Here is a 72,089-nt window from a genome sequence, read left to right on the forward strand (position 1 = left end):
CATATAATAGATGCTTCTCATCATTGCATAGTTCTAACTTCTTTGCTGGTATTATCTTATGCTATTCTTCTATGAAAATTCAATAAGGGAATCCCTTTTATACAATGTTGCAAACAAATTTGGACTCCCTAGCCCCTTACCTTTCTTCTCTCCTTGCATTTGCTCTTTATATCTCCTGGGACTAAAATGAGTTCTTTCCCTCAATTCTTTCCCCCCCCTTCTCCCATGCCTAGAGTGTTTTAGTTTGTGTTCATCTTTATACGTCAAGCCTAAAACAGAATAACAGGATTGGAAGGGGACTCCAATGGACAATGAATCTAAGTCATCTACTTATAATATCTCCTTTGTGATATTTCCAATACTGATCAGCCTTCTCTTGAACACCTCTCAAGATAAGGTAGATCCACTATTTCTGAAGGCAGTTCATTTGACTTTTGGATAGCTTTAATTAAGAGGAAGTTTTCCTTTACCTAAAGCCTAATTCAGTTTCTCTAGAATGTACAACTATTCCTCAAGGGCAGTGAGGTGATATAATGGATAACTGGACCTAGAATCAAGGAGATTCGAGTTCAAATCTGACTTAAGATACTTACTATGTGACCCTGGACAAATCATTTAACCTTTATCTTCTTTAGTTTTCTCAGTTATAAAATGAAGATTATAGTAATGGCATCTATCTCCCAGTGTTGATGCAAAGATAAAATATTTACAAGATGTAAGTTCAGAATCTGGCACATAGTAAGCTCTTAATAAATGTCTGTTTCTTTCCTTTTCTTAATTTTTCTTTCTATGATCAAGTGGAACGAGTTTGATCTCATTCACAGAAAATATCTTAACTTACTTGATGAGAGTTATAAGCTTCTTATTCCCTCCTCCAAATGAACTTCTCCAGGTGAAGCATTCCCCATTCCTTTAATGAATGTTGTGTGATAGTTCTCTCCCCTTGAAATCATGGTCATTTTTTCTCTGGAAACATTTCAGCTTATTGATGATCTTCCTAAAATGTAGCACCCAAAACTGAATATGCCATTCCAGATGTGATGTGCAGGTTGACTATCATTTTTCTAGTCTTGATGCTTTGCTTTTCTTCATGAAATTTTAAGATTGTGTTACCTTTTAAAAGAGTAATAATGATAATATTAACAATAATGATAACTATTATTTATATACCACTTTAAGGTTCATAAATTACTTGACCTATGACATCTCATCTAATTTCATTTTTGGCTGTCATGCATTAATGAATCCTGGAAATTTCAGTCCAGTTGTTTCACCCAATAAATGTTTTATCTGATGTTTGATGAATAAATGTGTAAGTTTGATTCTCTCATACCAAATTTCCATAGTGAACTATGGGATAAATATGCTCTCTCCTTTTCAGAATGGTAGTGGAAAGTGAGGTGCAAAAAACTGCAGCAATAATTTGGTAGTAGACAGACATAGTACCTTGATGATCCTAATGACTTCATAAATACTTGTTGCCTATTCATCAATTGAAGGGATGAAAGAAAGTGAGTAACCAATGACCACATCTGAAAAGTCTGAACAAAATGCTACCACTAACATCTTGCTGATCCCCAAAGAGAGGGATCATTGACCAGTGGCTATACAAATTAGATATATAACCATTCAACAATAGAATTCTTGCTTTTGTAGCAAGTTCTTGCCAAGCATCATATCACTACTAAGAATGAAAACAATAAAGCAGGAATAAAGAGTAGGAAAGCAGCAGATGTAGTCATTGAAAAATGGCCTTTCCCCTAAAATTTCCCAGGGTCTTGGACAGATAGACTGCATTTGATTCCACTGATCTTTTTTTGAGGAGAAGAAAGAGGTTTCTGTGTTCTTTGAAGCTACTTGCACAGGAAGCCAGAGCTTCTGTCAGTCAACAGCACATGCAAAATTTATCAAGTATATTACTTGACATAGAGGTTACTCTGTCATTACTAACTAACTTGGGTCTGCCAGGAATTTTTTTTTCCTCTTTCTGGAAGCATGTGTTGCCAAAGGCAAAGTGTCCATTGATTGATTGCCACAGCTGACCTAAACATTTAAGGATCACTGTGTAATAACCCCTTTATCATATAGAAACCACAAAAAATCCTCAAGTTCAAACAGCAGTAAGGGCCTCACTTAAGCCTAACAAAAGCTAGAAGAGCCAGAGTCTAAGAGAAAACTCTAACTTTCCTTGTCGATCTGTATCTGTACATTCCTTATGTTACATCACAATACTTATTTGAAATCTCTAAGAACTTAAGGAAAGAATTTCACAATGAAGTTTCATCCATAATTTTGATATTTCCATTCCCTTCCTTGTTTCCCCTCCATTTTCATCTCAGTTTAAAACGATGTTATAATCATAATATTCTAAACCATAAAATGAATACACATACAGATTACTGGGAGTGTAAGCCAGACCAAATATACTGCATGAAAGTGGTTCATATCATTTCATTTCCTTTTTTTATTTTGGTAAATGCCAATTTGGAAAAGAAAAGAAAAGAAGGGGGGGGTGAGAGTGAAAAGTCCCTTGCCTTTGAAGCATATGGGAGTCGACAAGATTGACTGTAAAGGTTTCTCAGACTTCATATAGTCTGTCCTGTATTATTCTAATTTCCTTTGTGGACTGAACAGTATGCTGTATTACAAGTCCTTATGAAGGACCAGCATGCTTAAATCAGCAGGCTCTCTGATTTGGGGCTCTTAAGCCTTTGATCTGGCACCCCCTTTTATTTCCAGACACAGAAAAGGGGCTACACCAGTAAATGGGTCCTCAGTTGATTAGGAGGAAAAGGGGTAAGTCTGTTGTTCCAAACTGTCTATTAAATATCTAAGGGCAATTGTGCAGAAATCATTTCTCAGGACTGGGTAGAGTTGGATTGCATTCTGGTGAGAAGAACAATATTATGACCACATATAATTTCAGGTGGTAACTTGGAAACGTGTGTGTTGAGACATATGTTTGGAATGTAGAAATGCAGAGCCAAAGGGGGCCTCCAGAGACTATCATTCATTGAGGTTGCTAGTACTTATGGGAGAAAAGTCATCCTGTTGGAAGTGGGGGAAGGGCTGGCCTGATCCATGGATGGAATTCAATGGTGCAATGAAAAATGTATAAGTGATTTGGAGCCATAACGAGTAGTGCATATACTGGTACTATTACTTATTCCCATGCAAACTTTAAAGCCTTCACCTTTCTAGACTCAGTCTCCTCATCTGTAAACTGAAGGAGTTCATCTTCAAGTCTTTTGATCACCCACACTTTAAATCTTTGAATCTAGTATTTTAATCTATCATGTAGATGTATAACTTATTTCTGAGTGGGAGAAAGGTGTCAGGAAAGTTCCTGTCTTATCTTCCTGACTTTTTGGATGATGCCTAAAATGTCACTATTATAGCTTAAATTTTGAGGCTTTTTTTTTGGCTGACTAATAATCACTAGCATTTATATGGTGTTTTAAGATTAGAAAAGTGCTTCACAAATGTTCTCTCTTTTGATCTTCATAATAATCTTAAGAGATAAGATATCGTTATTATTATTCCCAGATGAGAAAATTGGGGAACAAAGATACTGACTTTCCCAGAGTAAAACAACTATTAAATGTTTAAGATTTGAACTCAGACTTTCTTGATTTTAAGTGCAATGTTCAATCCATTAGACCACCTAGCTGGTTAAATGTATATATATATATCTCTGGGAAAAGTAGTCATTAAGTCATTAGTCATTTAAACCATAGTGTGAATGAATCATGCTATCACTTCTTGAGAGATTTTTTTTAATAGGGTGAAGGGGAAGAGAAAATATCATTGGAAATCTGAGGTGGGAGAGGAAATGGCACACAAACATGACATGGAGGTGTCAAAGACAAACTTTGGCTCCTTCCCAGTTTTTGAGTAGGGTTGGCCTTGGGTGGGAGGTATCCATTAAGGTCTTTTTATAGATATGGTGATGAGATTAAAAATCACTATGCTGTCCAGTATAGGTTTTGATGAGCCAAGGCAAGTGAAAATTATTCTTGGAATAGTATTGCACAGTAAGCAAATTTGAGTCAAATGCTGGGAGATCTAAGTTTTGGATCATGCAAAAGACAAACTAGATCTGTCCAAGTGCAACAAAATTAGATATGACAGAAAGATGTAGACGGATTTCAGAATACGGCTGTTAAATTAATCAATAGATCACTCTACTTGTTCTCCCTCAATTTACCATATACTAAGAGAATATATACATATATATATATATATATATATAAACACATATATTTGTATATATGTATGTATTTACACATATATGGAGTTTAACCAATGACTACCCTTAAAGGAAAACAAATTAAAAATTTATTTTTAAAATTTAATACTCTACTATTCTCACATTGCTGACACCCTTCTGCATGTAGTTACTCTCATATGACCATCAGTGATTATCTGAGGCACTTTCTACTTTTAGGTTACTTTCTTTCTTTGCTAGGTGGCACATTGGCTAGTGAACCAGGACTGCAGTCAGCTAGAATCATCTTTCTGAAGTCATATCTGGCCACAGATACTTATTAGCTATGTCACCTTGTGAAAATCATTAACCTTATTTACTTCAGTTTACTCATCTATAAAATGAGGTAAAATGAGCTGGAGAAGGAAAAGGCAAGCAATTTCAAGATCCTTGCCAAGAAAAAGCCCAAATAGGGCTTTGAAAAATGACTGAACAACAACCACCAAAACTACTACAGTCAAATTTCCTTCATGAAATGAAGCAAGCCAAGAAAATGTCTCCAGTGAAAAACAGTTTCTTTTTTAGCAAAGTTTTACTCCAGTGAATTATCTGATGGAGATGACCTTAGATTCTCGATGGCTATCTCAACAGAGGACAAGCTCTTTAAGGTCCTAAGAAGATGGTAAGAGTTCAAGTTGCACCTGCCAGTGAAATTATCATTTCAGCAACAGTCTAATAGTGGAGTGCCCATCCCCAAAGGATTGACCAGTAGATCACAGAAACTCAGAAAAATTAAGTGAGGGATGAGTTTTGGTCTGCATATCCACCCCAATGAACTCAAGAATTTTTTTCAGTGTTCATTGGATAGAGTGACAAATTTGTAGTTAGAGAGCCTCAGTTCAAATCCTAGCCTTGCCACTCAAATCCTAGCCTTTATGAACTTGGGCAAGGCACTCCCTTCTCTAGTTCTCAGTTTCCTCATCTGTAAAATGAAAGAATGAATTTAGAATTTTAGGAGCTATTCAGATATTTCAAGTAAGGTGATAATAGAATATTTTATATTATAGAATTAACACCTTAGATACAGAATGATTTCACTTAATGATATCCTATTCTCCTACCTAATCATTGTTTAAGGATGCTTAGTAAATTTTTTCTAGAAGATAACTATGTGACATGCAATAAAAATCTTAACTACACTAGACTGGACCGTGGGAAAAGTAACAGATCAATCACAATTTACTCCATTAAAAGCTTTTTAGAAAAGAATGCTAAGGTTTGTGTGCCAAATAATCTTGTTTCTTTGCCAGTTCCTTAGGCAGTCAAATATTTCATCTCTTAAATAATTTATTAATTCAATTATCTAGAAATGGTATTAAGAAGTAGTGCTATAGTTAGCAGTTTCCCACTTACTGCCTACTTACAAGGTTTCCATGGCCGACCCTTCCTAATACTTATTGTCTGTATTATTTATTTCAGTGCTTGGTTATATTATCTTCTGTATGGTTCTCAGTTTTAATATGCATGGTTTGTCTTAGCTATACTATTAGCTCCTTGAAGACCAGGATCAGGAACATGATATTTGCTTTAAATCCCTCCCAGAACCAAGGACAATGTTAGGGACAAAGTAAATACTTGCTGAATCAGATTTAGACCTTTTTCAGACCCAAACCTGTATGAATCCTGTTCTCTGAAGTCTCCTTTTTTTAAATTCAACTATTTCCCTTTATTGGTGACATTTTTAGAGTTCTGTTAAAATATTATTCATATTTAAATCCCTGATTCTTTCCCTAACTCTTGTGGCCTGGGTTCTATGTAAAATTTATGTCTTTATGCAAAAGTTCAATGTCTTGTTGGGAATTTCAATTAATTCCTAATTTCTTATGGTAAACACTTTCATACTTACTATATATTACCTGGTGGCACTAACATCAGCTCTATATAGTTCATTCTATGAATTTCTCTTTTTCTTCTAATATTCATAAGAAATTATCATGTTTCAAATATTCTCCATTCCCTGCCTTCTATTACAGTTTTCTCTTCTCTTTTAATTTCTCTAAACATCCTCTTTGATCATCTCTATGGAAGGAATGAGTTACATTACTCCCTATGCCATTTTGATCAAAGAGAAAAAGATTCTTAAGAGAAGGAGATATTAAAGAAAGAGTCATTTGAGTTTCAGAGTGAGCAGCTGAAAAATGATGCAAGTGTGCCATTTGGATTTTCCAATAAAGATATCTTCTTTCAAATATTTCAAGTATTATATAAATGAAAACTGTTATTAATTTAATTAAATAATTATATCTATATTCTAAAAACTTCCATGGAAGTTTATTCTAAGAGACTTGGACTTACTATATAGATCATAGATTTGGAGCAGAAAGGGAACTCAGAGGTCATCTAGTTCTCAACATTCATTTATTTTATAGAACAGAAAATCAAGATCTTTGAAGGTTAAGTGACTTGCCTTAAGTCATATATATAGCCAGAAAGTCACAGATTTGGGATTCAAATTCAGTTTTTCTGGGCTTCAGAGTCAGATTATTTTTTTTCCCCTGTACCACAATTCCTCTTAAAGATATAAGAAATAATTACTCTGGTTTCCAAAAGTGAAACAAACCACATAAAAATATTACACTTACTGTGGCGCTTCTTTAAATGATATTTTCACCTAACAAAATAAATGTATAATTAAATGAACAAAAATGCCATTTAGGCAGAACTTTTTATTATTATGCATTTTCTAATAAAACAAAATATTTTAAGATGTCCTGTAAAGATATTAAGCTAGACACATCCAAAACTGAAATATTATCTTTTCCCTCAACCAGTTCTTCTTCTTAACTTACATATTATTGTTAAGCATACCACCATTCTTACAGTTGATCAGGCCTATAAACCTATACATTATCCTTGACTCAACTCTCTCACTTTCCATTTTCCATAGTTACCAAGTCATGTTGATTCTGTCTTTTCAAATTTTCTCAGATATCCTCTTCTTTCCTCTGATACCGTCACTAACTCTGCAGAAGTTCCAATCATTCACTCCTAGATTATTGTAATAGCCTCTTATTTAGTCTAATTAGTTTCTTCCTCATCTTTCTCCATGCAGTCCATCTTCAATTCAGCTATCAAATTGATCTGATTAAAGCACAGATCTGAAAACGTTATTTTCTTTACTGCCAAATTACCTCCAGGATCAAATAAGTACATATTCTGCTTTTAAAAGTGCTTCACAACCTGTTGCCTTCATATCCTTGAAATGAATCTTTGTATCTGGGAAAAGGTACAAAATATTTCCTTTTATTCTGGGAAAAAAGAGGTCATCTTTTTTTCATTTCCCTTATACCTAGGGGTATAAGTCAACACACATTCAGGATCTTAAGAAAAGTGAGTGATAGTTAAAAAAAACGTACTACTTCATTTAGATTTATTCTTTTATATAATCATTTTAATTTCCCTATCAGACATCAAAGACGTCAAAATCATTCACTACATACCAGGCTATAGTCCCATTGTCTTGGCTTTTATCTTGCCACTGGACTTTGGAAGACAGATTAAGGTTGACAACTTTGAATGTGTCTCTCTCACTTCAGTTCAATTCATGCACAAGTCAAGACCTCACTCTGTGATGTCATTGTGTTCAAAAAAATGAAGGATGAACATAATATTCCCTTCACTTTTTTATTTTTGTGTATAACTATTTTCCTAGTATTTATATTAATGTAATCTATGCATGAGGCTTTCTTCTTTGTTGGAGACTGATTACTTAATTCTCCATGGCTGTGGGTAGGGTGGAGTTGGTAAAGACTTAGAGAAGAGATTTATTGTCCTTGCATTCTACTCAGATAATGAAGAGTTGAGGCTCGTATGTTTCCTGTTTTTTTTTTGTCTCTCTTTTTATAAGTCTCCACATAGTCTGTGTGAATGTCAAAATGGTCGGATGCTGGGTACAAATGCAGCATCCTTACTAGAATTTTGAAAAGATTACATTTAGGTCTGGTCAGTGCTGATATTCTAGTAAGTATTGGAAGGTATCTACTTTTCATTTGACACCATCAACTTGCTTGAGAAATTTCAAACCCACCTAGATGTTTACAGGTGGAGATAGTCTTATCACTTCAACCAGTAAGTCCAAGTTCTCACATAGACTTTAAAGATATTTTACTCAAATACAACATTACAGTTCAGATTTCATTTTTTACCATTATTTCATGAAGTCCCATGAACTCAAGTGGAATAGACCCATCAGGAATTGATGATGAGCATAGTGTAACTGTTTTCAGGGGTCCCTGCCCATTTCAGTCTTCTGAAGCTGATTAAGATTATAATTTTTGCATGACCAAAGCTGCGTTCTCTTTGCTAGCATATTTTTATAACACTTCTGAGTTCATAAAATATCTTGTATATAGCTATCTCATTTGAGCAGTTAATCAATAAGCATCTATTAAGCAACCTCTTATGGACTAGGCACAGCAATCCATATGGTATTATCATTGGACATTTATAGAGAGGGAAATGGACTTGTTTAATGCCACATAAATGGAAGGTATACCTAGGACTTGAGAGCTTAGTTCCTCTGATTGTGCTACCAGAAAATTATTCTACACTGTCCTGCATAAATGCTATTTGTCCTAGATTATAAATAGCTTCAAGGTTAAAGTCTGCATCTTCTCAATTTATCTACACCATTCTTAGCATAGCTTCCCACACAATTACTTTTGTGAATGGAAGTAAAATAGTGGCCTTTAAAAGTGGAGATGCATTTGCTTGTAATTGCTTCCACTAGATAATAGTTTCCTTAGCTCAGTTACAAGGAGAGTAGGAAAGTAAGGGAATGAGATAGGTTTCTCTGAATGAGAACAAAACAGATGAGACCTGTTCATATTTGCTCAATTCAAAGATCACCCTAACTTATCTGCTATATTGTTTCAGGTTCCTTTTGAAAAAGTTCAGGATCTGGAGTCAGTTTTTAGAAGTCATTAATGAGAGCCTTCTGCCTACAGTGGGCATGTTTCTCTTTCTTAGACATTAATATATTATACATTCTTTCCCTTGCTATCTATAACATTTGAGTTACTCTCTCTCTCTCTCTCTCTCTCTCTCTCTCTCTCTCTCTCTCTCTCTCTGGACACTGGCTTTGGACAAGTGCAATTGTCTGAAATGCTTAAATACCAATATTGTTGAAGAGCTTATTTGAAGAATAGATTTCAGCAGGGGCTGTTCTGATTTTTTTGCCAGAACTCAACCGTTCCATATATTTACTCAGTAGGAAACAGAATTGAGCTGGAAGAAATGGACTTAAACTGCAGTGTGAAAGACTTAAGTTAGACATTGGCATTTCCTGATGGGGTTGCTAAGTAGGGGAAGAAATGACTAAGGTGGGCTGCAGTCTTCACTTTTGAATGGCTTTTTTGAGATAGAGTAGGATTTCTCCTATGAAATGAGTCTAGGACAGGCTTGAATTTGCAAACTGGCCTTTCTCAATTTTGCTTCTGAATCTTCTCATTCCTTAGAGAGGGGCAGACAGGCACTATTCCAACAAATGGGGAGCAAAAGGGTTATCCATGACTGGGGTTAGCTCACTCCCCATGAGAGCTGCAAGTCTTTAAAAACTGCTTTACAATTTCATGTGCAGTGGTAGCAACAGAGTCCAGGAGTGGGAAAGTACAAGGAGAGGGGAGGGGAGGCTGAGTCCGGCATCACATTACAGGGCCAAAGGAATTGTAGAAAGGGAACATTTGGCTCTCATTACAGAACAAAGGGACAGGGTGCTAGAAAACAGAACAAATCTGGGTCAGGGGTACCTGACTCTCCCACAGGTGCTGTAGTCAATTTGCACATCTCCACTCAGGAGGGAGCCTTCCAGAACCATCTCCCCCGAGCAGTGTTGGCCAACAATAACATTTTACCAGGAGCACAGCTTGTCAAAACCAGCATTTTAGCTCAAGTAGTGGCTCGCTGAAAATAATGTTTTCTCAGGGGCAAAACTCAGTGCTATTGAGAAGTTAGAGCTGTTAGCACATGATTTTCACTAAATCTCCTTCAACTATTTCTCCAAATCCTGATAAAATGGTATTTTATATAGTCTCACATAATTAACTTCTTTTTTTCTCTTTGGTTGAGGGAAGAGGTTGTGACTCTTATGATCAAGATTTTATCAACTAGTTGTTATTAAAAATTTCACGTAACCCCAAATTCTGTCTTTAGTTATGACAAAGTTGTATTTTTTTTTTGAGGAGGCAGCTATAGTACCTGTAGGGTAAAGCATATTAACTTGGGGTCACAGTTCCACAGTACATATTCCTACTCTATTATTTTGCTACCTGTATGAAGCTGACAAGTCACTTAACCACTCTCAGTCCAGTTTTATCATTAGATAATGTGATAGTGGATAGGACATGGGGGTCATGGAGATCTGAATTCAAATCTCACTTTGATACTTCAAGCTGGGTGATCTTGAACAAGTGATTTAATCTCTTTTTGCTTTAATTTTCTTATCTGTGTTGGACTCTCCAGTTCTAAATTTATGATCCTTTCCAGTTGAAATCTATGATTTTATGACTAAGTACAATAAAAAATATTACTTTTTTCCTTTTCCTCTTGCCTCCTGCTTGATTAAAAAGAAGTTTTCTTTTGGTAAACCAGATTCCTGAGGAAATATCACAACATAGAAAACATTTTTTGTTTGTTAGCTAACCCCAACCTCTAATAGTGGAAAAAAGAACGATGTGTTTTATTTATTTATTTATCATTTCCAAAAGTGAGAAAAGAAAGAAATTGACTCAGATGCAAGAATGTCCCTGAATCTGTTAACTAACCAACTGAAGCTTGTAACTGAATCTGAATTCATTAACAATGAAAGCCCAGAAAAGCTGGTTTGGAGAGCACGTTTCTTCTGAAAGGATATAAAGAGAACAATGAGAGAGAGAGAGAAGCATGCCTGGGTTATTTGAAGGGGTCCTGCTTTGTGATGATGGTGATGAAAATAGGCTTGGTGACTTTAACAGCCTGGCAGATGGGAGACATGCAGTTTATTAGCAAACCTGGTCCTGCTAAAAAAAATATGGAAAAATCACAATTGATGGAGAGTGTTAATCACAGATTCTGTATATTAGCAAGGTTTCTGTATTGTGTTAACTTTTACTATACCAGGGAGCAAGTATCCTTCTGGAGCATGAGGTCTTGCCTTGCTCCCTTCTCCTTCCTTCTCCCCAACTCTCTTTTGCTTTGGATCACCAGTTAAAGATGTACTTACATTTCTGTGGCCATTCCACCTAGCATCTTTCCTTAAGTAAAGCTGATTTAATGGTCATAGAATACTAGTATTGGATGAAATAGAAAGAAATTAAAATAACAAATTTATATTTACATAGTAATTTATAGTTTCTGAAACATTTGGTTTATATTATCCCACTCTTTTTTACAACAATCCAGTGAAGTAGGTGATGTTATTAATAATACTATTTGTCCTTTTTTATTTTTTAGATTTTTTTTCAAGGCAATGGGGTTAAGTGGCTTGCCCAAGGCCACACAGCTAGGTAATTATTAAGTGTCTGAGGCTGGATTTGAACTCAGGTACTCCTGACTCCAGGGCCGGGTGCTCTATCCACTGCATCACCTAGCTGCCCTTACCCTTTATTTCTTAAAGAAGACAATGCCATCAGGTAGGTGATGCCATGACAAGCACATGAATTGGATTTGAGTGAGGGGGTGCTGGGCTAGGTGACTAGCCTCACTTTGTCCTCCAAAGCCATCTGGGTCCAGTGACCAGATAAGAATCAGGATTCCTAGAGATGGCCCTGGATGTGAGATAGTCAGGGTTAAGTGACTTGCCCAAGAGCACACAGCTGGTAAGTGGCAAGGGTCTGAGGCTGAATTCAAACTCCCTTCCTCCTGACTTCAAGGCCAGTGCTCTATCCCCTGCACTACTTAGCTGCCATAGGTGCTATTATTCATCATTTTAAAGATGAGGAAACAGACTCAAGGAGGTCCTGCAGCTAGGATTTGAAGTAGGATTTGAAACTAAGTCTCTTCTAGCACTCTATCAACTATGCCATAGGGTTTCAGATCAGTTACTGAAATTCCTTCATTTTAGAGATGAATTCTGAGGAGTTGAAGTTAACTTGCTCAAGGTCACCTAGCTGGTCAGTGGCCAAGTAGGAACTAGAACCCAGACATTCTCCCTTCCTTGTTCTGATGGTCACATTTGAGAATTGATAGGGGCAGCTAGGAGACACAGATTTGGGGACTGCTAGGTGGTGCATTGGATAGAGTACCCCCCCCAGAGTCAGGGAGATCTGAGTTCAAATTCAGACTCAGACACTTCATAATTACCTAGCTGTGTGACCTTGGGCAAGTCACTTAACCCCATTGCCTTGCAAAAAAACCCAACAAACAAAAAAAGGAGATTTGGTTCAGATTAAATTGTGTTTTGGAAACATCATTTCCAGCCCACTCTTATAGCAATTCTTTTTTTTCCTCTAGGCATCTCACCCTAAAGTCCCCCTTACACCCTCCCCCTTGACTGAACTTTTATATCCAGCAATTGAAAGCAATGCAATTTCTGCCGCCAGCCTGAGTCTTTGGAGTCCTCACTCTCTCTTTCTAGGGTAGATTTAACAACGTGGGACTGGATGAGATGGGAGACATGCTCTAAGTATTCAAAATGAAAAACACCAGAACACAACCACTCTATTTTTATGAAAGAGGCTGGAAAATGGTTAGCAAAGAAACTGCAGATGTGTTTCACAGACCAGGGGGAAAAAGTTATATTTTGGAAATAGGCTGACAAACAAAATTCATCCCTCAGTTTTGATTAATACATCACTTTTTTGATCTTATAAAATTTTTCTGGTTGTGATTGAATTTTTATTTCAATGGGACAATTCTCTCCCACTCCCCATTCAAGTAGAAATGGTGATGCTTAGTAAAATATTAATTATGGTAACTTAAGAGGGATCTGCTTTATGAAAAGTCAGTCATTTTAGGGAATAATCCTTCTAAACAAAAAAAAACCCTCTGAAGAAAAGGCAAACCAAAAGAAGAATGAATAAAGTATAGATTGTACATCTACTAGATAAGTATCATGTTCTGATCCACATAGTAGAGATGCAAGATATTGAGGCAATTTTAGTTTATAGATCAGAAAAGAGGTTAGGACTACATTAGAAGATTTTGAGAGTCATTAGCATAGAGATGATCACTGAATGAATGGGAGTTAATGAGATTACTAAGGGCAATGGTGTAGATGGAGAAGAGAAGTCCCAGAGAAGAATCCTGGGGGCCACCCACCATTAGCAGATGTGACCAGGACAAAAGTGCAGGGAAAATACTGGGGACAAAGATGAGAGAAGGCATTCAGATAAATAGGAGGAGAACCAGACCAAGATGGAGTAAGGTCACTGAAACTTAGAGAGAAGAGAATGTCAAGGAGAAGAGGGTGACTGGCAGTATTAAAGGTTGCAGAGAGATCAGGAAGGAAGAGAACTGGTTTGGAAAGAGCAGTTTTCAGTTAGCAGCAGGATGATTTAGCTTAGGATTCCCCTAACTTGAGCTCTAGAATTCTTTTTTTTTACTATATCATGCTGCCTCAACTTATGTTATTATTATTATTATTATAATCTAGACTCACGATGTTTTTAATGATAAATCTACTGTTACAGGTAGACAGACATCTGTAATTACTTCACATTATGTGCCTGATTGAGAATATCCCTTGCTCGGGAGAGATGGGAATGGGAGAGTTTCATTTTTCATAGAATCAATTATTTGAAAACAACTCAAAAATAAAATTAAAATCAATCATTATGGAGTATAAAAGAGAGAGAACAGAATTGGAATCTGAGGATTAAGGTTCAAATCCCAATTCTGACCATGACTATGTGAATTTAACCTCCCTGGGTCTCAGTTTCTGCGTCTGTAAAATGAGGAGATTGGACAAATTGCCATTTGAAGTCTCTTTTAAAGCTCTAGATCAAAGATCCAATGAATTAATTGCATGAATTACCAATATAATTCTATCTCCTTTTATTTTGCAGATACAGAGCTCTATGAAATAAAACTCAGTTCTTGCCTGAACATATACATCTTTCTTCATGTTTTGCTTTTTCATTTTTATTTTCCTAGACTATATATTGATGTATTTTTGAAAGAAAGAGATCTAAGGTGGAAAAAAAGTAATTTTAGTGAAAGAGAAAGACAGGATATAGTTTCATTAAATTAATCAAAAACCAAATGCTATTAAGCACCTAGTATATGCCAGTACTATGCAAGGCACTTGGTAGATATAGAAACAAAAATCTTACTGTCAAGAAACATATTTTATTAGAAGAAATTATACAAACACATAAAAATAAATGCTATACAAAATAAAGGTAAAATTTTAGGAAAGGCATTAGCAGCTAGAGAGGTTGAGAAGGTCTCTAAGGCAAAATAACACTCATTTTATATTCTTCATGGCTCAAAGTTCACCAAAGGAAGTAATTTAAGAAGCAAAATGTTCAAATTTTACAGGACAATAGATTGGAGCTGGAGAGTCAACTCTAAAAATGCTAGTTGTATAATGTCTGGCACATCAGTCCTTAATTATTGCTTGCTGAATGATGCTATTTATTAAGGATTCAGAATAAGCTTATTTTTCCAATAAAACTCTCAGATTTAATTAAATACAGTAAGTTATCACAAAGATGAAAAATCCATTTCCTAGTGCAAGTCACCACAAGTTAAACTGTTTTTGAAGAACTAAATGTAATGTTTTCTATTTTAACATTATATTTTGATGTTGATTCTCCTTGCCTTTTTATAAAAAAAAAGGTAGATTGAATGGATTGACCTGGATTCAGGAAGATACGAGTTTATAGCTTGTCTTTGATGTTTTTTTTTTTTTTTATCTATGTGACCATGTTTAAATAAGTTGTTTGAGCCTCAGGTAGCTTTTTAAAACCATAAGTCATAAATGGATTGTGGTCAGAGGAAAGAATTCCCATACAGACAAAACATTGACAAATTATATTTAAATAGTAACTACTATTTTTTCAGTTTCTGCTTATTTTACATTCACCCTCCATACAGTGATCCCATAAGAGTAGAAAAGAATTAACAGCAATGAAAAAGAAAACATTAGTATTTTTGTCCTTTCTTTTATTGTGAATTGTTATTTAAAAAAAAAGCTGGGCTATGATATTTTTGACCCCTGCAAATTTGTATTTTGATATTTCCTTCTTATTAGGTAAGAAATTCTAAAAAGGTAAGTAATTATTGAATGATTGAGGCAGATTTAAATGTTGTCTACAAGATAAACATGTTAAAGCTCTGATAAGGGGAGAACATAAAAAACAAGCAAGAAATCTAACATAGGAATTTCTGCCTCCTAGGGAGTAAAAGGAAGGTCATTGATTTCTGGATTAAGCCTTATACACTCCCAGGAGGCTTTACTTTGTACCCGATCTATAACTATTAGAGTTCTCCTGAAGTCATTTTATGATTCATGTAGTTGGGCTATTTTAAGGCAGCAGTTCCATTTCTAAACTCCATCCCTGCTGACGTCGCTTGCACTGTTCACCTGGCACCATTGGCTGCCCTTCAGCAGATAATTCAAACACCACATAAGCATTTAGAAAAACCCACAGTTAAACTAGGAATAAGAGTCATCAGTGGCATTTGTGGTTGGTGACCTTTTAATTATGTGACATCAAGTTGGGAAAGAGGGAGCCCTCCTTCTGAGAAAATCAGCCTATTTTAAAGACTGCTCCAATTCATGACCCTCCTAGATTGATTTAATAAATCAAGACTCTCTTGCCCTCATTCAGCATTAAAATTATAGGTCAAACTCTTTGCTTTTTAGATACTAACCCATAGGTCTCTTGTTTCCAGTTTCTTCCTAAATGTAGATCCTCTTAATATTAAATTAATGTAAAAGTCAGGCTTGATAACAGGAAATTTTTCAAAATCTAGGGAAACAAGTTTCATTGATAGCAAATCATCATAAGAGCTCCTAGGACAAAGATGCTTTAATTCAGCATTTTACATGGAAATATTACAAATAAACATTGCTAATAAATAATTATAATGTCTGAACATTTTTCATATACACATTAACACAATGCATACCTACATGCGCATATATACATATGTATATATGTGTGTATATATACACACATATACATATATGTTCCTAACCTGCCATCGATTAATACCCAAAGGGTCTGTGGATAGATTTCAATCTGTGAACTTGAATTTGGAAAATTATATATATATATATATATATGAATATGTATCTTTCACTAATCTCTAAAATTAAATTTCATTTTCTTGAATTATTTAAAAATGTCATTCTGAGAAAGGATTGATAAATTTCATCAGTCTTTCAATAAGACTGACAGATTATATATATATATATACATGTTTATTTCTATGTTATATGGTATGTTATTTTATATATATATAAAGCACACAGGGTAATACAGTCACATATGTATTTTCTCTCTATATATGCATAATATACATACAAATATTTATATTTTCCTGGTCTATATATTCTCTTGTCCTACATCACCAGTTGCCAACTGGATATCTTCCTCTGGCTGACCTATTGGCATATTAAATTCAGCATGTCCAAAATCAATTATCTTTTCCTTTAAACAATCTCCTTCCATCATCCTTCTACTCTTCAAAGTTCACAACTTTGGAGTCATCCTTGACCCTTGCCTTCTGACTCTTCCCTTCTATCAATCTAATCAGCTGTGAATTCTACTGAATAAAAGCCATTGTTCCTGCCTCCCTTCTTTTGACTCTTATGTTACTACCCTAGATTAGGCCCTCATCTCCTCTTACTTAGATTATGATTGTAGCCTTGTAATTTGAGGCAGGTAGGTGGCAGGAGACTTCTAAATTCAAATTTGACCTCAGACCTTACTAGCTGTTTGATCTTGGGCAATTCACTTAACCTCTACTTGCTTTAGTTTGCAAAATGGAGATAATGAGAGTTGTTGTGAGGATCAAATGAGATGTTTATAAAATGCAGTGCCTTGCACATAGTAATTGCTAAATAAATGTTTATTCATTTCTGCCTACCTTGTCCTTTTAATTGTTTTCCCTTTCTAAAGTATCTCCCATTCCTTGAACCATCCTCCAAACTGATATTCTTTTTTTAATATTTTATTTATTTGTTTTTCCAACTACATGCAAGGGAAGTTTTTACCAATCATTTTTTGCAAGATTTTGAGTTCTACATTTTCTCCCCTCCCTTTTCTTCCCCCCTCCCTCAGACAGGAAGCAATCTGATATAGGCTCTACATTAAAGCCATGCTAAACACAGATCCATACTGATCATTTTGTGAGTGAAGCATTAGATCCAAATGGAAGAAAGAAAGCATCAGAGAGAGAAAAAAATGGCATAATACATAAGACAACTTTTAAAAACTGAAGCTAAGAAGCTTTGGTCTTCATTTGAACTCCACAGTTTGTTTTCTCTTCTCCTCTCCTCTCCTCTCCTCTCCTCTCCTCTCCTCTCCTCTCCTCTCCTCTCCTCTCCTCTCCTCTCCTCTCCTCTCCTCTCCTCTCCTCTCCTCTCCTCTCCTCTCCTCTCCTCTCCTCTCCTCTCCTCTCCTCTCCTCTCCTCTCCTCTCCTCTCCTCTCTCTCCTCTCCTCTCCTCTCCTCTCCTCTCCTCTCCTCTCCTCTCCTCTCCTCTCCCCTCTCCTCTCCTCCCCCTCCCCTCTCCTCCCCTCTCCTCCCCCTCCCCTCCCCTCCCCTCCCCCTCCCCTCCCCTCCCCTCCCCTCTCCTCTCTCTTCTTTCTTTCTTTTTTTGGTGGTGGGGGGGGTTGAAAGGCAGTGGGGTTAAATGACTTGCCTGAAGCTACACAGCTAGGTAATTATTAAGTGTCTGAGGTAGAATTTGAACTCAGGTCCTCCTGCTTCTATCCACTGCACCACCTAACTACCCTTACACAGTTCCTTTTCAGGATATAGATGATATTTTCTATCACAAGGATTTTAAAATTGTCTTTGATTATTGTACTGCTGAAATGAACAAGTGCATCATGGTTGATCATCACCACATGTTGTTAATGTGCACAATGTTGTTCTGGTTCTGCTCATTTCACTCAGCATCAATTCATGCAAATCTTTCCAGGCTTTTCTGAAATTCCATCCCTCATGATTTCTTATTGAACAATAGTGTTCCATCACATACATGTACCACAATTTGTTCAGCCATTACCCAATTGATGTGTATCCCCTCAATTTCTAATTCTTTGACACTACAAAAAGAACTGCTATGAATATTTTTATACAAAAGGGATTTTACCTTCTTTCATGATCACTTCAGGATACAGATCCAGTAGTGGTATTACTGAATCAAAGGGTATGTACATTTTTTATTGCTCTTTGTGCATAATTCCAAATTGTTCTCCAGAAAGTTGGATCAGTTCACAACTCCACCAACAATGCATTAGTGTCCCAGTTTTCCCACATCCTCTTTAACATTGATCATTCTCTTTTCTAGTCATATTGGCCAGTCTGAGAAGTGTGAGGTGGTACCTCAGAAATGTTTTAATTTGTATTTCTCTAATCAATATTGATTTAGAACAATTTTTCATAAGACTATAGATAGCTGTGATTTCTTCATCTGAGAATTGCCTTTCCATATCCTGTGACCTATTTATCAATTGGGGAATGACTTGCCAAACTGATATTCCTTTTTTTTTTTGCAAGACAATGGGGGTTAAGTGGCTTGCCCAAGGCCACACAGCTAGGTAATTATTATATGTCTGAGGCTGGATTTGAACTCAGGTACTCCTGACTCCAGGGCTGGTGCTCTATCCACTGCGCCACCTAGCCGCCTGATAACTGATATTCTTAAAATACAGGTTTGACCACCTCATTTAATTGTCTCTAAATTCCAGTGACAACCTCTTGCCTGAAGGACAAAATAGAAGAATAGAAGATTTTCCCTTTGGTTTACCTTTCCACACTTTTTGCCCATTTACTCTTCTTCACACACTTTGTTTTAGTGAAATTGACTTCCTTTCTTGGCAAAGATATTAAAAAAAGTTTACATTTCCTTTTCCAGCTCATTTTATAGATAAGGAAAACAAGGTTAAGTGACTTTCCCAGGGTCACACAGCTACTAAGTGTCTGAATTTGAACTCATGAAGATGTCTTCCTGATTCCAAGCCCAGTGTTCTGTCTACTATTATACTAGTTAGCTGCCCTAAGTTGATGTAGCCTTTCTTAATACTCAAAAGAACTAGGAAACTTGGCATAGGAAGATGGTGAACTCTTGCTATCTCTCATCAGCAGTTCATTTATGTGGACATTCAATAATATTAATGATTGATGAAATGATTAGAACAAATATAGGGGTATGCTAATTCTTCTGGGGTCACAGGAGTATTAGGGGAAAGTCTTTTTGTGATCATTTTCTAAGAATTTCATTTCTATGCTGGTACATTAAATAAGACTGTTATGTGAGTTCCATGTATGACACTCTCTCTTTGAATAATAATAATAATAATAATAATAATAATAATAATAATAATATTTTCCTTCAGTTTTGAAATCCACTACATCGGGGAGCTGATACTATGACAAGCACATGAATTGGATTTGAGTGAGGGGTGCTATTGGCTCTTTGTACAGATATATAGCTCTACTATAAAACTAGTTCATTAACAGCAAGCTTTGTTATTTGTGCTTGAGTTCTACATAGAAGGGACAGATATAATTATGGGGCACATTAACATATAGCAGCAATGTGAGGGAGATTCTTTCTTAGGAAATTGCTTAGTCTTTAAGTTTTGTTGATTTTTCTCAAATGTGGCTCAACTCATGCCACCTGCCTCTATATACCCCAGCTAATTAATATTAGAGCCCTGATCTTCTGACTACAAATTAGCATTTTCCCCTTCTATAGCACTGTTACCTACCAACATTAACTGAAGTATCAAAACTTAGGCCATCTCTATGTACTGTTCCTCTAAACTTATGCCAATACCTGAAAAACCACCACTCACTATGCTCTCAAATCCTTTTCCTCTAATTTTCCTGCTTATATCCCCCTCTATTCCCTTCTTACTAATTTAACCTGCAATCTCCGAGAAGCTGTTAATATCCTGGGTTTCACTGTACTCTACTATTATAGGAAAAAATGCTTTTTTTTCATTTAAGCATTTCTATTATAATCCTCAATTTTGTAAACTTTATTACCTAATTAGCTCAATTGTAATTAAAAGCAATTTTAAAAAATTGTGATTAAATTGTAATTGTAATTAAAAGTAATTTTAAAAATTAATTAAAAGTAATTAGTTTAGACACATCTCGCTACTGCTTCTGAATGGCTAAGTTGGAAAGTTGTTTCAAAAAACTGTTTCTTTCCATCTTGAAAAACAACTTAAAATTGGCAATGTCCTCAAGTAAAATTACCATAGACTTGTCTTTTCTAAGGGCTCATGTGCAGCATAAGAAAAGCAAAAGGAGAAAAGAAGCCAGCAAAATAATATCAAGCAGTCAACATCTTAGAAAAAAAGAAATCTATTACATTTATCCTATATAATAGTAACTCAGCTTGTGAGTTGGGAAGTCTTGCCTTTGATACATATTTGCAATAGAACCATGGAGAAATTACTTAACTTCACTGTCAGCAGACAACTATGACCATTAATTCCCAAAGAACTTATGGTTCTGCATCAGTAGGGGGAATTTATATACTAACAGTGATGCAATCAGAGGTGGGGATCAATTTATTCACTGTAAGAGACAGAGAGACAGTGATAGAGAGACAAAGAGAGAATGAGATAGGGGAAGAGATTTATAGTTTTACAATATGAAAGCATTCATTTACTTGATAGAAATTAATTTAGCAGAATTCTAAACTTAAGAAATAGAGTCATAAATTCATGGTTCAGAGCAACTCAATTAATGAGCCATCTCACAAGGGCTCTATGCTATCATATGCCTACCTTGGACTGCTAGGTTCCCTCTTCTATTGACTGTGCTAAACTTCAGAAAATAACTGGCAACAATCATTGAGCTTGATCTCCAGTGCAATGAGCAATGATGTAAGAAAGCCTGGGTACTCAAGGAATTCTTTTGCTAGAGGAACATTTGTGAAGTTCCAGGATTGGCAATTTTTCACTGTTAGGGATTGTTGTGTGTGGGAGTACTGTAAATTTTCATCACCTGGTGTACTCTAGCACCAGAGCATTATTTACTGGTTCATTGTAGAGTGCCATGGGAGTGGGAGTGGACCAGGGACTGAGGAGAATATTTAAGCACTTGTATTTGGTTCAATAAACAGAGTACTTGGAGATCTTAGAGATCTTGATGTTCAGGTGAACTTGTCTCCCTTGTCTCTCTTGTCAACAAACATTGGGTAAAGGTTAAGTCCAGGAAGGGACTCAACATTGTACTATTGAAAAGTTAACTTTTTTCTTTATATATATGATGTTTACAAACTTGCTGCATTAAAGGATGATTCTACCTCCCCCATTTATGAACAAATTCTACTACTTATCCCTATGTAACTTGGAACTATATCTGACTTTTGAGTTTTCTGATGCATTTATCATGCTTGCTATGAATTAGGATTTCCTGTGTCTGTCTTATTCCTTGACTAGACTATCTACTTCAAATGGGCAAGGACAAAGTCTTAGCTAACTTTATATTTTCTAAGCACCTAGTGATGATCTTTGCCCTTTGCTCTTGAAGAAGATTGTGACATCAGGGAGGTGATGCCAAGACAAGAAAGTGTTTTGGATTTGAGGGAGGAGTTATCTGGGTCCAGTGGCCAGATATGAACCAGAACTACTGGAATGGCCCTGAATGGTGGGGCAATAAAGGTTAAGTGACTTGATCAAGGTCACATCTTGGTACTCCTATTTTCTAGCTTCCTAGTTTATAACCATCATCTTGGTTCTGCCCCCAGAAGTGAATAAAATATTCTTAAAGCATTTTTAGATTATAAACCCCAAAGCCTATAAATTGTAATGTAGGTAATAAATAGATAATACCAAGAAGAATCTTCAAAAAGGTGAATATGTAAGGGAAACAAAAAAATGTGACTGTCTCTACACAATCCATAAAAGATGATTATATTCTTGAGTATCAATGCAGTCCTAACCACTGACCAATCTCTGAGTCAGAATCCCATCTTATCTTCTCAGTTTTCAACAAGGGCCATCACCAATTCCACAGGGGTCAGAGACAACTGCTCCCATTAAATAGGACCAATTTTAAATTGTTGTGACTGAGCAAATGTAGCTTTAGATCAAGTTCTTCCATTTATGTTTCAATACCTCTGATTCTTTTAATAACAGAATTATGCAACCTGGCATTAGATGATCTGGGTTCAATTCTAAGATCTTCCATGAGAGCTTAGGCAAATTACTCTGCTTCTATAACCTAAGTTCTCATATCTATGATAATAATAGCTATAATTTAATGCAGCCTAATGCTTATAAAGTACTTTACATACATTATCTCATCTCATAATCAGAACAAACCTGTGAGGGAGGTAATGTTATTATTCTTATTTACAGATGAGAAAATGGATATAGAGAGATTAAGTAACTGTTCTGGGGGAAGAACATTCTAAAAGCCAGAGTTAGGTGAAATAATCTCTCAACAAGAGTTCTTTCCAGGGCACCCCAAAACTCTGTGTTTAGTCTGTGGTTATGTCTAACAGTGCATAATTTTTTTCAGTCTGAATTTGGTATACAGCAATAAAACCATGTCACTCTCTATATGTACCACCATTGTATACTCCTCAAAGAAATTGGATGATGCTAATGGAAATACTTCTAATTGGTTTACAGTCTTGGTGCCTCCCCAAATTTGAATGAGGAGGGGAAAGATCCCAGATCAATCATTGTTTGAAAAAGTTGTTTATGAATAAATTTCTTCTAAATTTATATATGTATATATAACATATGAAAAACCCACTAGAACAAAGACTATGAGGTACTCTGTAATCCTCTGCATGACTGCCTCCTTGGCTTTGAAATTGTTTTATGTGAAATAGTGTGTGTGTGTGTGTGTGTGTGTGTGTGTGTTTCATCTCACCCACCAGATTTCAAGTATTTGAAGGGTCTTCATATAAAAGAGAGAGCTTAGATTCATTCTGATTGACTTCAGAGGAAATAACTAAGGGAAGAGGGTAGCAAATTAAGACTTTGAAGAAATGAAAAATGTTCTAACAATTAGAGCTATCCATAAGTAGAGATGGGGAATGAGTTTCCATTTTACGAGACATTTTCAAGCAAAGACTGAAGGACCATTTGTTGGGATGATATACTAAAGATTTTTTACCTGTATCCAGACACGCTTTAGGTTAGGTGACCTCTAAGGTCCTTTCCAACTCTGAGATGATGAACATCAATATAATTCCCTGAGAGCAGAGGCCATTTCCATTTCTTTAATATTGTCGAATGAAGGGCTAACATTGACAGCTTTGGTTGTTAAACTTGATGTCCTTTTGTGTCCATTACTTCCACTTTTGGGCTACAATGTTGAGTCATGGTTTGGATAGAGGTAGGTGTTATGATTTGGAGAAAGGTAGGTGGTATATTGTAATGAGTTTTGAACTTGGAGTCAGACAGACTCACCTTCCTAATTTTAAATCCTTTCTTGGATAATTTAACTATGTGATGGTGGGCAAGTCACTTAACCCTGTTTGCATCAGTTTCCTTATCAATAAAATGAGCTGGAGAAGGAAATGATAAACCTCTTCCCTAAGAAACCATCAAATGGATCACAAAGAATCTGACTTGCCTGAAACAAATGAACACAACACATCATATACAGAACAAAAATCTCTGCATATAATCTACTCATGTTTACTAAAATAATGGTTCACTTTTTCCCTCTCTGTTATATTTGCATAACTGAATGCAAGTTTACATTTGTAAATCTCTCAAATACAGGCAGCCTTTGATGCTACTTTTCTAACAGGGTTTTTGGATGAAGACAGCCTTATGTGTGGCTTCTGATTCTTCTGTTCTCTTGAAGAGGTTTTAATTGCTAACCCAGGCCCTTCCAAGCTATGCAGTTTAGTCATTCATTCAAATGTTTGCTATTTTCTGAATTTAAAGAAAAATATCCATAAAAACAGAAGCAAAAAGAGGTTATTTTATATGAAACATTTTAAGTGCTGATGTTTTATTTACAGAGACAAAGGTAGATTACTGGATAAAGCACTAGAGTAGGAGTCCTCATACATTTATTATCTATGTGATCGTGGAAAATTAATTTAGTCTGTTTCTATTTTCTTATTGGTAAAATGTGGAAAAAACAACAACAATAGCTGACATTATATGGTGCTTATTATATGTCACTTACTGCGTCCAGTGCTTTCTTTACATTATTATCTCATTTGATCCTCAAAATTGTTCTAGGAAATACGTGCTATGATTTTTCCCCTTTTTAAACGGAGAACACTGAGGCAAATAGAGCTTATGAGTTGCCCAACATCACACAGCTAATAATTATCTAAGGCCAGATTTGTACTCAGGTCTTCCTCACTCCGATCTCATTGCTCTATTCAATGCTCCTCTCATGATAGTACTTGCTACAGGGGGTTATTAAAGGAGTAAATAAGATAGTATATATAAAATATTTTATGAAACAAATCAGGACTAAAATGTCAGACATTATTATTATTATTATTATTATTATTATTATTATTATTATTAAGATTTTAGGGACAGGAAATTTATTTCTTCCATTGTTTACCTAGCAGCTGTTATCATGCCAGATAAATAGTAGGAGCTTAATAAATGATTATTCAATTAATTGCATTGAAAGATAAATATATAATTTTGCTAGTGGAATAATTTGTATATTTTGGGGGTATTAAAAAGTCAAAGAATCATCAAATGTTAGGTGTTGGAACAAATCATTGCTTTCATCTTGCAACTAAAGAAACAGGCTTTACTTCAATTTTGAGAGTGCTTAAGAGTATGTTATGGTGATTATGATAAATGCAGGTTGACTGGAGGACAGGACTCATTTGTTAAAATGGTAGCAAGTAGGGTTTAAGCAGCTGATGGGGCTAGATTGTAGAAGACCTTAAATGCCAAATTAAGACGTTTTAGGCCAAGTGTACTGGGGGGACATTGGATGATTTTCCAGCAAGTGAGTGGACATGATCAAGTCCTATAGAAAAATGCCTGGGGCAGGGCTACAGTGAGAAGAGTCTTAAAAATAGAGAATCCAAGAAACCATTCAGCAATAGGGAAAAAAAAGACATGAACCAGAGAGAGAGAGACAATGTTAAGAATGCAAAGGAAGGGATAGAATTTATTATGATGCTTTGAAGGTTGAATGGACAAAATTTGGCTACTGGTTAGAAATGGGGTACCATGACATTGTTTCTAATATCCAAGGAAGGAGAAGAATGAACTGAACTGGTACTAGGAAAAACAATTTAGCCAAATCTGAGCTGAGTGAGCCATAATTCCACTTTAGGTTGGCAAAGTAATGCAAATAATTTAAAAATGAATAAGCTTCTCCTTTGATGATACAGGGTATCCAAGGAAAATTTCAACTCAAATATTTTATGACTCTTTAACGTGCTGACAAGCTTTTTTGAGAAGAAAAAAAAACAAAATCAAAACAAAAAACCCCCTCAAACTAAGAGACCTCAGAGTCAGAAGAAACTGGGTTCCAGTCAATTCTGACACATATAGGCTACATGACATTAGACCAATCATTTAACTTCTTAGGACTCTCATAAATTCTTACAGACCATTAGTTATGGAGATGGTCATTACATTGGTAGAAAAGTTTCTCATTAAACCAATAAAATGACAGATTCCCTTTTTTTCAAAAGCCAAAATAGATATTTTGAGTTTGAAGTCTGTAACCAGTAAATGTATCTAAATATAAAACTCATTTCATTGTTTACTTGCAAGCAGGGTAGATTGGAAGACAGCCTTCCTGTCTCACCAGTCAAGAAGATTAGGTGAACTAAAGCTAAACCACCACAGCCTGGGGACTTTTGATTATAAACAAAAGCTTGATGCCCCTTCTGTTCTAGGTCAGCATGGTAATTCACACTGATTTTGTGAAGTGAAAATAAATATGGTCCAAATGAATTTCCAAACCAAAGGAAAATTATAGTTCCTGTTCAATGAGGCAGTGTCTATGCACTCATCCTTTTTTATGATGAGAAAACTAGAAACTAAATATTCCTTACATTTATTGAAATAATCAAGATATTGTCACATCAAAACTCATATAGTTCTTAGCAAGTAAATTTGGCCAGAAAAATGAGGATTCCAAAGAACAAGTGACACAAAAGTTATAAAAAGGAAGTGAATAAGAAGAACTGGTCATTGATAAGGAAGAGGAATAAGCAACAAACAAACTACTTTTATAATCACTTGTTATCCTTCATATGTCAATTGAAAGTAAGAAAGATTCCTAGGTTACAAAATAGACTCCACTGTTGCCATGACTTGGAAGTTTGTGAACTAGAATTACATAGTATGGGCAAGTTATGGGCATTTTGAGATATCTTAATGTAGAAAATTCTTGAATAATATTCATGGAATCATGAATTTCAAAGATGGAAAAGGCTTTTAAAGATGAGTTTCTTCATCTTTACATAGGAAGAAACTATGGCTCTGGGGGATGAAGTGGATTTGGGCTAGACTACATATGGACCAGAAGAACCCCAGTCCCCTCTCTCAGTTCTGATTTTTTTTTCTAACAAGTACAAAGTTCTTCTTCATCATCACATATATCTTTTCTTTTGCTTTTTTTTTAAGCTGGGAGGGGAGGAAGGGGGAATGTCAAAGAGGATGGACAGAGTAGAAAACAAAGGAAAATGAGACCTTTAAAGAAATTGTTTATATACCCTAAAGAAATCAGCTCTTATTTCAGTCAAGATCACAGAAGAAAAAGCTTGGAGATGTTTTATATTTTCTTTTCAGAAGTGTAAAAAAATACTTAAAAGTACATATATGGACTGAACGTAGATTTATTGCCAATGACTTTTTGTAAGGCAGGCGGATTGAGGCCGCTAATGTAAGTTTATGAGTACAGCTGGCACATTTAATGGCAGGTTTATAGGCACACCTCAAGGACTGCTCCATGCCTGTGGAAGGTATGGTATCAAACAAACTCTGTTGGACATATGGGCCTATCGATGGGCAAGGCTCTATAAACCAACTCATAACTACTGCAGCTGTGACCATAAACCTTTCTAGAAAACAACCCTCAAAATCAGACTTAGAAATGTTTGCTGTGTTCCAAATAAGGCAGACAGTTCTTTAGCAAAACCTGGGTGAATGGGAGAGTTTGGGTGAATATATCACAGACTTAGGTTACACCAACAAAACCCATTTTTTTGCTCTCCCTCTCTGTATTGTTTTTCAAAAATCTCAATTGAAGTATCAATTGCAATTAATTTCTTCTTTTAAAATGTCTCTTCAGTGACTGTAAGTACTATCATTCCATAGTAGAATAGAGGGTGTTCTTTAAATCAAGTCCCCAGGATGCTGGTACTTACCTGGGATGTTGATAGAGTGTTTCATTACATGGGCATACCTTGTGATATTGTTCTCCTGTTGAACAAGGATCCCTTTCAAATTGGAGACTTTTCACCTGTTGAGAAAAGGATTTTGCCCTTCCTAAGATATTTGGAAATATTTGCTTCAAAAGCATTTTTATTAAAGGGGCCACCAACAACTTTTTAAAGGACATCTTCCAAATAAATAACAGAAATGCACCAAGTGGATTTCTTTCTACTAAGGAAGGTGACTTAGAGTTTAACATATATCTATGAGATTTTTTTCTAATCCTAAAACCTATTTGTAAACTTTATAAATTAAGGAACTGATCCTTAACTCAAAATATCCTGGTTATGCAATTATAATAAGACAAGAGACTAATTTTTTAAAAATGTCTGTCTATTCAATAGTAAAAGTAGATGGACATACAGAATCATATTTTTTTCAATGTGTACATAAACAGCATGTACAGTTCCCTTTTGGATTATAACTTGTGATTTGTGGATATCTTTCTTTTTCTCTGCATAGACTGAAATATTTTCCCTTCTGATTTGGGAATGGCTATTTTGACTGTGGAATTTGACTTGTAATGTACACAATATATATTTTTGCCATTCATAAGCTACGTTGGGAAACTCAACATTCCTTTAACTCTCCCTTTTCTCACCTATCAAATGAGGGAGTTAGACCACTTGATTGCTGCCATCTCTACATAAACATACAAATTTGGGTTGCCTTTCTTATTTAGAAAAAACCTGAAGTAATTATGCAAATATGGTGCCCCATGTATTTGTATTATTCTCCAAAGATCTAGTTGGTTAAAATAAATATATTGTATCATATGAAGCTTCAATGACTTTAGAGTATTTTCCAAAGAAAGATTGAAGTTATATACTAGAATCAGAGACTATATAATAGTCAGGAGAACTTAGATTCTTATTAGCTATGTAGTCATAGGCAAGACATAATCTCTCAATGTTTCTAAACAAATCACTAAAAATCTAGGTTATTGAAGTCCTGTATTGGTGGAGGGAGTTTCTCTACACTGATGAAATTTGAGGTGTAAACTAAAATATTTGGTAAGTTTTCTAATTTTCATCAAGACACTTTTATCATTAAGCAGCTTCCAATCACTAAATAAGATTTTTTTTAAATCATTGCTGTATTCACATCAATGAATCTTGTCCTTGAAGAAGATGAGATATATTTCTTATACTCAACCAATAAGTACATATTAAATGCTTCTTATTGTGTGCCAGTAAATATTCTAGTTTCTTTCCTCTTGGATTATCTCTTGAGATGCATAGCTAGCAAAAGTCCAGAGTTATGCTTTCTGTCATTGTATACTTCTCTTCTACTGATCATGAAGTGTGTGAAGCTACAGCTGCACACTTTTCTAAAGCTTATCTGACCCTTACTTTCTTATACATGAGACTATTCTTTGAATGATTGGGCATGGGTAACAGTAATAACTATTGAATTTTAACTCTTCCCCTCATCCTTTTTCTTTCATACACTTTTGTACATAAGAATTCAACATGATTCAGTTTAATTCAATAATGCTCTGTTTTTTTGTTTGTTTTGGGTTTGTTTTAGGTTTTTTTGCAAGGCAAATAGGGTTAAGTGGCTTGCCCAAGGCCCCACAGCTAGGAAATTATTAAGTGTCTGAGACTGGATTTGAACCCAGGTACTCCTGACTCAAGGGCTGGTGCTTATCCACTGCGCCACCTAGCCGCCACTCAACAATGTTTTAATGAGCAGCTACTATAGTGTATGATACTATAGTTAGGAGATAGTAATTTAAATATATTTTGTAATATGTAAGCTTAGAATCATTAATTTTGATTTTTTCCTACAAAGAATTTCCATGTTCTAATTAGGGAACTTGTGAGACCCTTGAAACATGGAGAAAACCTTCCTTTTCTTTTCTATCATTCTGGATTTGTGATTTTATATATAAGGGGAAATACTGATATGGAAATTTCATCTAGCCTTGGGGATCAGAAATGCATTTGTAAAGTTACGGAGTTTAAAAAAAAAACCTTTCCTGTGAAACTAAGAGATTAAATGCCTTGTCCACATTTTCCTAGAAAGTATGTGTCAAAGGTATCAATACTACAGTCATTCTGATTTCAAGTTCACTACTACATAGCAATACTGTAGCTATTCCTTACAGGTCATGAATTGAAATTGAAAACTTGATTTTTATATGGGATATTGTTTATTATTTAGTTCAACTTGGTCATTGCACAATTGAAGAAACTAAGTCTTGGAGGGACTAAGGAACATATTGTCTAGGGATAAGTCTGGTCCTGAACATAGGCAATGAAGGAAAAGAACAATACAAAGTACCTGCCCTCTAATAAGAGAGCTTGTCTTTTACCATGCTGGACATTCTCATCATAAGTTACTCTTTCCTCAACTAAAGATTTTTGATAACTTCTCATTGTCTGGTGATAACTCTGGGTACCTGAAGGCTATCCTAACAGAGTGGAAGTTTTGGCAGGTTCTAACAAATTAGAAGGGCTTGGAATAGAAGTCAATTGATAGTATGATTGTATCTTATTTGAGAACTAGCCCAACTAAATTCTGTGAAGCTCATTATTAACAATCTGGTAACCAGGCAATGAATTATTTAGCAGAATGTCTGCTAAAGGATGGAGGGATTATTGAGAGGAATGGCTCCCATCCTTGACATCAAGGATCTTAAATCTATTTCAGTATGCATTATACCTTGATCTCGAAAGAAAGGGAAATTTCCAGAAAGGAATAGGGATGGGACCTTTGATTTCATTGGAATAGAGAACTCCTAAGTGGGGATACTCCTTAGACTCAAACAGGGCAACACCTTTATGTAATTTATGATTTTAAAGAGTTGCTTAAAGCACTGTTAGCTAAATGACTTGCCTGGAGTCACATAACTGGCACATATTAGAAGTGTGGCATGACCTTTAGAGAGAATCTGAGAAATAATTTAGTTCAATATTTTGCTGATGAAGAAACAGACTTAGAGGAGTTTCACAAAATATTATTTGAGTCTTCCTGGCTTTGAGGATTCTCTTATCTATGTTTCTCTCTCCTACTCTCTTCTCTGTGTCTCTTTCTCTCTCTCTCCTGCCTCTCCTCTCTTTGTTCCTGTCTCCATTTCTCTGTCTCTCATCTCCAGAAAAGTATCAAAATTAAAGGAGTTAGTTTTTATCTTGGCTCCTGTCATTTTTGGAAAATAGAACGCATAAGCTTTAGGGGACTGGACAATATTTTTGGGGAAGATGAGCTCCGCCAAGGACAACCCCCCCCCAACATAGCTGGGAGATAGCAAGACAACAAAGGAACTGAACACAGAAGGGTTACTCCTATTTTCCATGGAAGCATTCCTATCTTTGTGTGTATGCCTGTGACTCTTAGTGAAGCAGAGTCACTGGGGAGCAGAAAAACAGCAGTAAAACTTTTAGGGTTTTTCAAATGTATAAAATAACAATTCTTTTCTGGGGGGGAACCTGGGCCATAGAACAAGAATACAAAACCAAATATGAAGGAGAAAGCTATTTTCTTCATTCATCACATCTGTTCAGGCACAACTGGACATTCCAAAATCCTCAGTGACTGTTTCTTCATACCAACTTGTCCAGCTGTTCAGACAGAGACAACAGTTTGCCTTCTCACACAGATAGTATCCAGATCATGAAAGGCTGAAACATCTTTATATTTATTGTTAAGATACTAGATAAGTAAAATGTAACCTTTGACCTTTCATTTGCTTCTGAAGCTGTAGCTGAAAAATTCATAAGTTGCTGCAAATTTAATTCAAACATTATATAGATCACAAATCTGCTAGGTCTTGGCAAGATTTCCTACTTCTGACAATGGTTTCCCAAGGCTTTTAGGTATGGTTGTTCTCTATCATTTATACATAGATAACTAAGAGGAATGCACAGGAATACTCACAGCTCTTACGAGGAAAAATAGTGCTAAGAGAAATTGAGTCTGTGAGATTTCCTACATATTTTACTGTAGTATTCAGACCAAGATCTAGTCATCACATTTACATTATAGTTTTGAGATTAAAACAAACAAAGCTCATAATTTGACTATTTTTAAGAACTTTTTAAATGCTATCCTAATGTAAATTTTCCATTGCCATAAATACTCCATTGGGCACAATTTTAAAGTTCTGAATTAGACCACTTTTCACATTATTGTTAAATGGTTATCCAGATTTGGGGATTGTTTGGCTGCTTCTCCTCCAATGGGCCTTAATCATTCCAAATCATTTGAGTAATTTCTTCAGAGAGAAAAAAAACCAAGAAGATTCATAGCTCTGTGTGGTTTTCTTTCTTCATGATTTATCAATTTTTCCTTCCTCTGCAGAGTGCTTGAAAGAGTACTATGAAACTCCAAAGGCAAAATTGGCCCAGAAAAGGGAGGTTTTGATGATTTCCTGCCTCCTTTACTTCAAATTTTTGGATTTTATTACAAACAAAAGAAAACTTAGAAAGTTTTCCTTCTGGTAGAGTGACTAAGTTACTATACCCCTGGGCAACAGTAACATTCATGCCAAGAAATTATGAGAATTTTATATACCTATAGTCTTTGCTCTGGTGGGTCCTCATTTCTTTATTTAATAGCAAAGTAATCCTGGAGTCAGATGAAACACACTCCTTCTGAGCCTATGCATATCTATATAGCCATATATAGATATGGATATAAGCATATATATGTAGTTATATATATGAACATATATGTGTACATAAGTAAATACTAATGCTGCAAATTTTAAAAGTCCATGGTGGCATCTACCGCAGAAATGTTAATAAAATAAATATTCCTGTGAGTATAGGTTTATGTGTGTGATACTTAAATTTATGTGCAAATGGCTACATATATGTAGGAAATTATTCATTTTTATGTTTAGTGCTTAGCCTAAGCCCCATAGGTTCCTTTGTACTCAACAACACTGATGTAAAACCAAACTGTTGACAAACCATCAAATTCAAGACACTGAGCTCCACTATATTACTATTTCTTATAAGCAAAAGTATATCTTGCATCTGTCCTGGAAGGTCAAAAGTTTGAACTAATTTTAGGGTAAATATAATCTATTCAAGAGTAAAAGGTACCAAGCTGAAAACACAGTGCCATTTTTGTTATGCAAAGGGGACTTGTCAATTATTTTTTTTCTTTGTATTTTGTGTAGACTATTGGTTATAAAAATGTGAAGTAAACTTCACCTTGAAATTTCCCCGTCCCCCCATAATGGAAACAAATACCAGAAACTAGAATAGTTCAATAAATTATGGCATCTCGGTGTGATTTTATTACTTTTGAGTTGTTTCAGACATTCTTTGACCCTATTTGAGATTTCCTTAGCACAGATAATAGAATGGTTTGCCTTTTCCTTCTCAAATTCATTTTATAGTTGAGGAACTAAGGAAAACAGGGTTAAGTGACTTGCCCAGGGACATCAGCTAATTAGTTTCTGAGGTTAGCTTTGAATTTTGGTTCTCTTGACTCCAGGGGTGGCCCACTATCCACCGTGCCACCAGTCTGCCCATGTTAATGTGATAGGATTAAATTTGTAATCTCATGCAAATGCCTCTTGTTGATTTGTCAATAAGTACCTATTAAGGATTTCATAGCAGCTAGTGGATGGAGTGCTGGGTCTGGAGTCAGGAAGACCTGAGTTCAAATCCAGATTAAGATACTTACTAGCTATGTGACTCTATTTGCCTCAGTTTCTTCACCTGTAAAATGAAGGAGAAGGAAATGGCAAATGAAATGGGATCACAATGGATCACAAACAGTCATACATGACTGAAACAACTGAACAATAAAAAAGTTATTACAAGGGACTTGACTCCCTAAGATAGTTCCACAAATAGTCAAATACATATAATTAGCAATGTTTGATAAGAAGCATTGCATGAAATCCATCTGCATTCTTTTATGTTTGAATAAGGATTTGTATTGACTGAGCTAGAGGTTTGGTTGGTGAATTTAGCAAAGCCAGTGTTCAAAATTGAACATGGAGGCTAAACCAAATGGGAAAGTTTTGTCCTTTCATGATTATCTGGAAATCAATTAAAAATTTAAATGACAATCTGATTTTTTTCATAATAATGACTTAACTAAGATGAAAACATATGTACTATGCAAAACCAGACAGGCAAAGGTACATCTTGAATTTCAGTTTCATAAAACTATAAATAATAAATTCATTAAGTTAGTGGCAATAAAAAGAACTTGGATGCTTGGATACATAGAATGACCCCAATCACATGAATCAAAGATAGTTAAAGGTCAGGTACCATAGCTCCACTAGGGTTTTCAAAGGTTTTGGCTAGTGTACAAGACCATTAAAATCCTATCAGCTGGGGAACTGGGGGATGCATTTCCCATTCATTTAAAACTATGTTTTCCCTGAGATTTCAGATAAACATGTACATTATGTGTGCACCTTGGAATTCTGATGATAGAATCAATCTTCATAGACTTAGCAGAATCTTAGTGGTTCCTCAGTGGCCTAGAAAACATCATTTAACTACTTCTCTACACTTCCTGCACATGAGCTTCTAAAATATGTCATCTCATTTTTTTGCTTTGAGATTCAAGATCATTGGAAGAAATGGATTTGATCCTAAGATTATTAAAATAATGTTAAAAAGAACAGAAACTAAGTGCTTTCTAGATATAACCAGCTTTGGTAGGAGAGGGTTCAAAAGGGCCTTGAGTAAAATCCTCTTTTCTCTGATTTGAAGACTATGCTTATTGTTTTGACACTTGTAGGTCAAAGTTAATTTCCCTATCTTAGGTCAGACTTCACAGTCTTGATTATATCTTATAGGACCCTGCTGACTCACCAGATCCTAGTCTATTCTCTTTGCATAGTGATAAGCCTTCTTCTCTCAATAGAAATTTATAATTAGAGAAAGCAAGCTAATCATTCATTTCATTCTGTGTATTGTTTTTTCTATCTAACAGCCTTGCTCATTCAAAGATAGCTTAGAACCTTGGATGAATTTGGATCTTGAATAGATTCTGAAATGAATAATCATCTTCTTAAAACATGGAGAGTCTGTAATTTCCAGAATTTTGGCCCAGCTAAAACTTTTCTTCTGTTCATTTGTTTGTGCTTTCATTCTGTTCCTTAGTAAACACTTCTAAACAGTTCATTCATTTCTCATAAAGTTCCAGACCTGCTTTTCTTTCATTAAAAAATTAAATAACAATTTTTACAAGGGAATTTTGAAGGCTTTGAGCAAATCTATAGCTTGTATTTTTAATAAACTTATTTTGTTTTGTTTTCACATCATTGATGATCAGTTTTAGAAGCAAGTCTTTATTTACAGTTTTTTTTTACTCTTCAATTGCTAATGCCAGTGTATTAGAATTCATTATTTCTTATACTATTTTATTATAAATGCTTTGGAGAGTTTGTTAAATATTTATTCAGGGACCTGTATAGTCAGTTCAATATTTGAGCAACTGATGGCTTTCCTTTAATAGACTAGTGTATGTTAAAAATAAAACATAAATGTATATTATTCTGATAATTGCTATTATTATTCTGTTCCATGATGTAGACCATTAAACCATGTTTTATACCCAACATCCACATGGTGCTATTTGATCTGTACAATACTGTGGAGTTGGTACTAAGGGTTATCACTTATAATATATATATATATATATATAATTTATATATTTATAAAATTTATAATTTATATATTATAATATATGTTTAATATATTTTACAATTTTGAGAAACAAAGTCCCAGAAAGGTTAAATGATTTGTTCATATTTGTAGATCTAATAATAATAGAGGAAGGATTCAAGCCCAGATATTTCCTGATTCTGAATATAGGGCTTATTACACTGTACTACATAGCAGTATGTTATTTTAATAATAAATTATTATGATGAAGATTTTTCTCTAAAACTTGTTTAGTGTGTAGACCAACCACCTTTCTAACATCATGGACTGGCAAGTATTCTAGAATCTATATTCTTAGAAGTTGCCTTCATTAGACTATATAACTATATGAAATCAATGGTTAATATTAATATCAATTATAACTCCTTGAATATTAATGAGTTCAAAGAACTTACTACTTTATTATCACCTCATTTTAAGTTTCGAGATTAACAATTATTAGAAGAAATGTCCTGCAAAACTATACTGTATTATATTATCTTGATTCTTTAATGCTATTTCCCATATCTAACTAATAAGACCATTGGCAAGAATATGCTTTGTTATGAGTTATTATTTTTGTTAATAAATATTTCAAACTATTATTGCAAATAACAAATATTCATCATACCAAATAATAATAATAAACATTCTGGTGACATGGTTACTTTATTCTACATACATTATGCTTTTTCTCTTTTTAAATATCAATAGATATAGATATCTATGCATATCTAGACATAGCTATAGATATAGATATAAATATACTTTTTTTATTCAACTATCCCTTGATAAGATAGTGAGTGGTTTTACTCCATTCCTCTTATCTTTCCAGCTTTTCATGAAAGCCCTGTGCTTTGATGGAAATTCCCCTGTGACCATAGCTCTGTATTTCTGTTTCTGCACCCTTGACCAGACTACAGACAAATTTAGAAATGTTCTTTAATTCTTATCCAAATGGCCAACAAGGAGATCTAAAAGAAAGCAGGATTATAGCCTGGGCTCTAGAAGTTCCTTGCTATTTCTATAGCTCCTGCTTGTTTCAAGGGGCTCATAGACTTAAAGCCTTTATTGGGAAAACAAGAAGATTTAAAAAAAACTTATTTTTATCACCACAACCTCAATGCAAGGAAATAAAAGAAAAGGGTATGCATTTTGTCTAACCTCAGTGGGATAAAGAGAAAAAGAAATGTTAGCCCAAAGCATACTTGATTAGAAGTTTTCTCATTAGCCAATTTCATGTTTTATACTTTTTTCCTTTATATTAAATGGCGTGACTTAGCTCAATTCCATTTTATTGTACTTTGTCATATAAATTCATTTTCTCATGTGCTTTTTATATATATGATGAGATTTGTTTTTTGCTTTCATCCACTTTTCTTTGAAAGTATTCCCTGATAAACTCGTTTCCTATCACTTGCCAGGATATATATCATACGCATTTTCTTTTAGTTGTTTTGAAATAATTCATAAAACCTCTCACCTCTCCAAATGTCAAATCCTTTTTAAGAAGAAAGGAAAAAGATGTAGTATATTAGATTTCACATTGGGCTTATATTCAGAAGACCTGGGTTTAAATTCTGGATTCATGACTTATTAGTCATTTACCTAAGGAAAAGGGAAGTCATTTAACTTCTCTGAAGCTTAGTTTCCCTTTGCTGTAAGATTGGAATGATACTTTTAGATAATACAAGGCACTTCGGTGACCCAAGATATAGAGTTCCTAACACCTAAGTTCAAATCCAGTCTTTAAAACATCCTACCTTCCCTGGGCAGGTCTTAATTTCTGTCTGTCCCAGTTCCTTATCCATAAATAATAAATAAATGAATAAACAAACAAATAAATGATCTGTAAAAAAATGATAATGTAGATAGTAACAGTGCCTACCTTTGGGGTTTGTTGTATCGAATGACACAAATTTTTACAATTCAATAATTTGATTTTACTATGAATGTCTTTATCTGGTCTGCTAATTATGGACCAACCATAAAGGTGACAATATGGAGCTATGGAGGAAGTTGAAGGTGACATTCACTTTCATTCTGATCCAGAATATCATTGAGATGACCATCAGAAGAGTTCAGAGAAAAAGCCTGTGGGAGGAGACAATCATACCATTTTAAATACTTTATATTTTATTTAGAAGCCTTCCATGAAGAGTGTTGCTTCTGACATTTTATTTTATATAACATGGGAAGACTGAGGTTTTGATAGCTTTATCTCAGTAGGTTGATAATGAGAGACTAATCACAAGTAATGGATCCTGCTTTTGGATTTAGGGGTTTGTTTACAGGGAAAGGTGATTAATTATGGTACTGGGACAGGTCCAACAGGTACAGTAATACCAGACAGGTGTTTATTAATATTACAACCTTATTTCCTCTTGGTGCTCAAACCTTTTAGTTCCTGACATAGCTACTTAGCAAGGAGACACATGACCCTTTTCTTCACCAAATGACAGCCTTGGATTTTCCCCCCACAGGTGCTAAAACAAAAACTGTTAAGCAGATTTTATAAATTATGAGTGTTGTGGGCCAAGAAAAAAAAAAAAAAACAAGGTTATGTTTGCATGCCACAGCACACAAAGACATGCCTTCCCAAAGGTTAGGAACACATCTCCAGTGGCACAGAAGAATTTCATCTATAACATTAGGGTTGAATCCAAAAGGGAATGCATTGAAGGAGAAATTCACTACCTGATTAAAATGAAGAGGTTGGATTATATCAGTGGTTCTCAGAGGCATTTGGGTTGCATTGTAGATGGAGTATAGGATTTAGAGTTGAGTTAACTTGAGTTCAAATGCAGCTTCAAACTTGCCACTTATTATCTGGGTGGTCCTGGGTAAGTCACATAAACTCCCTCACTTCAGTTTCTTATTATAATTATATTACATTATCTTTGTAATATAATATATTACAAGCACCTACCTCCTACAATTTCATCTGAGGATAAATTGAAACAATATTTGCAAAGCTCATTCAAATCTGCAATATAAATCCTAGCTATTACTCTTACCTTGGGTTCTGTAAATTTGTTTTCTTTTAAATAGCTGTATTTCAGTATAATGTTTCCTCCCAATCCTATAGGGTTCTCTAGGCTTCCAAACTTCCTTAAATAAGCTTTAATCTCAACTCTGACACACAAAATGAGGGGGGAAACCATTGGATTAGAGGATCTCTAAGAAATCTTAGACCTCTAGAATTCTCTTCCTCTTTTTTAGCTGCTCTTTTATAGATTTTTGCTTTCAATAAGTTTCACAGATCATGATTGTTAGAAGGATTTTTTTATATATTAGACAACTGAAGCCCACAGAAGTTAAGGTGATGTAGCCAAACCCATAAACACCAGGTCTAGGACTTGAATGTGGTCAAACTCCAAGTTTTAAGCACTTCCCTTTGTCCCCCTATCCCCAGGTTTCATTCATTGAAAAGATTAATTCAGGGGTGGCTAGGTGGCACAGTGGATAAAGCACCGGCCCTAGAGTCAGGAGTACCTGGGTTCAAATCTGGTCTCAGACACTTAATAATTACCTAGCTGTGTGGCAGTGGGCAAGCCACTTAACCCCATTTGCCTTGCAAAAACCTAAAAAAAAAAAAAGATCAGTTCAAACCAAGAAGACTTCAAAGTGGATCTATTTATTTTAGACATATAATATAGTTTGAAGACATCCTGTGGTTGACCATTCTATCTTGGGATAGTTCTTTTTTAAAAAATAAATTTGTATTAATATAATTTGTTTTCATATCACCTATATTTCCCAGTATATCTTTTCACTTTCTTTTCTGAGCATCATTATTTATAACAAGGGATTTTAAAAGGGAGGGAAAAAAATTCAGCAAAATTAAAACATAAAAAATCTATCCTTGTATGCAAATAATATTTATAAGGAGCATAACACAATGTCTAGTACATAATAGGCATTCTATAAGTTGTTTATTATTTTTCCCCTTTGCCAGGCCTAAACAGGGAGGTTGCCCTTTTGAATCTCTTTCCTGGTACCAAGCTTGATCATTAAAATTCCACTGCCTTCAATTTCATTTTTTTTCCATTTCCATTTGAGGTAGTCATCTTATATATTGGTCTTTTTAGCTCTGCTTTTTTCAGTTTGTAACAGTTAATAAAAGTCTGCTTATGATACTCTGTATTCATCATATTCATTGATTTTTATAGCATAGCAAGTATCCATTTCATTCACATGCCACAATTTGCTTTATTCTTTTCTTATTTAGGGGCATGAATTTTGTTGAAGAGGGCAACTAGCTCGAACAGTATCTATAGTGCTGGGCCTGGAGTCAGGAAGATTCATCTTCCTGAGTTCAAATCTGGTCTCAAACACTTCCTAACTGTGTGATCCTGGACAAGTCACCTGACTTTGTTTACCTCATTAAAATAAGCTGGAGAAGGAAATTAAAAAAAATACAACACTCCATTATCTTTGCCAAGGCACCCCAAATGGGTCACAAAGAGTCAGATACCACTGAAACAATTGAAAAATAACAGCTTTATTTATAATTCTTTGAAACCTAAAAAATATGGTGTTATAAATATTCTGGTGTATACAGAACCTTCCTTTTCCAACAGATATTTCTAACTGTTAGAATTTTTTTCTCTTTTCATTGAGTCAAAATCTACTCAACAATAGAAAAAAATTGCTAATAATTAGACCTTGCTTATATGTTAATCTGCATGAGTATGTCCTATGAAGTACTCTGGAAATATGATATCATGTACAAAATTTGTATTTGAGAAAAAATTGAGAAAAGGAAAATCTTCTAAGTTTTCCTAATTATGAAAAATTAGGGTGGCTTAAATGAAATTTAATTAGCCTAACAATCAAAATTCTTTACATCAAGGTCAAGGATTCCAAAGGTATCTCTGGATATTGAAAGAAGAGAAAAAATAATACAAATAAAAAAATATTGCCATTAGTAGATGTGAGTAAGACCTACAGAATTTTAGTGATTGGTAAGTATATTTGTGGTCAGGACAGTTTTTCAAACTTATCTTCAAGAGTGCATTGGATTACAATTTGTAAATTGAACCCAATGAATATCTTAATCCTCTGGCCTCTAATCATATGTGTTCAAAAAGTGGCTTTGTGCCTGCTGCTGTCCTGGAAGCTTTGAATAACTGAAGTAGGCAGGATAAATGTGTGCTTTCTCTACCTCACAAATTTTCATTTCTGTAGTTGCTAGGAGTACCAATCAAAATTAAATTCTAAAACATACATTGATAGTAATTAGACTTTCTAGTTTTACTTAGAATGCTTAGTTAAATAGACCTAGTTTTTCTCAAAAATACAGTGACCAAAGACATTTCCAGAAGACTTATGATGGAAAATGGGCATCCACATCCAGAGAAAGAACTATGGAGTATGAAAGCAGACCAAAGCATTCTATTTTCACTTTTTTAATATTTTCCTTTTATTTTTATTTTTTACATTTTTTCTTTTTGTCCTAGTTCTGTATTCACAATATGATTAATATTGGAAATATGTTTAAAATGATTATGCATATCTAATCTATATCAGATCATTTGATGTTTTGGGGAATGGGGAGGGAAGGGAGACAATATGGAACTCAAAATATTAGCAAAAATGAATGTTCAAAATTATCCTTTCATGTAATTGGAAATAATTTTTTTTTCAAAAATTGAATAAAGTATGATTAAAACCTGGGTTTTAATCTTACTTTTACCACTGAGTCATCACATGATCCTTAACCTCTACTGGTCTCAGTTTCCCAAATCTTCAATGTTTGAATTAAATTTTTCCTAAAGTCTCTTCCATCTCTAACACTTTATGATTCTATTTAGTCTCTTTCTGCTTTTCCCTCCATCAAAAAAGAGAAACCACACTATTTTGTCAATTAACTGTTATTAGTTTTATTATCCAGTGAAAATCAAAAAAAGAGAAATTTCATCCATTGAAAAAGAATATGAAAACATGATCTGAAATATATAGAAATATAGAAATCTTGCTCTCTTGAATTTTGTTTTCAAGAAATTAAATTGACCATGATATTTGAAGGTGAGTTTGAGTGAAATTATATTTTTGGGCATGACTTCTGAAGTTATTCATTCATATCTAGCCAGGTCTAGCTATGTTAACTTTGTTTTTCTAATGATTTATGTTCCATATACAAATAATTTCCAAATCCAGAAAAAAAAATCTTGGGGAAATTATGACTTCCAGGGGTTAGTGTTGAAATAAAGCCAGCTCCAAAGTTTTGTAAATTGGGCTCTAAGTGTGAAATCCCTCCAGCTGTTAAACATATCCCATATCTAATTATATTCACAGTTTTTTAGAATACTCCTCAGTTTGAAGGCTTCTAAAACATATATGCCTGGAAGCTAGGGTGTACACATTCTCCTAAATCCACTAAAAATGATGAAGAAAGCAAATCAAATAAATGTGGTATACAGTCTACATTTGGGGGGGGTAGGGTATAATCCCTAAGTACTTTTCAGTGTGGCTTTCATTTTCACAATGTTTCTTCGTAAACAGCATAGACTGTAATCCACCCACTTCATAATTTTAAATGCCTCAAGGAGTTATACATAAGGAAGTGTCCATTACACTTTTTTGGGGGTGGGGAAGGAGGAATATCTGTTACTAGCAGAGACTGACACTTTCTCCGGCTGCCCCAACAGCTGCAGCATGCTGATGAGTCCCTAGAAGGGTGAAATGTTAGCTTGCAATCCTTCTGCTAACTTTATCAGACTTGTTCTACATTGGTACCCAGGACACAGTCCATTATGGAACCAATTGCTGACCCAGGATTCTAACCCTTAAATCTATAGGTGTGGAAAGATTTGCCACCCATCACCTAACCAAGTGGGTAGAGCAGTGAATTAAGAATGTGGAAATCCTGCCTCAGACTATTATTACTCTGAGTAACTTATTGTTTTCTCACTTGTAAAATGGAGTTAATGAGAGCATCTATCTCATGAGATTATTCTACTAAGCTAATAAAATAAGATAATCAACTTAGTCAATCAACTAGCATTTTTGAGCACTTAGTATATGCTACATATTGTGTTAGTGTCTGGGAATGAAAATATAATAAAAAAAAGACAATCTTTGCCCTCAAGAAGTTTGCATTCTTCTCTTGGAAGAAAACACATTAAAAGCATTCGAAAAGTAGAATCCAGGAAGTAGATGGCAAGAAGCATGATAAAAAAAAGATCAGGAATGGAACCTGAAGAAGAATGCATGCAAATTGCTTTTTATACTTTAAAGTGCTTTGCATATGAACTATTATTAGCAATAATTGGTATAGAGTATGTTTTTTGACTTTGAAACCATTTGACTTTCTGATAAGAATTTTTGGATCTTCCTTGACTATCAAAATTGCATCAATCTATCTGCAAGAGGTAATTTGCCTTGAGGTCCATAGTGCAATCTCATCTGGGCTGGATCAACTATATCCCAAGCTATTGAAAGAACTAATGGATGCAATTGTTGATCCACTGTCAATACTCTGAAAAAAAATCATGATGAGGAGAGTCACAAGATTATTCTCATTTTGAAAAATATTAGTGAGTAGTTTATGGTTTATTCATCTATATATATAGCCTAGTGAGCTGGCTTGATTTGAATCTTAGCATAATTGTAGAGTTTCCCCTTTAAAAGGGGAAACAATTAGTATTGACCAGTGAGAGCCAGAAGGTTTCCATCAAGATCAAACTTGATTTTTTTCTAACAATTATGAGAAGAGTAGATTAGGCACCGCTATTATATATAAGGTACAGTAGAGCTAGATATCAACAAAGAATTTGTCACTCTATCCACTGTGCCACCTAGCTGCCCTATCCACTTCAGATGACTTCTTGGCTATGTGATTTTGGGCTAGTCAGTTAACTTTTGTAAGTCTTCATTTCTCCATATATATATATATATATATATATATATATATATATATATATTTTAAATTTATTTATTTATTATGAATTTTACAATTATCCCCCCAATCTTACTTCCCTTCCCCCCACAGAAGGAAGTCTGTTAGTCTTTACATTGTTTCCATGTTATATATGGATCTAAGTTGAATATGATGCGAGAGAAATCATATCTTTAAGGGGAAAAAGTATAAGAGCAAAATTACATAATAAGATAACTTTTTTTTTTTTTAAATTAAAGGTAGAAATCTTTGGTCTTTGTTCAAACTCCACAATTCTTTCTCTGGATACAGATGGTATTTTCCATTTCAGATATCCCAAAATTAAGATTGTTGCACTGATGGAATGAGTAACTCCATCAAGGTTGATCATCACCCCCATGTTGCTGTTAGGGTGTACAATGTTCTTCTGGTTCTGTTCTTCTCCTTCAGCATCAGTTCATGCAAATCCCTCCAGGCTTCCCTGAATTCCCATCCCTCCTGGTTTCTAATAGAACAATAGTGTTCTGTGACATACATATACCACAGTTTGTTAAGCCATTCCCCAATTGATGGACATTTATTCAATTTCCAATTCTTTGCCACCACAAACAGGGCTGCTATGAATATTTTTGTACAAGTGATTTTTTTACCCTTTTTCATAATCTCTTCAGGGTATAGACCCAGTAGTGGTATTGCCTCCACCTATATATTTATAGCTGGCACTTATGTAGCACTTGAAGGTTTCCAAAAAGGTTAAAATATTTAACATAACCATAAAGAATCTGGTTGTAAGTGATTTAAAATTGCATTAAAACTTCTGAGACAGTTTGTGTTATCTCAGTTGAACTTCATGTTAACTCCCTGGTATAGGTGCTATTTATTCATATCTAGCTAGGTTTAGCTATAACTTTCCATTTTACAATTGAGAAAACTGAGGTAGGAAAAAAAGACTTGTTGAAGGTCACATAGCTGGTAAATATCTGAGACTGGCTTTGAATTCAGGTATCCCTCATTCCAGAACCAGATGGCAATATTGTCATCTGGCAAGAGGAACTTTTGGAGAATGGCTTACAATTTAAGCTTACAACATTGCTACCAAGTTTAAATGATAGAATAAATGTATATATATACATATATATGTATATATATATATATATATATAAATTCTTTTTAAATGATAAATTATATAAATGTTAGTTATTTACGGTAAAAAAGCATAATACATGTTTCATTACAGATAATCTTTATCTAGAATTATTTGGAAGTCAGATTAGTAGTGCTGGTGGGTGGCATTTTTTTTTTAGGGTTGTTTTTTTTTTAGGTTTTTACAAGGCAAATGGCTTGCCCAAAGTGGCTTGCCCAAGGCCACACAGCTAAGTAATTATGAAGTGTCTGAGGCTATATTTGAACTCAGGTCCTCCTGACTCAAGGGTCAGTGCTTTATCCACTGCGCCACCAAGCTGCACCCCATGGGTGACATTTTTAAAGAAATGATGTGATTAAAATAAAGAAAAAAAAAGAAATGACCAAATTTCCAGTAGAATCTGATAAATTAGCAAATGCTACCATATCCAATGGACTTTTCTTAATCCCTATCCTTCTTTGATCTCTCTTTAGCCTTTGGTGCTGTTGTTCATCCCATTTTCTTTGTTACTTTCTTCTCTTCAGTGCTTAAGGACATTATTCTCTCCTAGTTCTCCTATCTGTTTGATTTACTCCTCATTCTCCTTTGCTGAATCTTTAACTGTGTCATTCCTATGGACTGTGGGTATTCCACAGGGTTCTGTGCTAAGTCCTCAGCTCTTCTCCTTTTATACTATTTCTCATACTGGTCTCATCAGCTACCATGGATTTGATAATCATCTCAGTATTGATGACCCTTAAATATGCATATCTAGCCCTAACTAATCTGCTAACCTACAGTTGTATATCTACAAATGCCCATTGGTCATGTTAAACTAAATGAATGCTCTACAGGCATCTTAAATTCAACATATCCAAAGCCAAATTCATTTTCTTTTGCTCCATCCTAACTTTCCTAATGATGTTGAGGGTACCACTAATCCTAATCCTGAAATCTCTCTACCATCCTCAAATCTCACTATTTCTCTTCTCCCATATCCAATCTGTTGCCAAGGCCTGTCAATTTTATCTTTTGACATGTTGTGAATATGCATCCCCTTCTCACCTCTGAAACAGTCACCACGTGGTGCATGCTCTCATCTAATCATCTGGACTATTGTAATAAGCCTGCTGGTTGGTTTCCCTGCCACAGTTCTTTCCCCATTCCAGACCATTCTCCACTCACTTGTAAAAATGATCTGAATCTCTAACCATTTTACTCCCTATTCAGAAAATTTCAGTGTCTTGTAAGAATGATCTGAATGTCTAACCATTTTACTCCTTATTCAGAAAAGTTCAGTGTCTTTCTATTACTTCCAGAATCATTGTCTTTCTCTTTTTGGAATTCAAAGTCTTCCAGAAACTTCCCTTTCCCCCAAACCTTTCCAGTATTCTTACATCTTATCTCCTATGAAATTACACTGATCTGTTAGCTAGTAGTTCCTCAAACAAGACAATTCCTAACTGCAGATAATATTCACTAGCTGTTGCCCCTGCCTGGATTGCTCTCCCTTCTCATTTCTGACTCCAGATATGGGGGATAGTCAGAGAAAATACCTGAGACAAATTGTAGGTACAAAATAAATATTTATTGACTGTCAAAATCTGGCCTCAGAAAATAATTTTAGAATCTCTAAGTGACACTAATTCATATTTAATTGTTTAGTCCTTTCAGTTGTGTTTGACTCTTCATGACCTCATTTGGAATTTTCTTGGCAAAGATAATGGAGTGTTTTGCCATTTCCTCTTACTCATTTTACAGATGAGGAACTGAGGCAAACAGGGTTAAGTAACTTGCTCTGGGTCACACTGTGAGTATCTGAGTTCAATTATTTCTATTCCCTTAGCCAAGCTGCAGTATAAATGGTTAAATTCATTCTGTTCTGTCTTTCTCTTGTTTATAGTTAATGTATTTGTTCTAAGTAAAGGACTCTTGAGTAGGGCAATTGGAAACTTTGCCTTAAGCTGAAAGGCCAGAGAGAATTTATGATTAGGGATACAGTAACTCCACAAGCATTTAAATTTGACTAGGATTTATTCAATAAGTGCCCTGTACCGGACCCTAGAGATACAAAAATAAAAAAGACATTCCTGTCATTGAGGAACTTAACATTAATTGAATTAGCAAATGTCAAATGTTGAAGTTCTCTACTCAGAGTTCTTCCTTAGCCTCATTATTATTGCAAGCTAAGACACTGATTTTGTTTTGTCTCCCCCTTTTGAATGTAAACTCCTAGAAGTCAGAGACTATTTTTGCTTTTTGCAATTTGTATACCCAGGATTTAACACTGTTGAAAATATAATAAGCACTCAATAAATGTTTTGCATTTTGTTTTTTGGTTCATTTATTCATTCTCCCTAGCCCTCAACTTAGACATTCTTTCTAGCCCAAGACTGTAGGCCTAAATTTCAGAGAGCCCCATTATCACTAAGTGACTTCAGTGACCTAGAAGTCTGCTCTCTCAGTGCAAGTTGATTCATGTGGGTCTTTTCTTGGCAGTCTCACATGATGGTGTGTCACACCTTCTCTAGCCTTAGGCATGCTGACAGGTGGTTCCCTAAACCTGCCAAAGCCAGCAGGGATGTCTTAGTCTACTATAATTTGCTCTAGAGTTTACTTTAATCCATCAACACCAGTTCTTTAGTATTGTTTATGCAAGAGATCAACGTATTACAGATCCCGGTATATGGTTCTGAGTATTAACCTTTAGAATCTTTCCTTTGAGCCTAATTATCCTGATGATTCTTTGGCACTTAGTAAGGCCTGCTAGGTTTACAAAGTACTTTATTATATATTATTTATTAATTAATCCTCCACTGTTGTTCTTAATTCAGGAACATGCTGCTATGTCAGCCTTCTCCCTGTGAAAATAATAACCAGCTTCCACAGCAAGCTACTTATGAACATAAGTACTTTCTTCATAAGAACCATAAGAGGCGGGTAGTACTAGTAATGCCACCTTTTTCCATTACCACTGAACAGGCAGGGCAACTGAGGCACAAAAAGATCAAGTGATTTTTTTGATAATCACACAGTGGGATAGTGTCAAATTCAAATTTCCAGAGCTCTTTTTACTTTGCCACATTGCATTCCAGTAAGTTGAAGGGAGACTTTTTAAACACCTATTTTGTGCCAGACTCATAACAAATATTATCTTATTTGATCGTTAAAATATCCCCATGAAGTATGTGTTGTTATGATTGCTCTTTTACATTTTAGGAAATTGAGGCAGATAGAGGCTAACTGACTTATCCAGAGGAATACATCTAGCAAGTGTCTGAGGTCAAATTTGTACTCAAGGTTTTCCTTGTCCCAGGACCAGTTCTCTATCCACTAGCAATGCCATCTAGATATCTCTTTGTAGAATTTATTTATTGAGATGATCCCCTTCCTTGAGTCATTTAAAGGTTTGAGCACAAAAGTCCAAAGCAAATTGATCAAATTGGGCAGATTTGTATAACTATTTTTTTGGGTGGGGGGGAGTAGGCCAGTGGTTTAGGAACAATTATTTCATTTATGTAATGCAAATTATTAACATGTCTTTAATTCATATTCTCAGAGAGTTGTCTAGGGGCACTGAAAGGTTAAAAGGGACTTTTCCCTGGTCACTCAAATCATATAGTTCAGAGGAAGTACTTGACTGCAAGTCTTCTTGGCTTCCAGGTTGGCCCTTTATGCTTTATACCTCACTGCCAGATGAAAACTAGGTGGGAAGGGAGTGGAAAAATAAAGTTTATACACAGTCCTGATGGATCAGATTTGGTTTCCCTCTTAACATTGAGCTCTCTCAAGTAGGTGACAAGTATAGTATGAGAAATGAGAAAACTGAACCCCTAAGAAGCTGAGTAAGGATATAGACATAGCAAGTCTCACAGAACCAGAATAGAATTCAACACTCCTGTCTTCAACTTTAAATTGAACTTGGTGACACAAACTGGCATAATTTATGTAGTTCTACTGGGAGGCCTAAAACTATTCATAACATATTTATATTTATTTGTCCTTCTTTTCTGTTATCTCTCTCTATTATCATCTTCTTTCACTCCCCCCCCCCTCCCCTCCCCTCCCTCCCTCTCTCTCTCCCTTCCCTCTCTCCTCCCCTCCCTACCTCCCTCTTTCTCTCCCCTTCCTCTTCCCTCCCCTCCCTGTCTTTCTCTCCTGCCTTTCTCTCTTCCCTTTTTCCTTTCTCTCCTTCCTTCCTCTTTCTTTTTCTCTTTTTTCTTTCCTCTCTCTCCCTCTCTTTCTTTCTCTTTTTTCTCTTTCCTTCTTTCTCTGTTTTTTCTTTTTCTCTTCTTTCTCTTTTTCTCCCTCTGTCTTTCTCTTTCCTTCTCTTTCTTTTTTCTTTCTTTTTTCTTTCCTTCTCTCTTTTTCCCTCTTTCCTTCTTTCTTTCTCTTTCTTCCTCTCTCTTCTCTATTTCTTTTTATCTTTCTTTCTCTTTCTCTGTTTCTCTCTTTCTCACTCTTTCTCTGTCATTCTCTTTATTTTTTCTCTGTCTCTCTGTCTCTGTCTCTCTGTCTCTGTCTCTGTCTCTGTCTCTGTCTCTCTCTCTGTCTCTCTGTCTCTCTCTCTCTCTCCTTTCATTTTTAATTGAATTGTTTGGGAAGTCTTGATGTAGAAATTCCTTCCAATAATATAGATCAACAATTTATCTGCCATTTATCGTCTGTCACATGTTTATTAAAATATGTATGTACAATGCTAACCTGACTGTTCACTGCTGAGGGTGGAAGGAAAGGAGGGAGGGAAGGGAGGGTGGAAGGAAATTTTGTAACTTAAAATATTCATGTGTATAATGATGAAAATAAATAAATGAATTAAAAAAATTATAATCTGTCAGTTATAGAATAGCCTAGGGCATTGAGAATGTAAGTGATTTGCTTTATTGTTTATAGTCAATATGTGTCAGGCTTGAATACAGTTCTTTTTGTTTTATTTTGTTTTGTTTTTTGTTTGTTTTTTTGCAAGGCAGTGGGGTTAAGTGACTTGCCCAAGGTCACACATCTAGGTAACTATTAAGTGTCTGAGGTCATAGTTGAATACAGGTCTTTCTGACTCTAGGATCAGTGCTTTATTCACTGTGCCACCGAGCTGCCCCTTGAACCCAGTTCTTATTGGGTCCAAGACTGATTCTCTTTCTACTAAACTGTGAGGATACTCAAATCCTTTTAAAGGATCGTGGATCCAGAGTTTGAAATAACCTTAGATATTATCTCATATCACCTCCTTATTTCAAATAACCAGAATTTAAATTGAACTTTTTGACTCCAAATTCATTGCTCTCTTCTCTGTACCATGGTATCTCAAAAAAAGGTTTATGAAAGTACCAAAAGTATACAAATATAAATTCTTTTGTGCTTTTTCTTCAGAAAATTTCTAAAAATTGTATTAAAGTCAATTACCTTAACTTCTAAGGAACAAATGATTTAATAAAAACATAGGTATTTCCCCTCAAAGAGCCAATATTGCTTTACTTTCTTGCTTGCTATATTTATTTGGTGATAGAGGATTAAGTAGGCTTATGTTCTTGAATTATTACTAAACTCAAGAAAAATGGCCAATAGATCCCCTAAAATAGAAAGGATATATATATATATATATATATATATATATATATATATATATGAAAAATGAAAATCCAATTTATTTACCATTAAAAACACCCAAAGTCAATGATAAAAACAGGTTGAAATAATAAGCCAAATTAGTACTAATAGAAACCAGAGGGTACAGTTTTTAACATTTAAAGTAGGAAATAGGGAATAACTCTATTTGGCAATTACCTAAATTTTAAAAAAGAATTTGGACTCCTTTTTACAAATGTACAAATTAATAGGATTATGCAGTATTACATGGAAATTATTTTCAATGGTGTCCTTAGAAAATGTAATTTTTATATAAGCTTCAAGCTTGTAAAAAATAAATAATACTGACTCATCCATGCTTCTGGGGCTCTAATTCACTTTCTGTTTTGTTCATTTTCTGCATTTGACATCTGTGTAATGGTAAAATCTCAACTTATTCAGTTTAGGTATCAAAAATCAAACAAAGTTTGGATGTTTTCCTGATAGAAATGTTCATCCAAAATACATTTTGGAGTATAGTAAGATTAGATAGCATCTTATTTTATTTTATTTTTTTTGCTAGACACACAGCTAGGTAAATAAGTATCGGAGGTCACATTTGAACTCAGGTTCTCCTGACTCCAGGATCCATTCTCTATCCACTGCAGTCATCTAGATGCCCCTAGATTAGACAGCATCTTAAACAATAACACCAAAACGCAATTTGTGTTTTCTGGTAGTAGATTTGTAGACAATGGAATTTTGTATAATTCAAAAGAGTTTGAACTGTGAGCTTATGTTGAAATAGAATAAACATTTATATATGTCAACTACTCATTTGATCCTCATAACAACCTTGGGAGGTAGTTAGGATAATTATCCCCACTCTACAGTGGAAGAAACTCAGGCAAATAGACATTAAGTGACTTGCCCAGGGTAACACATCTAGTAAAAATGCCTTATCTCAGATTTGAACTTAGATCTTTCTGAGTACTGTGCTCTTTCTACTACTCCCCTCCCCAAGACAGTAGACACTGGTGACTCAGAGGTAAATAAGAATTTCTAATTTCTCTCACAGCGATTTATTGTCATTGTTGCTGTTTGTCCTCTGTTCTGGAATAAGACAGTGACATCAGGGAGGTGATATTGGATGTTTTATTTCTAAATTGTTGTTTGTCTTTAGAATAAATGAACCATGATAATGTCCTCCTTTTGAATACTTTGTATTTAAGCATAGGGTAGAAAGTTCAATTAAGACTACGAGATTAAAGATGACAAGACTTTCCCAGAAGAATTACTGAACTACCTAAAGGTGATACCTAAATTATATTTGTTAAAAAATGGGACTAGGGGGCAGCTAGGTGGTGCAGTGGATGGAGCACTGGCCCTGGAGTCAGGAGTACCTGAGTTCAAATTCGACCTCAGACACTTAATAATTAGCTAGCTGTGTGGCCTTGGGCAAGTCACTTAACCCCATTGCCTTGCAAAAAAACTAAACAAAAATGGTTAGAGTGTGTGTGTATATACATACATACACACACACACATATATATACACATATATATATATTATCTATACTATAATCAAAACAAGCTCCTTTAGGGTTGGGAAACTCTATTATTAATAATGACAATAGAAGAATTTCTACTATTTAACAAGAGCTCCAATGGATGATGGTCTCTGTTGAATGAGAAACGAAGTTTGAGCTAGGTTAATGTTGGTTTGAGATGGAGAAAGTACACTGAGACAATCTATATTACATGAAAAGGTGGTTATCATCATTGATAGGAGTGATGATATACGCTTGCTGTGTAGGTGATATTGTGTTTAGCAAAGAAAAAGTTCTATCTTTGGACTGAGGCAGTTTATAGTCTAAGAAACAAGTACAACAAAGAGTAGAAAATCAATGAAAGACTGTTTCATTTTTGTTTTATAACCTGGATACATAGGATATTGCCTGGCACAGAGTGAGTATTTAACTAACAAATGCTCCTTAATTGATTGATTAATTGATAAATAAGGTACGTAAACAAATATATCATTACTTTTTTTCCATTTGCAAAAAAAGTGGAAAGCTTCAGAAGCCACATTTGGAAGGGAAAGCTTTGTATTGTATGCACTGATATTTTTAGGAAATTATTCTTTTTTTTAAATAAAGTTTAGTTAGTTGCTAACTCTACTTAGTTAGTTGCTGTTTTATGATATGTATAGTATTTCTAGGCAAAGAAATCTTTTAACTTACCCCACAAATGGAAGCATTTGCCTGAGTAATAAAAACTGACTGGAGTGAATGGATATGGATTTGAGCAGTAAAGAAGCCTGCAACTGGTTATGTCTCTTCACCTGTGGTTGTCAATGCTCTGAGAACAAATGAAAAGTTATTACTTGGTCTTTTCTAGGATTAGTTCAATCATCTGTTTATCCTGAATGCTAGACCGAACAGAACTGCAAAATGATATTGAAGTTTGATCTGTTTCTGAAAAAGTGGACAGCAATGCCAATTCCACCCACCAAGAATACTGTCAAATTCATGATCAAAAATCATAACAGTGGCTTTCATCAAAATGTTCCCTTCAACCAAAAGAATTCCACATGTTTTATCAATTCACAAACTGTTTGTAAGAACTTGATGGTATTTCATGATGGTACAAGATAACTAAAAGAGACTTTTATCCAGCTGCTGGGTCTCTAAGGGAGAAATTTAGCTAGGTAGGAAATCACATATTACATCAAAGTTGAGAGTTACGGATCTCCCCACTTACTCCTGCAAAAAATACCATCAGTCTTTAAAAGCCATTACTCATAGTCAATCTTTTACAAAAAGCAAGTCACAGAATCTGTAATCTGTAAATTTAAATATATTTATATCTAGATCTATATGCATAAATCTATAGATCTACTGATAGAGATAATTATTTTTAGTAGAGTTTGGGTTTTTTTTTTTGGCAAGAACATAGAGATTTATTAAAAGAAGTTACAACACATAAGAAAAATAATAGAAAAGTTAAGAACTTAAAGAGTAGACCCTATGGATTGCTGATTGAACTGGTCAGGCCAGCTGACCACAGTTTTCAGCAGGAGTCTGGAAGGTCAAAAAGAGATGGAGCCCCTCCCTCCATCTCCTTAAATTCTCCCTCAGAGTCTATGGGAGGGGTGGTGAACTGGGAATGACCTGTCCCATATTGGAGATTTTATCTTTTGGGGGGAGGGATCTCTTTTGGCTGGTCTTGGGTGTTTTCCAGGGCCTGTGCTCCCTGGCTGCCCCAGGGAGGCAATTCAATCCAAACCAGGTTGAAGATCAGGACCTCAGGTGTGGCCTAAATTAAATGATAAAATAAGAAGGAAGATTCCCTTAACAATGCAAACAAAAAAATTTACAAAGTTTGTCTTCAACTGATCTCATCACTCCATTTCTCTGCAACATATTCCCCCCTCAAATTATTAGGGACCCAGATTCATCTGGGGAATTGGGATGAAAGTTTGTCTTCTGGAACTTCTTCAAAGCTGAGAAGAGGTATAGCAGCCTCCCTACATAACCTAGACTAACCTGTTAGGGGTACATTGGGAAAGAAGAAGAAGAAATTTGATTGAAGTGACATCCAAGGGGTGTGAGCAATTAGGATGAGATAGAGGCTGATGTTTGGTGGAGGTCACTGGCAGTAGACCTGTTGCTTGAATCCTAGAAGAGACAAATTCAACATAGAGTTTAAGTAGGCAAGGGACAAAAAAGAAGCAGAAGAACAATTATTCTGAGTGGAACAATCAAGGGACTCAGCAAGGAGAGTAACCAGGAGTTCCAGGAATATCTGGAGAAAGAGAAGCTTAAGGTGGAAACAGATCTTGCATCCAAGACACCTCTTACAGTATTTTCTTGGTATGGAGTTCCACTTTATAGGAGTTGTTAATATACATGTAGCAAGATGTGTTGGCTAGAGCACAAACACCACCTGAAGATGCAAGGAGATAATCAAGAGCAATACGATTATCTAGAACCACATGGGCTAAAGAGTTAAGTGACTTGAATATCAGAGAGGGCCTTGGAGGTCTCTAGCAATTAGTGAAATGGTAAGTGTTAGATTAGAAAGTATGGCTGCGTGTTTTAAATGGCCATACCCGGGGATCAGATGTTCCACTCCCTTAGATAGGTACAAAAGGATGTTCTCCCAAAGTCCATGTTTGGCACAAAGATGTGTATTTTTTATATTGTAAATATAAACAGGAGGGAGTATATGACTAAAGTGTACACTGACCCAGAGGCTGGTAGGGGGAGACAGTGAGAGCTGAGCACAATCTGCAAGGGGTGTAAGGTCTTAAGATCAATCAACCCACATGAAAAAAGGTGATAGAAAAGTTAAGAGTTTAAAGAGTAGACCACATTGCTGATTGAACTGGTCAGAGTTTTCAGCAGGAATTTGGAAGGTCAAAAAGAGCTCAGTATAGTTTCCTTTGTATTACCATGTATTTTATTCTATTACTTTAAAAAAACATTATTTTGACACAGGGTTCATGACAAAGAAAAAGATAAAAAACCCTGGAATCAAATAATCTCTAAAGTCTGCTAGTTCACAAAGCTATAATGTTACTACTAGTATCCAAGAGAGAAGCCTTTACTGATTCATTAACTGATTCATTGGTAGTTGAGCTTGCTTGCATGTATGTTTGTTTTTGAATTTTGAGACATGCTTGTGTACTTAATCGATTAATCATGTTAAACATTTGTTATTGTGAAGCATTTTTTAAAAACAAAGTAAGTAGCTTAAGAACATTCTATCATGTCTGTCCCGTTGAGTTAAAGATGCAAAGAGCTAAAACAGTTTTCTCAGGGCCATTACATAAAGATTGGATAAAATTGTCGTAATACAGAATCAGAGAGATTAAAGCCCTCAGAAATTATTCAATCCAACAACTTCATTTTAAAGCTAAAGTAACTGAGGGTCAGAGATGGTATATAATTTGCCCAATATCACTTAGGTAATAAGAGGCTAAGTAACAGGTGTGATCCAGAAATGATGAGTAGATTAGTTTTCCAGGAATAAAAAGGGGAATCACTGAAAGATAAGATTGAAAATGTGGATTATGAATGTTGTTGAATGAATGATGTTGTCAGTCAAGGAACTTACTCTTTATCCTTTAAAAAATGATGGACCAGGGTGGCTAGGTGGCATGGGGAGGCTAGGTGGCACAATGGATAGAGCACCAGCCCTGGAATCAGGAGTACCTGAGTTCAAATCCAGCCTCAGACATTTAATGATTACCTAGTTGTGTGGCCTTGGACAAACCACTTAACCCCATTGTCTTGCAAAAACCCTAAAAAAAATGATGGACCATTGAAGATCATTGAGCAAAAGAGTGACATAATCAGACACTTTATATTTATGTAAAAATATAGACAAAGTTTTCACAGAATGGTAAGGTCTTGAATGGATTAAATTCTCAGAGAGTGTGTCTCAGACCCACAGAAGTATTGAAGTATAAACATGTTACAATAGCAAATGAACCGGAAGGGGGAAAGATTAGAGATCGAGAGACAAACTAGGAGACTTACAGTAATCAATGTTTGAAACAAAAAGAACCAATACTGGGATAGTCCCAGTGGGGTTGAAAGAAGAGATTGTCTTTCTCTGGGTCTTAGCACTTTGTTGTAAAATCTAGAGGATGTTCATTCCACCAGGTATTATGATATCTTGTTCTGAGGAGTTTTCTGTGAGCTTCTTCTTCCAATTCACCACATTAAAAAAAGAAAAAAATATGAATTCTTTATTATATTTAATCTTAATAGCATTTTATTTTCCCTCCAATTATACATCAAGACAATTTTTAACATTCATTTTTACAGGATTTTGAATTCCAACTTTTTCCTCTTTCCCTTCCTTGGCTTCCTCTCCTCTTCTGAAAATAGTAAGCAGTTAGATATAATTTATACATATTCTGTCATCTAAAACATATTTCCATATTAGTTTCCATTGTGGAAGAAGAAATAGATCAAAAGGAAAAAAATGAATAAGAATAAAGGAAATGAAAAATATACCTTTGACTGCATTCAGTTCTTTATCTGGATTTAGATAGCATTTTCATCCATGAGTCCTTTGTACTTGTTTTGGATTATTCATTGTATTTTTGAGAATAGCAGAGTAACACATTCATAATTGATCATCACATAATGTTACTGATTCTGTGTACATTGTTTTCCTGGTTCTGCTTATTTCACTTTGTATAGAGCTTTTCTAGTTTTTTTCTGAAATCTGCCTGTAATCATTTCTTATTGAGCAATAGTATTCCATTACATTCTTATATATCACAGATTGTCTAGCTTTTTATCAGTTGATGGACATCCCTCAATTTCAAATATTTTGCTGTCATAAAAAGAGTTACTGGAAATATTTTTGTAATATAGATTTTTCCCCCTTTTTTATGGTCTCTTTGGGATATGGAACTAGTAGTACCACTACTGGACCAAAGGGAATAAACAATTTGGATGCAAAAAAAATACTTAATTTATACTAAATAATGTCTTCTGTATCCTGTTTTAGTTATTACAAGAAATCTTACCCATAAAGCCCAACTTTTTGGATTTATTTCTATGCACATATATATGAGGAATGACTAATTTATATCTTGTTTGTACGTAGTTATTTTAGCATTATTTCTCTCATTAAATTGTGTGCTCTTTGAGGAAAGGGATCATTTTTGCCTTTCTTGGTATCTCCAGTGTTTAGAATAGCACCTAACGCCTAAGACATGCTTAATATATCCTTATTAATTTAAGAAATACTTGTTTACCTCACATAGTGGGAATGTAGCACAAGGTATATCATAGAATATGTTTTTTTTCCCAAATTCTTTCCCTTTCTTGAGGAATTTAGATGAATTCTTCCACTTCAGCAAATAAGCTGGGCAAAGAGAGATGGGGTGTTAGAACAAGCACAATGAACACATCTGTGGTTAGTTAAGTAATATGTCTTCAGATCCCTGCTCTTTGAGTTTGGATAGATCCAGTTAGAATTGCCTGACAATCAGAATACATTGTATGACAACCCTGCAACATAGCAATCACAGAACTTTAGAGTTGGATGTAATCTCCAAGGACACTTTATCCTCTGCTTGAATAAGAATTCTCTTAACAAAAGATCTCACTTTGTTGACCCACCTTTAAAGATTTCTAGGTAAGGGTAATCTATTTACTACCAGGGTATCCCTTTCTACTTATTAAAAGAAATTTTAGGAAGTTGTTTCTCTCCAACAAGGCTAAAATTTCCTAATTTGGTGATTCCACACAGAAGGTTATTCACTCTTTCTTGTGTTGACTATTTTTTTTTAAAGATAGTTATCACTGGGACAGTTAGGTGGTGCAGTGGATAGAGTCAGGCTTGAAATCAGGAAGACACATCTTCCTGAGTTCTAATCTGGTCTCAGACACTTCCTACTGTGCAACCTTAGATGTGCTACTTAATCCTCTTTGACTCAGTTTCTCATCTGTAAAATGAGGGGAGAAGGAAATAGATAATATCTTTCCCAAGAAAACCCCAAATGAGGTCACTGAATCAGACATGGTTAAAACACATGAACAATGAAAATCATGTCCCACCTTGTCTTTGAGCTAAACCTCTTTAATTCTTTCATTTTTACAGAAGTTCACAACCCTCTCTCTCTCTCTCTCTCTCTCTCTCTCTCTCTCTCTCTCTCTCTCTCTCTCTCTGTCTCTGTGTGTGTGTATGTGTGTATGTGTATATGTATGCATGTACCAGCGGGTGATGGACCTCTATGGCAATCTTTTGAAACCTTTGACCTACTTCTCAGGACAATGTTTGTCATTGCATAATTTCTTTTAAATTAAGATTTGGGATACAAAGAAGAGGGAAACAAACCTTTATTAAGCACCTACTATGTCCTAGAAATTGTGCTAAGTACTTTACAAATAATATCTTATTTAATTCTTATAATTATCCTGTGAAGTAAGTGGCATTATTATTCTCATTTTACAGTTGAGGAAATTGAGACAGATAGAGGTAAATTGACATACTTAGAATCACAATAGCTAGAAAGTGTCTGAGGTCAAATTTGAACTCAGACCTTCCTTATCATTGGCCCAGAGTTCTATTCATTGGGCTATTTAGCTTTCTAACCATCCTGGAGAGCCAATTATATTGAAATACAGTTATTAGAATATTAAAACAAGCAAGCTTATAGTCTCCAGGTTAAGAAGTTCATCTTAGGAATTGATTATCTCTAATTGAGGGAACAAATCAACTGCTTTTTCCATTGTCTGAGTTTCCATCCAGAACTGACTGCTCCTTTACTTTAAAGGGAAAATTAAAATACTAAGGATATATCTTAATTAGGCATTAAACTAGAACCCAATGGATCCTGGGTCTTGTCCTTGGGATTTGTTGGTATCTTTTTTTTTAGGCTTTTGCAAGGCAAATGGGATTAAGTGGCTTGCCCAAGGCCACACAGCTATGTAATTATTAAATGTCTGAGACCGGATTTGAATCCAGGTACTCCTGACTCCAGGGCTGGTGCTTTAATCCACTGTGCCACCTAGCCACCCCTTGTTTGTATCTTTCAATTAGAATTATGTTGTTTTTTATTTCGATCAGTGGCATTTTCCCAGTACAGGTCAAAAAAAAGTTTAGTTCTTTATTTTTGTTCACATCTTTTTATAGTTTTAGTGTCTGTCATGATTTGAAAAGTCTAATATTTTCCTGGAGTTTTTTTTCTTTCTAATTTCAGTGCCAAAAAACTGCATCCTTTTAAAGCTTTGCAAGCTCATTTTTCACTGGAAATGAAAATTTAATTACAGTATTTACATATTTGGCAGCAGTTACAACTATGGTAGTTGGAATGCATTTAAAGAAAAAGTGACAAGGCAAAAAAATGTAATAGGTAATAAGAAGTATTTACAAATGAAATTAAGCTACTTATGTCTATTTAACGGGGAAGAGTTTTCCTTTGATGAGGAAAGATTTATTTGATGCTAATATAGTTAACCAATGAGGTCAAAATGTGAATCAAATCAAACTATGTTATTAAATTCATCAAAATCAAAATATGTATAAATATAATATTTCATTTATTTGCATATATTGAACTCTTCGTATTTGCTTTGGACTGACGCAAAAACAGTCTAAAATTGTAGTAGTTTTCATAAATCCAGAGTTTCAGAACTGGAAGAGAAATCATCCAATCAGATCCCCTCATTTTATAGATCAGGAAACTAAGGATGATAGGGGTTTAGTTAATGATTAGTTCAAGGTTAGGAAGATAGCATATGTTCATGGCAGAACTGAGTTCTATCTTCTCAATTTGAATGCTAGGACTCTAAACAAAATGATAAATATTCAAATATTTCATTCCAGTGAATTTGTGATCCCATTGATGTGAGTACTTTCTCCAATGATGAACATCTCAACTCATCAATCCCAGCTAATTTTGTTACAGCAGTTTATATTCTCCTGAATTCATAAATGAATTATTCAGTGTTCTAGAGATCTTGCCTCAATTTCTCTTGACATTGAGTGAAAACCACGTATGTATGTGCAAATATTCATATATTATATATGATATGTGTCTGGGTATATATGGTACACATATGTCATATCTCTATGTCAAGAGACATGGAGGCAAAATATGCTTACGTAAGCATACACATATCTACATTAGATAGATAGATAGATAGATAGATAGATAGCAGTGTTATAGACCTGTTAGCTACTATCAGTGATGTGTTAGTAAATATTTGACAATGGGATATCCAGGGGGGAAAAGTATACAGAGTAGAGTTTTCAGTTAAATGTTTTATTAACACTTTGGTAAGTCTAGTCAGTCAACAAAATAATAAAGTCTTTATTGCAGTTTTTTGATTTCCGAGGTATAAATGATCATACCAAAAATATTTTAGTCATTCTTGATAGTGAGTTTAACCTTTCTCTAACATACCTTGAAAAGAAACTAAGATCATGATGCATTAAATCTCCTAAGATAATTTGATTATTATCAAGATTTATTTTGTCTTATTTAAAACAATATCAAAATTTTCCATTTTTAAATCTTATTATCTTCTAAGTTCCAAATGTTAATAACAATAAGAAACATTGCACTTTATCATTATTGAACTGGAAAGAATTTGGAGTTATAGACCTGGGTTTTCATGTTGACTCTGATATTTATCCTGTCTGGTGACCTGAGCAAGTCTCTTAACTTGTCTGGGCCTCAGTTTTCTCATCTGAGAAATGAGAGGATTGGATTAGAATTTCTTGAAGGTCTGTTTCACCTTTAAGTTCATGATATTATGAACACCTGATTCTTATCTACTTAACTTGGCTACTCATAGAACCTTCATGCCTGCATCAGTTCTAATACCAGGAAAAATTATTAAACAGGAAATTTATGAAATTTATCTTTGACTTTTCATTTGCCTATTCTACATATCTCCTAAGTCTATAATTGAAAGGGAAATTATTAGTACTGGATAAAACTTGCTGGTGTCCAGAACATTTAATTTCCTTTAATTTTGAGTTTGCAAGAGCATGATGGATAAAAGAAAGACTCATTTCTTTCTGTCCCATGTTCACTCTGTGGACTTGTTATCTCGACTCCTCTAGAGGTTGCTGATTGACTGTCACAAAACATTCTCCCTGAATATTTGTGCTCAGTTTGAGGTATCATAGAAGGTTATCTTTTGTTTTACCTTTTTTTTAGAAGGGTATTAATTGTTATTCTGGAAAGAGTACAAGAGAGGGTATTCAGGATATTGAGGAACCTCAGGTTTATATATGTAGGCTCAACTGAAGGAAATGGAGATATTTAAGCCTCGAGAAGAGTTAAGGGAGCATAATAGTCATTTCTAAATATGTGAAAGGTTATAATGTGAAAGAGATATTTGTGTCATTTTACCCCAGAGAACAATATTAAATAGTAGAAGTTATAATGTGACAAGTATAGACTTAACAGGAGGAAAATTTCCCAAGAATTAGAATCATTCAAAAGGGGAATGGACCACCTCAGAAAATAGAAAATTCTCTTTTGCTGGAGGTTTTTACTAGGCTATTCTCTTTGAGAATATATTGTGGAGAGGATTATTATTTATATACAGTTTGAATTAAAGATCTCTGAGATCCTTTCTAACCTTGAGATTCTATGGTTCCCAACTTATTTTAATCTTTCTTCTTTGCTATTAATTAAATTAATAATATAACATATAATAATAATAATATCCTTCAACCTAAATCTAAAATGTATTTACAGAAGACTTTCTTCATTGGTGAATATTAATTACTCAATGTTACATACCTTTTTGAGTGGCAATTGACTTTGGTGGATCATTTGCTCATTGGTGAGATTGTCTTCCATTTTAGGAAGGGCCCAGAGCAGCTATCCTTCCTTCTCATCCACCTCATTTCACCTACTTTTCAATTTACTTGTTAGGAATTCCTTCATTAGAAAGTTAAGTCCCTTGAGGTCAGATGTTGTCCTTTGTTTTGTTTGTATTTGTATCATCAACACTTAGCACAGTGTCTGACAATAGCAAAAACTTAATAAATGCTTGTTAGTGGTGGAGTAATGGCATTCCATTACCATATTGTTATAAAATTGGAAACAGATCTTGCTAGCTAGAGGCAAGGGCTTCATACTAACTGCCTTTTTATCAATGAGTCCTCAATTCCAAGAAATGCAAAAATGTATTACCTTTAGGCAATTGTAAGTAAACAATTGTAAGAAATAATTTCATCACTAAGACTAGTTTAGATGAAATAAGAGGTAAAATTGAGGCAGTATTAAAATTTGGAGAAAGAACATCTGGAGAATCTAAGTTCATTTAAAAATCTTCATTTAACCTAAGCTGCAGAAATACTACCTAAAATAGAATGAATGACATAATCAATACCAATGTTTCAAATTATTTTGAAAAGATGGACCTATTTAGACTGGAATTTTAATTTTTTTTTTAAATTTTAAGTGTGATGGCATAAATTCAACTAGCAAAACCAATTTTGTTCCAAAACATAATAATTTTTTAAAAAACCCACATGAATAAATGTATTTTCTCACAAAATTTGAAAGAGTAAATAAATTTAGGACTTTCAACAATATTGTCACAGGAAAATTTAAAGGAAGGAACACCAAGCAACCAAAGACTGTTCATAAGAATAAGTATCAAACATCATGACAGAGGTTACTTGAGAAAGTAATCGAACCTCTGCAGAAGGTATTGAGAAATTATTCTAATAACTTGCTTGTTTTCTTTAAAGGAAATTTGAATGCCACATTGCTCATTTAGAAGCAACAAAAATCAAAGAACAGGAGCATAATGCAAAAAAAAGTTCATCAGAAACTCTAGATTCTCTTAATCGGCAATTGAAATAAAAAAAACTTAGAATGGAAAGCAATACAAGTAGTAAAAACAGTGCAATGAATAAAATAAGGAAGTCAATCTCAATCAAAAACTTTGATACTTTAGAAGCAAAGAAATAGAAGGGGAAAAAGGACAGGGAACATTTCTATTCATATGGTTTCATAGTCTTTATAGTTTCAAGAAGTATAAAACAATATATGAATTTAAAAAGTATAATATAATGAAATCATGAATTGGATGAAAGCAGGAGCAGAAAACTTGAACACCAGTAAGGCAAAGAATGACAGACCAACTATATCAAGTGAGGTCTCGTTAAACCTTTAGTTCTCTGAAAACCTGGGAAATAACAGGGTCAGATTAGATCCAAATATTGGCTCAAAAACTTCACAATAATGCACAAACAATGAATTTTACAAGTTTCCTATTAGATGTAAGTCTTATTTACATCTTCCTTAACACAAAGTAACATATGTCTACTACCAAAGGATGAACCTTTGAAAAACAGGCCAATTATGAGTTTATGTGTTTTATATAGAACATTGATAGCTTGTATCATCAAAAAACTACCAACATTTATTTTTTTAAAAAGATATTTGGAGGCAAAAAGAGAATCCCAAAAAAGTCCTAGAGGTATAAAAGGCATTAAAAGGTATTATAAAAGTATTATTATATTAATATATTATAATTATTATATTATTATATTATTATTAAAGGTATTATCAATCTGATAAATTTTGAACAAACATTTCCTTTATGGATTATCAAGAACTTCTCACTCAGTTCTGCATCAATGGTTTGTTCATGAAGTAAAAACTTAGAAAATAATCCCAATATAATGAAAGTACTTGCTTTTCATACTTCATATGGAAAACTTTTTTCTATTTAAAACACAATATAAAAAATAATAGATGCCTAAAGTATCATTTTTCAGGGAAACAACTTAAGCCCATTATGGTCCTTTCTGTCTTTAACCTATTATCATCTCAAATAAAGAGAATTCTATATGGTTTGTAAGACAAAATGAGAATCAAGCCAAAACATTCAATTAGTCATTTGAGGTTCATGGATGACATCAAACTGTATTATTCCACCAAAATATATCAAGCTGCTTCTTCATTTTTATGGACTACCATATTGTGAAAATATCATTTGATCTCATCAACTTCTTAATATACACCAAGGAAAATTGGAGATTGAAGACTTTGAGATTTCAGACAGTGGTCAAATTTAACCAATGGATGAAAATGACAAAAATTAAAGTCTTTACAAATTACTTAGAGAAATGAGATATCAACAATAATAATGACTGGACAATTCTCTAGTATTTAGAAGCTAATACACTGGTAAAAGGAATTCCTTATACTGATAACATCTTCAGTTCCATTCAGTTTCATATTAAAAATGATGATAAATCCTTTAAAAAATAAAAGCTTTTAAATGTATTAGCTCATTTAATCCTAATCCTCCCTCCCTCCCTTCCTCCAATAAATGAAGAAAAGGGAAATTTGATGCCTAGAGAATCAATAACGATGATAAGAATAGTGCCTTACAATTTCATGTTACTTGCATTTTTGAAGAAACCATATCTGCAGTGTTGTTTTGTTTTCACATTTTCATTAATAAGTTAAATAGGATATAAGTCTTCATTTTTGGAAGTCTCTGGAGAGACCAATGTGATGTAGTGAATTAGGAACTGATCCCAGAGTCAGGAAGATATGGATTCAAATTCTACTTCTGCCATATGCTAGATAGGGTGATTATGGACAAGTATATTTAATTTTTGAGTTTACTAGACATTTCTCTAAAATATGAGTTATAGACAAATGACTTATCTTTTTCAGTAGAAGCAATTCTGCCACTGGAAGTATGTTCCCAGAGGAAATCACAGGAATGGAGAAAGAACAATAATAGCATATCAGAACCATGTTAATCGACTATTTCAAGTTTCTAGTCTCTGGTAGGTAGAAGCTGGAATATCTTGTTTCCTGAAACCAGTCCAGAACTCTCCTATAGTAGAAGTAAACCACTTTTCTTTTTTTTCATGAAGAATTCTTCAAATTGAATTTTTAAATATAAAATATTCTATTCCATATTTAGACATTTTATCACACTATGATTTTATGATTCATTTAGAAGAAAAGCACTTAAAATTCCTAAAAAAATCCATTCTTAAGGAATGCATGTTCCTTAAAATAACAAAAATAGAACATATAATTTTATGAAACATTATGTAACTTTTATAAGCTTTTGAATGTTCCTGAAATTTCTCTTTGCCAGTATCAATAATTCGTTCTAACTTCCTCAAATGTTGTTGGCTTAGAATTGAAATACCATATTTTATAGAAAATCCTTTCTCTTCATCAAAAATGAGAATAAGAAAATAAAGCAACTCAAAGCCAACACAAAGTAGTTTTGTAAAATAAAAGCCTTTAGAATGGTCATTTGTAGTTATCTCAGAAAGAAAATTCTTGTCCATTTTCTTTAATGCCCTCATGAGTTTTACTAGTTACAACTGAAAGCACAAAGCTGAGAAATTGATGCTTAACTGGCAAGAAGCCAGTTTAATGAAATTAATAACATATGCTGAAGAACCCGTTTGTAACAATTTTTCCATTAAAAAAGGCAGTTCAAAACGACTGACAGGGCTGTCTTTTACTCCCCTTCATTTTTAAAAATTTTCCCTCTTAATATGTTTGTGATTTTTTCAAACAGGAATAATTCATAGGTATTCTCACAATGCAAATAATGACTTCACAAAAATTTAAGCAAAACTTGGTTATAGATCCAGATACATATCTTGTTGTTGTTGTTGAAAGATTTTATCTCTAATTTTTTAGATATGAGATTTTAGACAACAGGCTTCTAATTACAAGTTCAGTATTCTTTCTACATATTCTCCCTTAAAACACATGTTCTAACCTATTGTGTGCACTGTATTAGAATATAATTGGTTCCCTCTGTAATCCTGTGTATTTTATTTTATGTATTTAAAACCATTATTTTGGGAAAGAATCCACAGTCTTCACCAGAAAGATAAGGTCATTCTGGATATATGGAAGGCTAGGAAGTCATACTTTTAAAAGTGACCTTGGTAAGAACTTATAATGGTAGTGATAGAATAACCTTTTCTGTTTTATGTTCACAGGGCAAAGTACACTTCCCAAAAAATCTGATGAGGCTACTTCCTACAGAAAGATCATAGAAGTAGAACATTTGCTCAATTTCCAAGGGGGATATTCAACTTTATCTAGAGAGAAGTGTTTTGTTGGACAAAAGGAAAAAGCTAGACCATCTAGTTCTAGTATTGGAACATTTATTTCTCTATTTGCAAATTCCTCATGGGGAAAATGAGCAGAGAACTATAGCTAGGGTAAGGCAAGTGGAGCTTTTCCCAAAGGCATGACAATTTAAGGGTTCTAGTAATTTGAAGTATGTGCTTTTTTTGCCACATAAGGGGTCACTATAATGACTAATTCTCCCTCTCATTCTACTAAATTTGTCTTAATTATTTCTGGTATTATTTTTACATCATGCATTACAAACTTGATTGGGCTCTATATTTCAAGCTGCTTGGCTTGAGTATTAAAATTTCTAGTTAGGGTTCCACAGATGCAAGTTAGAATCTTTATCTCTAAAAACGTCACTTCATCAGTTTCTAAAGAAATATATGTGTGCATATACCTATACATGCATATACATATACATATATACATATATATATATATAAAATGAATGATTTGAGCATAATACCAATTACAGTAAAAGAATAAAGAAAAATGCAAACTTCAGATATTTTTCAAGGTGAAGTGTCATATTGGATATTTTCTGGTCCAGTAGGAAACAGAGTCTAAGAAGGGGAGATATGTCCTCTCTCTTCCCCTATTTTGTACAATGGTCAGAGTCTTGCCCAAATGGTGTACCATTTATGTCATCTTCTTATCTGCAGTGACTTCTTTGCCACTTTGGTCCCTTTAAGAAAATTAGGGAGGAACTGCTAGTAGTCCAAAGACCAGGATATCAATCCTATTTGTTGTATGTTTTTCTTAATAATTTAACATGAATAAAATTTTATTATATTGCTATCGTTTAAGTGAGTTTTGCAATTTTCCACATAGCCACTATTATTTTTATTTTGTGATTTTCAAAGTGCAGTGACATTTTAGGAATACATACACTGTCATAGAATTGTATATATACATACATAAACATATAGGGAAGGGAACTGTTGTGTAGCTTTTAGCTTAATGTTTTCGTAGAAAAAATATTTATATATTTACTATTATAATTCAATGCATCTGAATGGCACAGAAGGGGTTAAATCAATTTCTGAATTCTTTCAGTTGTTTTGAAATGCTAAATTATGTATGTCGAAGTGTTATCATTGAGAGTGACTATGAGGGTTTCGCTGAGGACATGCAGTTGATTTTATTAACTCTACAGTAGTAACAGGATACACATGTATTGTAGGATGCTTATGGAAAAGGTAAAGCAAAAACAAATTAGATAATCTAAGAGGAAATGAATGGATATTCTGAAGAAGGAAAGGTCAAGAGTGAAGAGCAGTGAATGATGCATTGTTGCTCAGATAAGTTTTGGCTATTAAATATCATACGATGCAATACAGAAGACTGGTTAACTTAATAGGGACATGAGAAATAAGTCTATTAAGTAAATTATGGATAAATATTTTGTGTCGAATCTTCATGGCATAGAACTATAGAAATAACATTTTCTAGAGATCTCCATTTCTCATTTTGTTTTAAATTTTTTTTTGAAAAAAATCTCCATTTTGCTGTTATAAATAATGGGAAAAGGTGGCTTGGTTAAGAAATATTTGGAACTATTAAAGAAAGTGGAAGTCACAAGTAAATTTTTTTGCAAAAAAATGAGAAATAAGAGAGAAAATGTCATTTTGTATTCCCTTCTAATATTTTGAAGAACATTATCTATTTGATAACAAAATGTGCAAAGATGTTATGATGAACTCAGTGTCATGCATAAATATGATGCAATGCACATAAACTATATATGATACACATGATATGTGTTATACATATGTAAACATACATATATTGCCTCAAGGTGAAGAAAATTATTCAGTCTTGGGAATAAGAATAGGAATTTTTATTTGATTAGGAAATTCAACTCGGTCAAGGTTATCATCCAAACAACCAGAAGACATTACTAAAGTTGGCATTAAGAATTAGGAGATTTTGGTACTGCCTCATATCTCTCTGGCCAATTTGACCAGAAAGGACAATTATCAATGTTGGAAGGGATGTCAGAAATCTGGGACACTCATACATTGTTGATGGAGCTATGAACTGACCCAACCTTTCTGGAGAGCAATTTGGAATTATGCCCAAAAGACAATAAAAAATGTGCATATCCTTTTATCCAGCAATACCACTACTGAGTCTATATCCTGAGGAGATTATGAAAAAAGGTAAAAACATCACTTGTACAGAAATATTTGTTATGGCAAAGAACTGGAAATCAAGGGGATGTCCATCAGTTGGGGAATGGCTGAACAAATTGTGGTATATGTATGTGATGGAACACTATTGTTCTATTAGAAACCAGGAGGAATGGGATTTCAGAGAAGCTTGGAAACACTTGCATGAATTGATGCTGAGTGAGATGAGCAGAACCAGAAGAACATTATACATCCTAATAGCAATACGGGGTGATGATCAACCTTAATGGACCTGCTCATTCCAACAATGTAATAATCAGGGAAAATTTTAGGGTATCTGCAATGGAGAATACCATCTATATCCAGAAAAAGAACTGTGGAGTTTAAGCAAAGACCATAGATTATTACCTTCATTTTTTTTAAAAGTTGTCTTATGTACTACATATTTTTGTTATCTCTAATATTTTATTTCTTCCTTTTTTCCCTCTCAATACATTCAATTTTGATCAATGCCATAGCATGGAAACAATGTAGATTCTCAGATTGCCTTCTGTTGTGGGGAGGGAGGAGGGAAGGGAGGGGGAAGGAAAAAATATAAAAATTCAAAAATGATAGATGGAAACTGCTCTTTTATATAATTAGAAAATGAATTAGGGGATTTCTTCTTGGAATCTAAATCTATAAACATACACAGGAATGTGTATACAAATGTGTGTATGCATATTTGTATATGCATGTTGTTCAGTTGTGTCTACCTCTTCATGATCGCATTTAGGACTTTCTCAGCAAAAATGCTAGAGTGATTTGTCATTTCCTTCTCCATCTTATCTTATAAATGAGAAAACTGAAGCAAACAGGATTAGTGACTTGTCCAAGGTCATACACTCTAATAAATGACTGAGGCCATATTTGAACTCAGGAAGATGAGTCTTCTTGACTCCAGGCTCTGTCCACCATGGTACCTAGATGCAACAAGTATATACATATGAAAAAATGAATTAGCTTATTTATGTATGTGTCTGTGTATATCCATGCATGTGGTCTTATATATACACCTGAACTGAGAGTCTTTGGCTTAAGAGTCAATGCTCTTCTTTTTTCACTTGAATATGTGCCCAGCAGTGCACCATAGTGATTACAGTTGGGAAATTTCTCTGCTCTAGCCTATATTCAAAGTTGTCAAAGCTTAAACTATAACTTTATTTCTTTTAAAGTAGTTCTTACTAGTTTACTTATTTTCTTGTTTCTTATGTTGCATTATCCCTGGCTTTTGCTTGGAAATAATTTTTTATGGATATAAAAACTCTCATTGACTAAGTTGTAATTCCCAATGTGCACACATATTCAAAAGATGTCCCAAGTAACTTAGCAATGTACCTCATATTATTGGATCTATGTGTGAAAACTATACCAATACAAAATGTCATTGTAGTGTCCCTGGCCCCATAGCTTTGCAGAATAAAATAAAACTGGAGAGTTATTCATATAATGAACTCAAATGATCAGTAAGTTAAAGCTGAACCAGCATTTTGGGGATCCCTAGGTGCAATGATGAAAGTTTCTTCCCCACTGTTTATTAAAAAAATCTCTCTCTTATTTCTTATAAGGAAGAGATGAGAACTCCATGGCAAAAAATGACTCATCATTAAAAGTTTCTTTTGAGAGCCATATGTGGGGGTCTTATAGGAATCAGAGATCAGAGTTTACATGGGAAGAATAAATCTTCACCACAGGAGCTCTTGATGTTCAGCAAAGCTGCCTTCTTTACCTATTATTCAATTTCACATTCCTGAGTAGGGAAGAAAAACTTCTCCTTGGTAGCATATAACCCTCATCACATGTCCATCATACCTCTTAAATTTAACTCAAGACTATTACTTCCCTCATTAAATACAGCTAGATCTGATCATGCCTTTATTGTGTCCCCTTTTCACTATATTAATTTTCACTTGTTCCTATTTAGTTTCTGAATGTTATTAAGTTTTTTCTTTAATCATATATGTATAGTGTGCAAATATATTGCATTACATTGCTTCATATGCATATATGTGTATATATATGTTTACATTTATGTATTATAGATGCTTATATGTTTCATGCAGCTACAGATATAGTGGGCATATATATGTCCACACACATACACACACACACACACACACACACACACACACACACACACACACACACACTCTGTTTTCCATAGTAAAACTTTTTGAGAGGCACCACCTGGAGTCAGGAGAACCTGAGTTCAAATCCAGCCTCAGACACTTAATAATTACCTAGCTGTGTGGCTTTGGGCAAGCAACTTAACCCCATTTGCCTTCCAAAATCCTAAAAAATAAAAAAAAATTAAAAAATCCTTCTATTTCAATGCAAAAACTTACCCAGTGACTTCTATACAGTACATACTCCACACATGCTGTTGAATTTACTGTACTGATTCAGGAACTTATTTTTTCCTATCTGCACATATTAATGGTAGGAGGTGGGATATATGCGTGATAGAGAGCTGGCCTCAGAGTCAACCAGACATGAGACCAAGTCACTAAGTCTACTTCCAGACAATTCACTTAGGACTATAAATTGGAGGGAAAGTGCTTATGAGCATTGGCAAATAGAGTTCTGAAGATGCCAGAGTAGGGGCAACTGAACTATCTCAGCATTACTCTCCACACAACTTTAAAATAATTCCTCAAAATCAAAGTTGCAGTGTCTGAACTAGCAAAAACTCAGGGAGAGGTATTTTTCCAGGGAGAGGTATTTTTCCAGTCTAAGAAAACAAAGTAGTTTGATATGAAAAGTTTATGACATGGATATAGAAGTCTTCCCAGAGCACACACATGTGGCAGTAGCAACAGCAGCCACAGAAGTAGCAGCAGCTTTGGAAGCTCTCAGCCTAGAGATGGAAAAGAAATTGTAGAAATGATGAGAAAGAGATTGCATAGAACCTTTTTCTGTCATTGAGTATAGCTGACATTTATTGGAAACTATTTTGTATACAAAATTCTGGGTTGTAGATCTAGGGCAGATAAGGAGCACAGGGAGGTTCAGTCAAAGGCAATAGGGTCTCTGGTTGCAGTTCTAAGACAAAGAGAGCACTAGCACTTGAAGTTGCATGGGACCAGGGGTCATTCCCCAGTAAAGATCAGAGTTTAGCCAGGAGAGTAGTGACCATGTTTCCCAGGTCATCATCATGTTGGAAGCATCAAAAACTTGTGTATTCCCAGAACTAGCTCTGAAAATAGAAACATGAAAAAGTCTGATACTTGGGACAATTTTTCCCCATGCCCAATTGAACAGAGACAAACTTTAACATTAAAATTCAATAAACAGGATGGAAAAAGTGAGCAAACAACAATTAAGAATTTGACCGTAAAAATTTCTGTCATGGCAAAGAAGACAAAGACATCAACTTAGAAGACAACAATGTGAAAACAGCTACAAACAAAGTCTGAAAGGAAAATGTTAATTGAACCCAAGCCCAACAAGAATTCCTGGAAGAATTTCATAAAGAGATAAACATGTTGGGGGGGAAAATTGGGAAAAGAAATGAAAGTGATGCAAGAAAAAAATGTGAAAATAGAATTTATTGTGGTAAAAGGCATAAAATAACCCCAAATAAACCCTGAACAAATTCATATCTTAAAAAAAAGCACAGTAGAATTTGCTTAATGGTAAAAGAGGCATAAAATTCACTCAAGGAAAAAAAAAACTTCCTTAAAAAGCAGAATTGCAGAACTGATCAAATGTAAAAAGAAGTATAAAGACTCAATGAGAAAAATAATTACTTTAAAATTGTAACTGGACACAGAAACTAACTACTGCATTAGGCATTAAAAAAATAAAACAAAGTTTAAAAAAAGAAAAAAATGTGAACTATCTCATTGGTAAAAATAACTGACCTGGAACATAAATTGAGGAGAGATAATTAAAAAATTAATAAACTACCTGAAAGTCATTATTTATTAAATAAAGAATTCACATATATTTAAGAAATTATTCAGGAAAACAGTCCTGTTATAGAGTATAAAATAGAAGTTGAAAAAAATCCATCAATTACCTCCTGAAAGAGATTCCATGGGGTGGCTAGGTGGCGTAGTGGATAAAGCACTGGCCTTGGAGTCAGGAGTACCTGGGTTCAAATCCAATTTCAGACAATAATTACCTAGCTGTGTGGCCTTGGGCAAGCCACTTAACCCCATTTGCCTTGCAAAAACCTTAAAAAAAAGAGAGAAAGAAAAAAAAGAGATTCCAAAATGAAAATTCCCAGGAATATTATAGGCAAATTCTAGAGTTCATAGGTCAAAGAAAAAATACTTCGAGTCAGAAAGAAACAATTCAAATA

At 34.5% G+C, this 72,089-nt stretch overlaps 1 long non-coding RNA gene across 1 annotated transcript; it reads right to left on the reverse strand.

Moving 5' to 3' along the window:
* Positions 1 to 37,363: 37,363 nt before the first annotated feature.
* On the reverse strand, positions 37,364 to 55,584 carry LOC141489921 (uncharacterized). The gene is made up of 4 exons (XR_012469021.1): positions 55,522 to 55,584; positions 53,524 to 53,655; positions 52,219 to 52,336; positions 37,364 to 37,503 (listed from the first exon to the last, which is right to left on the reverse strand). It is a non-coding gene; the product is annotated as an uncharacterized LOC141489921 (long non-coding RNA).
* Between the last annotated feature and the right edge of the window lie 16,505 nt (positions 55,585 to 72,089).

Source organism: Macrotis lagotis, chromosome 5 (assembly GCF_037893015.1).
Source record: "Macrotis lagotis isolate mMagLag1 chromosome 5, bilby.v1.9.chrom.fasta, whole genome shotgun sequence".
In the NCBI taxonomy this organism is placed as follows: domain Eukaryota; kingdom Metazoa; phylum Chordata; class Mammalia; order Peramelemorphia; family Peramelidae; genus Macrotis; species Macrotis lagotis.